The sequence below is a fragment of the Salvelinus fontinalis genome, chromosome 11 (assembly GCF_029448725.1).
Source record: "Salvelinus fontinalis isolate EN_2023a chromosome 11, ASM2944872v1, whole genome shotgun sequence".
NCBI lineage: Eukaryota > Metazoa > Chordata > Actinopteri > Salmoniformes > Salmonidae > Salvelinus > Salvelinus fontinalis.
Window position 1 is genome coordinate 22,882,313 of NC_074675.1, and position 65,158 is coordinate 22,947,470.

A 65,158-nucleotide genomic window follows, 5' to 3' on the forward strand; every position below is an offset into this window, starting at 1 on the left:
ACAACGATTGACAGCTGCCTTTGATTGAGAACCATATTAGGCTGAACACAGAAACAGACAAACTAGACACACAACAATGAATGCCCACCCAGCTCACGTCCTGACCAACACTAAAACAAGCACAACACATAAGAACTCTGGTCAGGATGTTACAGGTGTGCAATTCAAATAAATAATCATAAATAATATGGATATTAAACATTTAGGTACATATAAGTGTCTTATATCGGCCGAACGCTTAAATTCTTGTTAATCTAACTGCACTGTCCAATTTACAGTAGCTATTACAGCGAAAACATACCATGCGATTGTTTGAAAACAGCGCCTCACATCAAAATATAAATATCCACCGGCACAGGTTTCATACATTCACAAATTACGATTAAATATTCACTTACTTTTTGAAAATCTTCCTCTGATTTGTCATCCAAAGGGTCACAGCTATTACATGTAGTGTTGTTTTGCTAGATAAAATCCTTCTTTATATCCCAAAAAGTCAGTTTAGTTGCCGCCATCGATTAGATTAATCCACTCGTTCAACATGCAGAGAAAGGAATCCAAAAAATCTACCTTCTAAACTTTGTTTCAACAAGTCAAAATACGTTTCTAATTACTCCTCAGATACCCTAAAATGTAATCAAACTATAATATTTCTTACGGAAAGAAGTATGTTCAATAGGAAACCGATTTTAGCAGGTGCGTACTGTCTTCATGGCACGCGCAAACACAAATTTCCAAGACTGTGTCCCTGTACTAAAACGGATATTTCTTATTCGTTTCTGAAGTTACCAGCCTGAAATTTTGAACATAGACTGCTGTGGAAGCCATAGGAATTGCATCCAGGGAGATAATTTTCAATATAACCTTTTACTTGCTTTTCTAAGTGGATGGTCTCTCTCAAAAAAAATTATTCTGGTTAGTTTTTATTTGCATTTTCTCCTACCATATCGATTGTGTTATATTTTCCTACATTATTTTATAATTTCTACAAACGTCAAAAGTGTTTTCTTTCCAATTGTACCAATTATATGCATATCCTGGCTGTTGGGCCTTAGCTACAGGCAGTTTACTTTGGGCACGTCATTCAGGCGGAAATTGAGAAAAAAGGGGCCTAGCCCTAAGAAGTTTTGAATGGTCAGATGCGGCACATGCAAATCTAAAGTGATAGCAGGCGACAAGATCTGGGAGAATGGGAATAAAAGGCATCCGACATCTACTTTTACCCTAAGACCAGACCTGTGACAAAATAGTAACTGCTTTCTTTCAATGACTTTACAGGAGAAACTAACAAACTCCTCCCCCCCTTTTCCGCTCAGTGCATGCTGAGAGTTTTTTGGGAGTCTGAGTGTTTGGTGTGGTTAGTTCGCCTGTGTTTTCTTTTTTGTTTCATCTTCTTGATGATTTTCATTTTTCTAGGCATGATTAAGGTTATCATTACTTAAATGTTTTGTGGTAGAACTAGGTATATTTCATGTCTGGTTGGGATTTATTTCGCTTGTGGCGATGGCTACCCACATGGGGACGCTGTCCCTGTCACTTCGGCTATTGTCACTGTGGAGGAGTTTCCGGTCGCCGTAGGAGAGAAGGTAGGCTATGAAAATGTTGCTTATGCGTCGCAGATTAATAAAGCGGTGGTGGTTTTTCTGAAAGAGAGTCTTGTTGATCGGATGGTTGGGCATGGCGTACTTCTTAACACACCAGTATACATTCCATGTCGGCTTTGTGGGGAAAAACTCTGATGTTGGGTGCTGGGCGTTCCCCCGTGTCCCCAATTTAAACAATGCTAGGGTAATGCTGCATTCACAGCAAGTGGGAAACTCGTAAAATATTACTTGTAAACTGGGAGGAACGAATTGTCTTCGTCGAGAACGCCAATTGGCTGCTGAGACAAACATAAACTAAAAGTACAGATATTATGCAGGCAAACTAATTATTGTTCAAAAAACATGAATAGATCATTTTTTATAAATAAGGTTTTGTTGCATTTAACTGCAGAAAATGCTGTTATCGAGGTCATTTACTTAGTATGTGACTTCAGAGTTAAGCATATAGAAGAAGTCAGAGTTCAGAAATTATAGACGAGTTTCCCACTAGTAATTACCAGTTGGAGGGGCGTTCAAGTGGATTTTTCCCAGTCGTATGCTGGTATTTACGAGATGTTATGAACGCAACATTGGGGTCAGACAGAGTCAGGGTTCAGGTTCTGGTCATACCTCTGTCTCACTCTCCAGAGTGAACTTGATCAGGCCGTCAACAACAAAGTGGTCAGAAGTGATGCTTACACCGCCATGGTTTGAGATCAACTTAGCTCTGACAGGGTAGGGGTCAGGGTTCAGGTTAGTCCCATTACACAGAGGCCCAATACCAAAGAGACCCCTAGACCCTATGCACTTGTCGAGATCGTAGAGGATTTGAAAAATGTGAGCAATATGATAATAGCTCCACTTGCTCACTGAAAGGCTAGGTGGAAGTTTAACCATATTGCATATACCTATCAAATCCTGTCAGTCTATAGGGAATTTGGGATTGGGCTACTGAGGATCCATAAGGACCTGACGAATGAAGAATAAAGGTAAAAACAAACAGCTCCATGTCTGGACCAATCACCTGTCAGAGTTGAACTTCCTGAGGATGTAATTGGCCACTCGCCAGTCTCTCCGGGGTGTGTGTGATGTCTGGGTTGGGCCAGGTGAGGGCGCCACACACCCTCCACTCACACAAACACCATTCTTCTGCCCCACCTCTTTAACCTGTCCTCCATTCTGAACAGGAAAAGAGCTAGACGCCCCCTGCTGCTTCTGGCCACGCCCTTTTCCCCGGGGTCCTTGCCACTGGTCCTGACAGAACTCCCTCACCTGCAGACCAACACACACAGGGGTCAAATTCAACCTTCGCCTCCATAGTCTAGTGCAATGTCTATATCTGCTATCAGAGCAGAGTCATTTGGGCGTCGGTCTTCTTTTTTATTTCGGTGTGGCAATGTTGACTTTGTAACATACGGAAACACACGCCAGAATGCGGTTGGTATTGATTGCCAGGTTGGTACAGGTTGTAAAAGCTGAGCTGGAGAGGGTGTGGGAGGCTGTCGGCTGATCTTGAACCGGGACACACGCACAAATTGTGAACGGGTTGAGGAACACAACAGTAACCCAATGACCCTTATGAGTTAGTAGTTCCACCCTCTAACATGTGACCATCAGACACAATGGACCACATTGTGTGTGTGTGGGGCTCTGCTAAACCTAACTGGCAACACCATAAAGTGGCGCTGTACACCCTGGAATCCCCCTGGCACACTGTTTAGTTAAGTTGGCCTACCTACACCCTGTCTAAAGCAGCCAGGCCAGGGCCATATGTTAATATAACTCTGTACCAGGCTAGTGTTGTAGGCCTACCTTTGGTTTGAAGTTCACCACTCCTGAATAGACTTTGGCATTATTGGACAGCTTGAGAGCGTAGAGGATTTTACTGAAGTTAGGGTCTCTCACTCCATCCCTAAGAAAGAGAGGTTCAAATTCAGAAGTGTTCATCAACACCCCCCCCCCCCCCATCCATTCAGACAAGTCACGTCCAACTACAAACGGGATGTTCTACCAATTCTGTGCCTTTTGAGAAGTGTAACTTGGTAAAAAAAATTTTTGGGGGGGGGGACTTTCAACAAATTTTAACATTCTGTCATAAAGAGCACATGTTCAATTTCGTAAAAAAACATGTTTTCAAATGTATTCTCCTAATGCAGGCTTCTGATTCCTCTCCTACGTTTAAAATGTGGATTGAGCAGATTGTTGACTTTCTTCCTCTTGAAAAGCTCAATTATGACCTCCGCAAGAGAACACCCAGGGTCGGTCTCCACTACAAAACTATATTTCAAACTGGACCGAGTGAATGTGGTGATTAAGGAAATGTGTCTGTATACATGACGTGTAAGGGGCTATACAACTAATGATGTTCCTGTTATCTCAGCTTAAGATGGAAATATCTAACATGATCACTGATAGTGCTGCTGCAAATTTGTTGTTTGTTTCATTTGATTTTTTTATTCTATTATTTATGTCTGCCACATCTGCGAATGTGTATTGTGTTTTTCTTTGTTGACTGAAAAACAAGAAAACTTAAACCTTTGAATAAAAAAATAAAAACTTTTTCACATCTCAAGAAGTACAATTTTTTTAAAGTCTATAGTAAGTGCTTATAATTAAGTGATAATGCCAGAGAAGCCAGTGTTTGGAGGATACATCGGCATGGGTATTAGGCCCGAGAGAAGCCTCCCGCTAGACTACTATGGGACAGCTGGAGGTCTGAAACAATGTTGCAAATGTCGGCGAGACGGACAGCAAGGTTTATACAAATCTCCGCTGTTCAAAACAAAATGTTAGTCTAAACGAAATGTAAAATAATGTCTAGATCTTTATAGTGGAGATCAAGTTTATAACGTGCCTAGCTGGGCTGATGAGACAGTGCAGTCAGATGGAACAGAGGAATATAGCATTTTGACGTCATAGATTTAGCCGGCTGTAACTTGTGGAATAGACACCGGCTAGAATGCGGTTTTAAACAATCACCATTCAGGATTAGACCCACCCGTTGTATAAGTGCCAAATAAAGTAATAGGGTTGACCGGTTGACTACATCAACCATAGATTCCCTTGTGACATGGGGAATGGAAGCTATTTGTGAACAACCGAGAGTGGCAATTGAATGCATGCTTCACCCATAAAATGTTTTATGAGTAACGGTTGACGTGTTATACTCGACCCGCTTAGTTTTCCACCACAAAACCCCAGCATATGGCCAAAAAGAGTAGAACCAGTTTTTACACTATGATTTGAGTATGTTCAATGTTTCTTTTGAAAAAAATATTTTAAAAAGAAGTTTCACCATATTAAAATGAGAGTTCAGTTCATGGAACAGGGTTGAACTTAAAATGAGGGCCTGCCCCCAGGGCGGTACCACCTGATGGGCCGCCCCCAGGTGGTAATGGAAGGTAACAACACATCAGCCACGCTAATCCTCAACACGGGAGCCCCTCAGGGGTACGTGCTCAGTCCCCTCCTGTACCCCCTGTTCACTCATGACTGTACAGCCAGGCACAACTCCAACACCATCAATAAGTTTGCATGACACAACAGTGGTAGGCCTGATCACCGACAACGACGAGACAGCCTATAGGGAGGAAGTCAGAGACCTGACCGTGTGGTCCAAGGACAGCAACCTCTCCCTCAATGTGATCAAGACAAAGGAGATTATTGTGGACTACAGGAAAAGGAGAACCGAGCATGCCCCCATTCTCATCAACGGGGCTGTAGTGGAGCAGGTTGAGAGCTTCAAGTTCCTTGGCGTCCACATCACCAACAAACTAACATGGTCCAAGCACACCAAGACAGTTGTGAAGAGGAGACGACAAAACCTATTCCCCCTGAGACTAAAAAGATTTGGCAATGGTCCTCAGATCCTCAAAAGGTTTTACAGCTGCACCATCGAGAGCATCCTGACGGGTTGCATCACTGCCTGGTATGGCAACTGCTCGGCCTCCAACTGCAAGGCACTACAGAGGGTAGTGCGTGCGACCCAGTACATCACCGGGGCCAAGCTTCCTGCCATCCAGGACCTCTATACTAGGCGGTGTCAGAGGAAGGCCCTAAAAATTGTCAGATTCCAGCCACCCTAGTCATGGACTGTTCTCTCTGCTACCGCACGGCAAGCAGTACCGGAGTGCCAAGTCTAGGTCAAAAAGGCTTCTTAACAGCTTCTACTCCTAAGCCATAAGACTCCTGAACAGCTAATCAAAGGGCTACCCAGACCCCTCTTTTACGCTGCTGCTACTCTCTGTTTATTATCTACTGCATAGTCACTTTAACTCTACCTGTATGTGCATATTACCTCAATTACCTCGACTAACCGGTGCCCCCGCACATTGATTCTGTACTGGTACTCCCTGTATATAGCCTCACTATTGTTATTTTACTGCTGCTGTTAATTTTTTTGTTACTTTTATTTTTTACTTAACACTTTTTTTCTTAAAACTTAAAGCATTGTTGGTTAAGGGCTTGTAAGTAAGCATTTCACTGTAAGGTCTTTACATACCTGTTGTATTCGGCGCATGTGACAAATACAATTTGATTTGATTTGACAATCCTGCAATAAAGAAGGGAATCTGTCTCTAATTTGTCTGTTTCTGTGTTGTATTCTCAAATGAATATGACCTTTTTGTTAAGTCATAAGCTCTCCAATTAGCTTTATTTGATTGTCACAATTTTTTCAGCTATGTGAACCAATTTTGCAGCTGATAATGGCATGCATTGCCATAGGCCTACAGCGGTGGTTCCCAACGCCAGTCCTTGAGTAGCCCCAACATTACACTTTTGTTGTAGCCCCGGACAAACATACTTGATTAAACGCATTGAAGGCCTGATGATTAGTTGACAAGTTGAATCAAGTGTGTTTGTCTGCGGCTACAATAAAACTTTACTGTTCAGGGGGTACTCGAGGACCGGAGTTGGGAACCACTGGCCTACAGTATGATGGCATTAGAGGTGATTTATGCTTGATCTGAAAATGTGGTCGGAGGAGACGTATGGATGGTGTGACGCAGAGGCCAAATTGAAGCAGAGAATAGCTTAACCCTTGTGTAGTCTTAACATTCTGTATACTCCCCTTGTCCTAAGGGTAAAACATTGTCAGCTTAATTGAATTTTAAACCCCAAATCTATTTTGCATGAAGAAACAACCTGTCATTCATCACAAACTTTAAATATCTGGGTTTTCCCTCTTCACAATGCAGAAAGACTGCATTTAATCAGTGAACACCCCTCGTTTTAACACACCTGTCATAATTGCTTTCTTTACTAAAGTAGAGGTTCATTATTATTATTGCTAAAGGTACTGCATAGGTGTAAACATACATTTTTTAGCAAGAGATAGCACTTCTATAGCCTAAGAAAGTACCAGAAATCTGCAGAAAGTAGTTTTGAATGCATTTTATCGAAAGGAAACAATAACAGTCTTGAATTTTTTTGGCATCATGGTGATATATTCTTATATACTGTTGTCATGACGTTGGCCTGGGGGTAGGTTTATGACAGTCATAAACTACCTCTTTCGCCCCTCCCCCATTCCTCTCCCTACTCTACTGATGTGACATTAGAAAGCCCCTTTGGTTAACATAGAGATTCTGGGAACATCAGAAGTTGGGGGGAAATGAACTATATTCTGGTAATCCGACCAACTGAACATATGCGGTGGTACTTAAGGTATATTATGTCAGTTCGGTTGCCCTCTGACACATTCTCATCAATGATAGAATGACATAAACTCTACTGTGGAAAGTCTAAACATCAGAGGTATCGGATTCACATGGAATTGTTGTTTAATTCAAATGTTTGAATATGAAATTATTTGTGAAGAGATGAAATGTAATTTTAGCTTCCAAATGAGAGATTTGGGTTTTCATAAGTTTGGGCCTCTGTTCAACCAGTGGCCCGCCCCTGTGAAGAGACATGGGTTACAAACTTTTCAGACACACCCCTCTCCCTCCACTATATAAAGCCATTGACAAAAATATAACCTTCTGTTCCGAGGATATGAGGGTGACGATCCTATGTCAGAATGGTTCAGATAATAACTACAGAACTAAGCCAACATCAGCATGAGCTTTGGTTGTGAATGGTATGAACTTTGAACTCGTATTCACTACAGAAGTGATGCCTCCTAGCCGTTGAGTTAGCAACAGCTGCTACAAACGCAGGTTAGGAAGGACAGTCAGAGTATCCCGTCTACTACACAACGACGTTACTACAACGTATCCAGTGACCACCAGAGACATTCTTCAAAAGACAGAGGACTCGGTTTGGCAACACGGTCTTCCATCTACCACCAACCTACTGAAGCGCAGTTTGGAGTAAATATTTATTGCATTTTCCTTTTCCAAATGGGCGGTAATTTAGAATGCATAAGATACTGTAATTACGATAGCACAGCTTCGCCTCTGTTCCCGCTCTTTCACTAAAACCCAACCCCCCTTTCCTTTGTGTAACAAGCTGTCATATCTGTTCCGCCCGCTAGGGACATTTTCCTTTATGACGGCAATTTGTAATCAAGTTATGATTTAATTGTGTATATGTAATTCTGTGTGATTTAGTTAGGTATTGAGTAAATAAATAATTAAACCCAATTTTGTATTGCTGATTCAACTTGTTAGCCAGGATTCTTGCAGATAACCAAGAATTTACAACTTTCAGAATATGAGACTGAAGTAAGATGCCGATTAATGTTGACTGCTATTGATGTAAAATATTGCTAAATCTTTAAGAGTTTATTCGGAAGATAACAGCACTATAAATATTATTTCGTGGTGCCCGACTCTCTAGTTAATTACATTTACCCGATTAGCTCAATCAGGTGATATTAATTACGGAGAAAGTATTTTATAGAATAGCATGTCATAGCAATTAATCCGGCATAGCCAAAGACACGACACTGTACAATGAGGAATTGATCTACAAAATACTAGTCTTCTCCCATTTTTTTTAACCATTGCCCCCACCCCCAAGGTGAGTAAACAACAACAATAAATAAGAATAAAATAAGATAATAGATACAAAACAAAAACATGAAGAACATAAATCAATCCACTAATTAGCACATGTAGGACAGTATACAAGTGTGTCTGCATGGACTTTGCAGATGTATTTCTCACATGTGCAGCACATATTATTTGTTTTACAGTTTTTCTTTGGGGGGCAGAATTGGCATATCCTCCTCTTGCCTGCCCCAGCTGCAGCCTCAGGTGGACCAGGACAATAATCATCCCTCTGAACAGCTTTCAAAAGCGCTGCAGAGGCTGCTGTGCCAGGGAGGCGATCCCTATTTTCAATGCGTGGGGTTACAAGTGCCTTTCCCAGCTGCTCCAGGAACACCCTCTTGTTCCGCTTATCAGGCATCCAGGTAGGGTTGATCTTGTTCCATATCATGAAGGCATTGTATGAGGACACATCAATGATGCTATGGAACATGACCAGGGGCCAGTGGGCAGTCATCCTCCTGCAGCTGTAAGTTCAAATCACATTGTCCAGGTTGTCCATGTTGTCTTTGTTGTGGTTGTAGTCCAGGATGATGGCTGACTTCCTGTCCTCATGATCACTGATCTCAGCCATTGTGTGCTTAGGAGGACCACATTCTTCTTCCTCTTTGGGAGGTAAGAAACTAGAGTGGTGGTGGGGGTGAAGGCAAACTTTGATGAGAAGGCCTCTCTCCCCCTTGTTGCGAGGAGTGCTGGGGGGAGCTCAGGCTTGTTCTTTATAACGGTGCCAACCATGGTGATCTTCCTCTTCAGGAGCTGCTGGCTGAGTTCATAAGAAGTGAAGAAATTTTCACAACCCACAACCCCTGGTTCTTCTCCGGCCTCCACTGGTCAGCTTCCCTGTGTAGACGTGCATCTTCCAAGCGTAGCTGGATTGTGCGTCACAGGCCACCCATATCTTGATGCCATACTTTGCTGGCTTGCTGGGCATATACTGCTGGAAAGGACAGCGACCTTTTGACAAAAGAGATTACTATCACTAATTAGTATCAGTGTCACATAAAACAATCACATAAATCAATGATATTACAAGCAATACATAATAAAATGAACAGTGAAAATCACTTACATTACGGATATGAAAATAAAAATGTACCTCTGAATGGAACCAGTTGCTCATCCACTGGAACTTCAGGCCCAGGGTTGTAGAGGTATGGCAGACGCTCCACCCACTTCTCCCAGACCTCTCTTATGGGCGCCAGTTTGTCTCTCACACGTATTGCAAGTCTTGACTCACTGTTATCAAATCATAGCATTCTTGAGAAAGTGTGAAAGACTTTCAGTGGCATCGTGGTACGGAAAATCGCCCTTCCACTCTCTGCATCCAAGAGAGTACATGTAGCCTTGTCTCAGGACCTGTACACACCAGTTAAGATTATCAGCCCTATGTAAGCATGCAGGTCAATCCCATCTATACTTTTCCAGTTGTCTCCATATTTACGGAAACCCTCAATTTGTCATCTGCAGGATGATTTTTTTGATGGCTGGTGTGATGAACATGTAGAATGTTGAGGCAATGACCTGGGCATGGGAAACTGCATGTCTTGTGGACCCTGGGGTCATCCTTATGACATTTTGTGCTGTCATCCTGCCCTGGTTGTCATATGGTGACAAGGACCATGTTGTTTTGTTATTCTTTGACAAAAATGTCTCTCTTTCAGCTTGGGGAATTTCTTGTTCGTCTGAGGATGATGGATCGTGCTCTGGGTTGTATTCTTCCCCATCTTCTTCAGATACCTCCTCCTCTTCTAAGTCATTGTTCTCTTGTTCCTCCTGGACATCTGAAAAAATCTGATCTACGACCTGTTGGGCACTGAAACGTGCACTCATGGCTTCAGCAAAGAGACAACTGTGGGGGGACAGTCATCTGCAGCACCTTTATAGCCTCTGACTGCATTCCCCATTAGTAATCAATGCTTCAATGCATTTGTCAGATTTTGTTTAGTTTGTCTGAAATGGTTTTTATTTTGTCTGTGAACTTGAGTCATGTGTGGTGTTGTGGAGGAGAGATGCTGCAAATGCACAAAAACGTTTTAGTTTTGTTGGAGTTCAATCAATATTTATTTATATATTTATTACAGCAACAGGGGCAGGCAAACAACAGGAGCCAAGAGAATCCCAATACCACAGGAACCTGCGGAGACTCAATTAGCAGGAATTGGATCATCTCGTTGTGGTTCCCGACACTCGTAGGTTGATGGGGGTGATATGGTGGGTGACCCGGCCCATAGAACGCCCCTCCAGCGCTTGAGTGGGGAGTAGGGATGCCCAACTCGGACACCAGGGTAATGTCCGTAAGACTCATATCGGCCCCCAATGCGATGAGTATCTGGAGAGACTTGGACTGGTCACCCCACAGCAGGGTGGCATGGAGAGGTGGGCGAGTAGGGAGGGAAACTACATTGTCCTTAAGACCCACCAGAGTACTCATTCCTACAAATGAGCTAGGTCTCTTGAAGGGACAGGTAGACACATAATGACCTGCAGTACTGCAATACAGACAACAATGGGTGTTAAGTCTGTGTACACGTATGCAAGTTGTGATCCTAGAGTGAGCGATTGCGATTGGGATCAGACCTTTTCTCCCTCCTACGTTCCCGTAGCCGACCATCGATCCAAATGGTCAAAGCGATGAGTGAGTCGAGATCCATCGGAAGGTCCCAGGCTGCAAGCTTGTCCTTTACTTCCTCCGATAATCCATGCAGGAACGTGTCGAACAGCGCTTCCGGGTTCCAGGCACCCTCCATTGCTAGCGTGTGGAAATCCACCGCATAGTCTGCCACACGGAGGGAGTCCTGCCGAAGCTGGAGTAACCTCCGGGCAGCCTCTCTCCCGGACACCGGAGCCTCAAACTTCTCACCTCCACAACGAATACCTCCAGACAGAGGCAGACGACGGCAGATTGTTGCTCCCACACCGCCATGGCCCAGGCGAGTGCCCTCGTGGATATCAGCTTAATGATGTACGCTATCCTCGAGCGGTCCGAGGGGAACGAAGAAGGCTGCAGCTCGAAAAAAGGGAGCACTGGGAGAGAAAGGCCTGGCAGGTTCTGGAATCTCCATCGTAGAGCTCCGGGGGAGGTAAGCAGGGTTCCAGGGAAACCGGGATGACGGCACTGCAACCAGCAGGGTTACTGAGGGGCTGGGAGGTTACCGTCATGGTAGGCTGCCTAGTAGGCGCCCCACGGAATTGCTCCTGCAATGGGTCCAATGCTAGGTCGTGACGTTCGGCCACGTCCTGGAACCCTTCCATCAGACCGCGAAGCAACTCCCCGTGCCTACGTGGGAGGAGATGGCGTTGCGGAGCTGGTCCAAGTCTGCTGGGTCAGTCATAGCCAGTTTGTACTATCAGTTCGTACTTCAGGTAAGAACCAAGTGCAGACTGTGTTGAAGTAACAATGTTTATTACAGAAACAGGGGAAGGCAAACGACAGGTCAAGGCAGGAAGGGGTCGAGAAATTCAGAGTAGTGGGACAAAGGTGCAGGACGGCAGGCAGGCTCAGGGTCAGGTCAGGCAGAGGTCGATAATCCAGAGGTGGGGCAAAGGTACAGGACGGTAGGCAGGCTCAGGGTCAGGGCAGGCAGAGTGGCCAGGCAGGCGGGCTCAGAGACAGGACAGGCAAGGGTCAAAACCAGGAGGGCGAGAAAAAGAGTCTGGGGAAAAGCAGGAGCTGAGACAAAAACGCTGGTTGACTTGACAAACAAGACGAACTGGCAACAGACAAACAGAGAACACAGGTACAAATACACAGGGGATAATGGGGAAGATGGGCGACACCTGGAAGGGGGTGGAGACAATCTCAAGGACAGGTGAAACAGATCAGGGCATGACACACACATTTTCTCATTTTGTGCGTGTGTGTGTGCGTGTGTGTGTGTGTGTGTGTGTGTGTGTGCGTGTGTGTGTCTTTGTGGTGTGTAAATGATTTTATGACTGTCAGGTCAAAAATGACCCTAAGACAATCTTTGTACCCTGGTGATGTATAGCTTTCATGGAAATATGAACAAAGGCGATGTTTCACTTTTTCTAATGTTGTGGTCACTCTAGGAAAAGTCATCACATTTCAAGTTTCAAAAATATAATTTAGGGGGTTTTCTCTACTGTTGAACATAGTGGCGGGACATTTTTGACCCTTAAGACAACACGAGTTAACTCATACACTGTTTACATATTGTTCAGCTATATGTTCTCAATTTAAAAACAATACCAGTAGACAATGTGGAGTCTAGAGTAATTTTCGGTTAGCTAGCCAGCTATTTTCGTCCGCCGCGCTGCCGTTCCCCTACCTAGTCAATATTGCTGGTCAACACCGCTAACACTGCTAACACTGCTAGCTAGCCAACTTCTACCGAATAGCAGCACTGTAGAAACTATTACATTACAACGGAACGATTTGATTAGTGTAGTGTTAGCTGGCTAGTGTTAGCTAGCTACATAGTTGTCTTTGCTGTCCTTGTATCTAGGACAATTGTGTAGTTAGACTAATTATCTGGCCAGTTACCGAGGTTACCTAGCCAGCTATCGAGGCTACCTGGCCAGCTACACTTTCAAACAAAGTCAACAACGCAGCCACTGCTAGCCAGCCTACTTCAGCAGTACTGTATCATTTTAATCATTTTAGTCAATAAGATTTTTGCAACGTAAGTTTAACTTTCTGAACATTCGAGACGTGTAGTCCACTTGTCATTCCAATCTCCTTTGCATTAGCGTAGCCTCTTCTGTAGCCTGTCAACTATGTGTCTGTCTATCCCTGTTCTCTCCTCTCTGCACAGACCATACAAACGCTTCACACCGCGTGGCCGCGGCCACCCTAACCTGGTGGTCCCAGCCCGCACGACCCACGTGGAGTTCCAGGTCTCCGGTAGCCTCTGGAACTGCCGATCTGCGGCCAACAAGGCAGAGTTCATCTCAGCCTATGCTTCCCTCCAGTCCCTCGACTTCTTGGCACTGACGGAAACATGGCTCACCACAGATAACACTGCTACTCCTACTGCTCTCTCTTCGTCTGCCCACGTGTTCTCGCACATCCCGAGAGCTTCTGGTCAGCGGGGTGGTGGCACCGGGATCCTCATCTCTCCCAAGTGGTCATTCTCTCTTTCTCCCCTTACCCATCTGTCTATCGCCTCCTTTGAATTCCATGCTGTCACAGTTACCAGCCCTTTCAAGCTTAACATCCTTATCATTTATCGCCCTCCAGGTTCCCTCAGAGAGTTCATCAATGAGCTTGATGCCTTGATAAGCTCCTTTCCTGAGGACGGCTCACCTCTCACAGTTCTGGGTGACTTTAACCTCCCCACGTCTACCTTTGACTCATTCCTCTCTGCCTCCTTCTTTCCACTCCTCTCCTCTTTTGACCTCACCCTCTCACCTTCCCCCCCTACTCACAAGGCAGGCAATACGCTTGACCTCATCTTTACTAGATGCTGTTCTTCCACTAACCTCATTGCAACTCCCCTCCAAGTCTCCGACCACTACCTTGTATCCTTTTCCCTCTCGCTCTCATCCAACACTTCCCACACTGCCCCTACTCGGATGGTATCGCGCCGTCCCAACCTTCGCTCTCTCTCCCCCGCTACTCTTTCCTCTTCCATCCTATCATCTCTTCCCTCTGCTCAAACCTTCTCCAACCTATCTCCTGATTCTGCCTCCTCAACCCTCCTCTCCTCCCTTTCTGCATCCTTTGACTCTCTATGTCCCCTATCCTCCAGGCCGGCTCGGTCCTCCCCTCCCGCTCCGTGGCTCGACGACTCATTGCGAGCTCACAGAACAGGGCTCCGGGCAGCCGAGCGGAAATGGAGGAAAACTCGCCTCCCTGCGGACCTGGCATCCTTTCACTCCCTCCTCTCTACATTTTCCTCTTCTGTCTCTGCTGCTAAAGCCACTTTCTACCACTCTAAATTCCAAGCATCTGCCTCTAACCCTAGGAAGCTCTTTGCCACCTTCTCCTCCCTCCTGAATCCTCCCCCCCCCCCCTCCTCCCTCTCTGCAGACGACTTCGTCAACCATTTCGAAAAGAAGGTCGACGACATCCGATCCTCGTTTGCTAAGTCAAACGACACCGCTGGTTCTGCTCACACTGCCCTACCCTGTGCTCTGACCTCTTTCTCCCCTCTCTCTCCAGATGAAATCTCGCGTCTTGTGACGGCCGGCCGCCCAACAACCTGCCCGCTTGACCCTATCCCCTCCTCTCTTCTCCAGACCATCTCCGGAGACCTTCTCCCTTACCTCACCTTGCTCATCAACTCATCCTTGACCGCTGGCTACGTCCCTTCCGTCTTCAAGAGAGCGAGAGTTGCACCCCTTCTGAAAAAACCTACAAACCTACACGATCCCTCCGTCAACAACTACAGACCAGTATCCCTTCTTTCTTTTCTCTCCAAAACTCTTGAACGTGCCGTCCTTGGCCAGCTCTCCTGCTATCTCTCTCAGAATGACCTTCTTGATCCAAATCAGTCAGGTTTCAAGACTAGTCATTCAACTGAGACTGCTCTTCTATGTATCACGGAGGCGCTCCGCACTGCTAAAGCTAACTCTCTCTCCTCTGCTCTCATCCTTCTAGACCTATCGGCTGCCTTCGATACTGTGAACCATCAGACCCTCCTCTCCACCCTCTCCGAATTGGGCATCTCCGGCGCGGCCCACGCTTGGATTGCGTCCTACCTGACAGGTCGCTCCTACCAGGTGGCGTGGCGAGAATCTGTCTCCTCACCACACGCTCTCACCACTGGTGTCCCCCAGGGCTCTGTTCTAGGCCCTCTCCTATTCTCGCTATACACCAAGTCACTTGGCTCTGTCATAACCTCACATGGTCTCTCCTATCATTCCTATGCAGACGACACACAATTAATCTTCTCCTTTCCCCCTTCTGATGACCAGGTGGCGAATCGCATCTCTGCATGTCTGGCAGACATATCAGGGTGGATGACGGATCACCACCTCAAGCTGAACCTCGGCAAGACGGAGCTGCTCTTCCTCCCGGGGAAGGACTGCCCGTTCCATGATCTCGCCCTCACGGTTGACAACTCCATTGTGTCCTCCTCCCAGAGCGCTAAGAACCTTGGTGTGATCCTGGACAACACCCTGTCGTTCTCAACTAACATCAAGGCGGTGGCCCGTTCCTGTAGGTTCATGCTCTACAACATCCGCAGAGTACGACCCTGCCTCACACAGGAAGCGGCGCAGGTCCTAATCCAGGCACTTGTCATCTCCCGTCTGGATTACTGCAACTCTCTGTTGGCTGGGCTCCCTGCCTGTGCCATTAAACCCCTACAACTCATCCAGAACGCTGCAGCCCGTCTGGTGTTCAACCTTCCCAAGTTCTCTCACGTCACCCCGCTCCTCCGCTCTCTCCACTGGCTTCCAGTTGAAGCTCGCATCCGCTACAAGACCATGGTGCTTGCCTACGGAGCTGTGAGGGGAACGGCACCTCAGTACCTTCAGGCTCTGATCAGGCCCTACACCCAAACAAGGGCACTGCGTTCATCCACCTCTGGCCTGCTCGCCTCCCTACCACTGAGGAAGTACAGTTCCCGCTCAGCCCAGTCAAAACTGTTCGCTGCTCTGGCACCCCAATGGTGGAACAAACTCCCTCACGACGCCAGGACAGCGGAGTCAATCACCACCTTCCGGAGACACCTGAAACCCCACCTCTTTAAGGAATACCTAGGATAGGATAAAGCAATCCTTCTGACCCCCCCCCCCCCCCCCCTTAAAAGATTTAGATGCACTATTGTAAAGTGGCTGTTCCACTGGATGTCATAAGGTGAATGCACCAATTTGTAAGTCGCTCTGGATAAGAGCGTCTGCTAAATGACTTAAATGTAAATGTAAATGTATATGAGGCTAATTATACTAGATTTTGTACTTGCCTTGTGCTGACATGACATTTTTGGGGTGCAAATCCAACCCTTGTAATCTAGGTGGTGAAATGTCTGGAAGCAGGAGATGGGATCCTTAGCTTAAAACATACACACAACTACTACTACTAAGTCCAAATGCCAGATACTTTTCTCCAATAAATTCTGATAGGCACTTAGAGGTGCCACTGTGACAATGAAGATGGTTTGCCTAATTGCATTGTCTATGCTAAATGTGTTTAAATTGTAAAGAAAGAAAATCATTTTTATTCAATGGGCCTAGGCAAAGCAGAGATTACAAAATACTTTTCATTTCACCCATACAACAATGTAGCCTATTATTAAAATACAGTATCTTTGAAGTAGCATAGACAACCCTTTTACACATTCCAAATAAATGTTATATATTCATACGGTTTAAGGGAGCTCTTGTCATGATGACAAGGAATCATTCAGATTGACCGAAGCACAGCATAACAACCATCTCTTATAATTGAGGGATGGTCTCCTTTCATATTTAAAAAAGGAATAAGTAGTAGAAGTAGAAACAGATCCTGCTACAGCATTGCTCATCTTCACAGTGGGAATTGAGTTGACATGTCTTGATAGAGGTAAGCTGGTGAACTTACTATATGTCAGAGCAAATACATTTGCTAAAATGTATAAAAAACTATTTTTGTTTTATCATAATGGGATATTGTGTGTGGATTGATGAGAAAAAAAAAAACAATTTGATCAATTTTAGAATAAGGCTGTAATGTAACAAAATGTGGAAAAAGTCAAGGGGTCTGAATACTTTCCGTAGGGTCTGAATACTTATGTAAATAAGCTATCTGATTTTTTTATTTGTTAAAATGTCTAAAAACCTGTTTTCACTTTGTCATTATGGGGTATAGATTGATGAGGATTTTTTATTTATTTAATCCATTTCAGAATAAGGCTTTAACGTAAACAAATGTGGATAAAGGGAACGGGTCTGAATACTTTTGGAATGCACTGTACATTTATACTGACTCTACACATACACTCACTCACATACAAGCTGCTGGTTCTCTGTTTATCATGCACCCTGATGCCTAGTCACATCATCCCTATAAATATCTACCTCCATCAGTCCAGTATCCCTGCAAATTGTAAATATGGTATTAGAACTGATTTAAAAATATATATTTCCGGCCTCCCGGGTGGCGCAGTGGTCTAGGGCACTGCATCGCAGTGCTAACTGCGCCACCAGAGTCTCTGGGTTCGCGCCCAGGCTCTGTCGCAGCCGGCCGCGACCGGGAGGTCCGTGGGGCGACGCACAATTGGCATAGCGTCGTCCGGGGTAGGGAGGGTTTGGCCGGTAGGGATATCCTTGTCTCATCGCGCTCCAGCGACTCCTGTGGCGGGCCGGGCGCAGTGCGTGCCAACCAAGGGGGCCAGGTACACGGTGTTTCCTCCGACACATTGGTGCGGCTGGCTTCCGGGTTGGAGGCGCGCTGTGTTAAGAAGCAGTACGGCTGGTTGGGTTGTGCTTTGGAGGACGCATGGCTTTCGACCTTCGTCTCTCCCGAGCCCGTACAGGAGTTGTAGCGATGAGACAAGGTAGTAATTACTAGCGATTGGATACCACGAAAACTGGGGAGAAAATGGGATAAAAAAAAATATATATATATATATATATTTCCTGAACTCACGTCTGCAATTCTCCAGCTGTGAACCTTGGAGATTTTTTGGCCACTCGAACCATCCTCCTCACTGTGCGCGGGTCAATATAGACACACGTCCTCTTCCAGACCGATTGTTAACATCTCCATTTGCTTTAAACTTCTTAATTATTGCCCTGATAGTGAAAATGTTCAACCGTTTAGTTATTTTCTTATAGCCATTTCCTGATTTGTGCAGCTCAACATACTTTGGCCGCACATTATTACTGTATTCTCGGGTCTTTCCCATAGTGATGGATGACTATGGGAACTTGGCCTGTGTGTCACCTCATAGTTATACCCCAATGAAACAGGAAGTCATGACTTACCACTTAAGTGTTCGTAATCACTCAGGTGAACTTAAAAACGTCAAATATGAATGGGAATATACCTGTTAGATTTTACTCTTAAGAATTTCTAGGTGTGCCAATAATTGTTTCGGAGAAAAAGATTTATTTCACTTTTTTCCACCCAATCATTTTACTTCAATTAAAAGGTTTGATTTGTGAATATTTTCAATGAAAGACCAACAGGATAAACAGCAAATACATTTTTTTCACAGACAGTTTTGCTCATTGTTTTAAAACCAAGGGTGAAAATATTAGTGGAGCGCACTGTACAGCCATGGTAAAAAAAACAAATAGTTGAACCAAGTCATATTACGTCAAATAATTCCTTTCACTGCAATAATCTCAAGAAATCAAGATGTCTATGAAGATAAGTGAAGGATACACTACTTACACTTCAGAAATACTTGGCATTACAGTATTTGGCAAGGCATGGATTTGTGGTGGATGTGACACTAAACTATGAATTTTCTCATCGGTGCCTCCATTTTAGAAAACATTTTGGCGGTAGTAGTTGTGGCGTTTATGTGTGCTTATTCTCTAAAGCAATCTTATTAGAGGGCAATGTGAATACGCTTTGTCCCAATGGCATGCCAGAGTATGTTTTATATCAGTTATCCAAGATACATTTTAAACTCTACAGAAAATGCCTTTGCTGACCGTGATACATAATCAACACATCTCTGTATTATGCCTTATTTTCCAGTCTTGTCTCGGCTATTGGTTTTGAAAACTTGGTTAATAGGCCTTTACAGTAGTATACTGCTAACATTGATAGGAAATCAACACAGAGGCCCATACCTTGTAAATAATGTTCTCCATCAAACACGTCAATATAACCAAGGCCACAAATACAGACCGCAATACAAATAACAATCACTCACAAACAAACATAGGGGAACAGAGGGTTAAATAATGAACAAGTAATTGGGGGATTGAAACCAGGTGTGTAAGACAAAAACAAAACAAATGGAAAATGAAAAGTGGATCGGCGATGGCTAGAAGGCCGGTGACGTCGACCGCCGAACGCCGCCCGAACAAGGAGAGGGACCGACTTCGGCGGAAGTCGTGACAGCTAGTCTACCTAGACCTTCAATCCACAATTATTGACTGGAATTAATCAATTAACACAATAGTGATGACATTCTGTGTGAGTAACTTTTTTTATTACAGATGCAAAGGCCTACATGATGCAACCCTGTCAAGTTCTGACCCTAGTTCTTTTGTTATTTCTTTGTTTTAGTGTGGTCAGGGCGTGAGATTTGGTGGGTTATCTATGTTTTGTTTTTCTATGTTGGGTTTTTCGTTTGGCCTGATATGGTTCTCAATCAGAGGCAGGTGTTAGTCGTTGTCTCTGATTGGGAACCATGTTTAGGGAGCTTGTTTTCTATTGTGTTTTGTGGGTGGTTATTTTCCGTTTCATTGTTTTCACCATTAGGGACTGTTTCGGTTTTCATTTTGTTTCACTTTGTTAGTTTTGTATTTTGTCGTATTCATTCTCATTAAAAGACATTATGGATACGTACCACGCTGCATTTTGGTCCTCCTCTCTTTCGCCCGACGAAGATCGTGACAAACCCTGCATATGACCTAATTAGAAAAAATATGGTCTCATCATAGCCCATATAAAACCATTTTATGTCATACCCTCCAACTAGGGTCTGGAGTTTAACCTGATTAGGTTAGCCCAGTGCTTCTAAAACACCTCCTCGGGGACGCCCAGATGTTTCACAATTTTGTTTTAGCCCTGAACTAGTTCACCTGATTCACCCAATCAAGGGCTTGATGTTTATTTGACAAGTTGACTCATGATTAGTTGTTAGTTGACAGGTTGAACCCCGTCCTCCCGTCCCAATGTAATCACACAATGTTACAAATGAAGAAACATATGCTATAAGATACTATTGACATTTGAAAAAAATTATGGGGCGAATGGGCTTCCATAGGATATTATGCCGGCAACACATTCAGTCCCCCTGCAAAGACATGCTAAACTTCGACTTAGTATCTATAAATGTTTAGATATTATCTAGAAATGTTTACTTAGGTATCTAAAAATGTCTATAATAAGGAGACATTTTTAGATAGTATTGACACTTTAGTGGCGGGAATGTGCTTCCATATGATCCTGCTGCTAGGAGAACAGTAAATGGTTTCTGATATAGTCGATCGGTGGAATTGTAGCCATTATTCATCCATCCACTTCAACAAGTGGTTCCATACACATATAATTATAGCAGGAAACATTCTGTACCCCCAAATCTTTTCAGGTCTGAAGTTTTAGATTTCACCTTGAATGTTTTGATATTCTATCCCCATGGCAACTGCCCATTGTGAACTAACAGTTGTGCAATGTGCATAGATCCATACGTCTACTTTAAAATGGTGTTCTATGTGTTCTTATTTGTCATCTCTCACTAATGTCCATATGTCTCATCTCAGCCCTGACTTTGTGAATGCAAGTCTGGGATACCATAGTGTACTAGAGTTGACCTACTTTTCACTATGGTGAGTCAAATAATTTAAATGTGCTCCATTGACTTCACCAGCATGCTGTTTTTAATTTCTTTCTCTGACACTTCCCCCATATCTAGGCATCATTTCATGGGGACTGGATCGAAACGGGGAGAGAGGGCCTTGTGTCTGCCTCCGAGCAGAACTCTTTGAATTCTTCAAGGTAGTAGACCCCCTGCTGAATGTTTGAAAGAAATTGTGGAGGCAGTGTAGAGGCAAAATGAGTGTTCCTTCAGAGATCATGTATTTGCTGAGTGTACCTGTTACCATGTAACTGCACTGCAGTTACTGGCACAATATACATGCCGACTACAGTAGAATACTAAATCATAGCCAACTGTTTATTTGTTTTGTAGTTTGTGGCCTTCTATTACAGCCAACACCCAACATCACAGCCATGGCTTAACTTGCTTTGTATTTTATCTGTTGTTTTTCTTCTGCCACCAATTGGATACCTGGCTTTTGAGCGCAACACTATGGTTTAATGTGTTTTTGCAGATGTTCCATCGAGAGGGTGATCAGCAATGTTCCTCAGTACGTGGAGCAAGAACTGGTGTCAGGGCATGTTATCCCCCCATCACAGCCTAGGGAGAACAATCTCAACCCTGGTAAAAGAGAGCACTGAATTTGTATGACAAATGATAGGTACAAAAAATACTGCAGGCGATTGATGATTGAATGGATTACATCATGTTAAGTTAGGCCTAACAACTGTCCAAAGCAGGTGATTACCTTTGGGTATTGCCTCTGTCTCAGGGCAGGTTTTACATCTCTCAAGTATAGGTCCAAGCACACCTGTAAATGTAACCTCCACCAATCACAGCAAAAGCCAAAGGGCAGAGAATTATGAGGTCATCGATGATAACTTCCTGTCCATTGATCAGGGTGAGACACTCCTTATATTCCAAACACTAGATTGCATTGAAGTGTATCTCTTGACTGAGGGCCCTGTTCAATCAAAAACCACTAACTAGGATTTTATCGAGGCAAGACAAAACATGACAAGCTTTGTGTTTTCATAGAGGGCTGTAGCACCAAAGGGAATGATGAAGATGATGATGTAGGACCCAACAGTTCCAACAATCCCCCCAGCAGCCACGAGTACTTACTCCATCTCAAACAGCAGGCCGGTTCCCTTCTCAGGGCCCAGAAGGAACGCCATGTCAAAGGTCAGTGGTCAGAGGGAAATGTCAGAGGTCTTTGACCAGGCAAGCGGAAATATACTGGGTGGATTTGTTGATACTAATGTACCTGAATCATGTTTTTCACAGCATGTGGTAGTAATCAGAGCATGACCCTAAGAACTAGGCCTTTGACTGTCTAGGATACAAAATTATTCTTCAAAATGTAGGCCTCGTTAATGTTTGGTTTGCGTTTAGCTAAAGTTAATGTATTCTTTTATTTTCTCTGACAGATCTTTCTCTGAAAAAGGACAAACTCCAGCATCTTCTCCTGAAACTGGACACTATGAAGGGCCCCCCAGGGCAAGACACTAGATGGCAATACAGCAGCGAGCGAGACGAACCAATGGGTGTACTTACAGTACTAATGTCTAATGTCTTGCAGTACTAATGTATGTTCCACCCCTTAACCTCTATAAAAGGGACACATCTCTAAAGGCAACAGTGCTTCTAAAGAGATAGTACTACAGTATATACAGTACATGTCATACAGACATAATAACTGAAAATGAATCACAATTAAAAGCAGTCCAGTCTGTGGATGTGTGATTGATGTCCAGAGTGGTGTGAGTGATGTGTGTTCGCCCTCTCTAAGGAGCCTGGAGAGGAGGACAGGGCTCATGCAAATCCTGGGGACAGACAGAGAGAGGCAGAAGGTGAGAGGACAGCCAACAACCACATGGCGGATAGGTAAGCAAGCTCACAGCCCCTTGCAAAGGATGTATACTCAGGCATTGTTTGGATTTTCTGCGTTGTTTGGTTGTGCACATTGACTATTCAATTTATTGATTGATTATTAATAAAGTATTTGAGATTTTTGTTTCCTTTTCACAGACCTGTGCATATGTCACCCCATCACAGAGAGAGCATGAGCCTAGAGGATGACGATGCCTGTGACCATTCCCTGCACAGGTAGTGGCAACCTTTCTTGCCACACTTTGTTCATCATCCATGTTTAAATTGACCATCTTGCTGAGGTTTATTTTGTCTCCGCAGGGGGAATAAGATGATCCACAGCTGTTGGCGCAGAATCTTCCAGTCCATCAGCTTCCCCTTTAGCCTGGCTACTGCCTTCATCATAGAACTGCTCAGCTTCATCACACAGTATGTCATCAAGGTAAAGTTGCTCTCCGATGGATAATGATGTGCATGGGTATATTCAGATTAATAACTAGAATTCACTTATTTCAAAGGATATTATATTAGGTTGCTTTTAGTTTACCTGTCTTTACCTGTGTGCACACAGGTGTTGGTGGTGGGACTAGTCGTAGTGCTAGGGGAACAGGTGATCACACCTCTGTTCGGGGCACTGTTTAGCCACACCCTCCAGCCCATGGCCAGGTGTTTCGTCAACGTCTCATGGGCTGTCAGGGCCATTCTCCACTCCCTATTGGCCATTGTTAGGGAAGTCTTTATGAACGTAGCGCTACTCGTTCAATCGTTCAGGCTCGTGGAAGTCAACATGGCTGCTGCTGAGCCTCGTGGCAGACAGGACGAGTGATTCAGGAAGCCCAAGGGCAATTAAAAGCCTATGAACCTAATATAACCTAACTTTTCTCAGTGAATGAAAGTGTGCCTTTATGTTTAGAACAAGTGTTGTAGTTTTTAGCTAGTTATTACTAGCTACAATTATACATTAACACAAATATCATAATTACATATACACCCAATATCATTCTGTCATAGCTGCACATGGAATACATCCGTTCCTTCCAGTTATTCCTAAAAAAACACAATTTAGAAACAGTTACTGAAATCACAAAATGTGTTTATTTGCAATGTGCTGAACACATCATTCGAGCGGGGTTGAACCATTGTTTTTGAAACAACACTAATGTCTTCGTGTGTGGACATCTACAGTATGAAACATCGGTTTACACTCTATAGCAAACACTAGTGACGCCACATAATCACTGTACACTATAGTTACACAGTGTTCGGGAGTAGTGAACTACGTGTAGTACAACAAGTAATATAATTACATTTTGCAGTAGCAAAATTGTAATCTTGGTAGTGTTTTCAGTAGTTAATAACTTTTTTTTTGCCAGGTAGCAGTGTAGCTAACTACTGGAACTACACGCTACTTTGTTGCAACGAGAAAAGAAAATATAGGTGAAGTAGGCGAGAATTTTCTTTCTTTTTTGGCATCAGACCTGCCTAATTCTCAGTTGAAACACATTTTGTGTCCCTATTTGTCACTACACATTCTGTTAACATCTGATTCCAGAGTGATTTGTTCTTGCAATATGTAGTCTATGGCATTTCAGATTTAGATATGATCATTTTTAACTAAGTATAGTAGTTTGGATGTAGTGCATTACTTTTTCAAAGTAACTTTAGTTCACTTTATTTTTCTTAAGAGTAGCTTTAGTGTAGCTTAACTTCTTCCAGTGTGAAGTAATTGGTAGCTTGGTAAACTACATTTTCCAGAGTAGCTTCCCTAGCACTGTAGTTACATTGCATTGCGCTTTCATTATGACTTTAATTCCTGAAATACTAGTTCTTCAACACTGCAAATGAAAGTAATACAGAATGACTTCATTCACATTAAGTTTGGTTCCACTCTGTTTTACAGAAAACACACGTTTCTGTTTTCAGATTTACATTCGTCCATTTACTCAATCAAGACCTGAAAAGTGGTTGAGCTCTTTTAGGCCCAAAATAATCATTTGGAATTGGAGAGAGAAAAAACACTGAGAAAACAAAACAATTTATAAACATTTTTGTCTGTGTACAGTGTTCGTTTGGCTCCATAATGTCAGTTTTATTTTTGAATAAATGGTTTGAGTTCTTTTGCATCTTCCTCAATGTGAGTCTGAAGCCCAGAGTGTGAGTCTGAATGGTGCATCTGTAGGTTACTTGGTCGTCTGTTTGCTTGGTCGCCGGTTTGTTTCGTTGAGCCCTTGCGCTGCGATCCCCCCGTCGACGTCCTGATGCTGGAGCAACGGGACCTGGCGCCAGCTTCATCCTCCATGGCTATGTCATAATCGTCTGAAAGACAGATCACAGAGTGCATATTCTTATATTGGTTTTCTGTCTCAGACTCCTCTTCAGAAGTGCTTTTGTGTCCGTCTTTGGGATCTCTGATTTGGTGTGTTTTCATCCTGTGGCTCTGAGGCTTTTCTGTGTTCGTTTGGTCCTCAGAGGCCTCGCTTACATTTGCGGTCTCACTAAAAGTACCACTAGAAGCACCCAAAACATCTCTCGACTTATCCGCCCTTTCCCCCTCGGAATATCTCTTCTCTTTTGTGTCAACGGCTTGTTCCCACTCCTTCTCCCATTCCCCCTCCTCCTCCTCCTTCTCCATATCCCTCTGCTTATTCCTCTCCTTCTCCTTCTCGTCTTTGGTCACAGCCTCCATGCTGATGGTGCTGTCAGCTTTCCTGCCATTGGAGATGAGGGTGGGAGTGAGGTCTTTAACCAAGGGCTCTGGCATCACCAGTATAGGCAGCATGTCGCCTGTTACAGTCCTGGAGCCGCAGTCTGGATGGCTGCTGTGGGAGCGTGGTTGTGGTGGGATCAGTGACTGTTTCCTGGTGTAGACCCCATGTCTCCCATGGAGGCTTTCGGAACCTCCCGAGGCCTCGTAGTCTATGCTGAACCCTTTGTTCTGGTAGCAGACCTCCTCGATCAGGGGAATCATGGGCCGGCCCGAGTTCACCTGTCGATCATGGAAAGAAGGGGCATTTAGAGGGTTGCTTTGAGTTGAAATGGCTGCTTTGTGACTTGTTATGTTCCAACTGATGCAGCGTTGTCCTGGTCCGCGCAAAAGTCTCATTGGTCTCGTTCGGAATTTCAAAAGTACATTGGACAATTATGGACAAGCAATTTCAGTACGTTTGAAAAGCGGAGGCTGTACGACCAGATCAAACCGCCCCTCCACGCCCATACCCCGCCTCCCAGGATGCCTCTTCCACAGAGCTAAACAACCGTATCACATTCTGTTCATGTGTTACTTTAAGCAACACATTTTTTTAACAGCTGAAATAAAAACCCTGTAGCATTTTGAACGAGCGTTCCCCCAAAAATATCTACTTTGTAGGCTAATTTAAGACGACATGATTGACATGTAGCTACAACCTTCTCTGTCTGTTGTAACTAAGGATATTGCAGTAGCACAAACATAAGCAATACGCAAACCTTTTTTGCAATATCCTTCATCCTAAATGTGGTGTGAAACCAAATGCATTTAGCCTACATGACAACATAACATGTAGCCTAACACCAAATGATATGATAGACAGTACATCATTGAAATTTGCCAGCGTAGCCTGTTTCAGCTCTGGCCAGCCGAACTAGCACATAGCAGAAGTTACGGTTGTTTAGCTATCGGGAAGAAGCTTCCAGAGAATCTGGTCACGCAGCCACTCCGTTTTCGAAATATTAAAACACCACACATTAGCTTACTGAATCCATATAGATAGACACTAGATCTATTCTATGACTGAATCTATGATATTCCGCTTACACATGGGATTGGGTACTGACCATAAATCGGCTTCGGTCTACGATGCAAAACATAAGCAAGTCAGTATTTCACCTCATCACCAAACTCACAATAATTACATATGCAATACTATTACATACAGTGAGCTCCAAAAGTATTGGGACAGTGACACATTTTTTTTATTGTTTTGGCTTTGCTACCATACCATCTTCCCCATTATCCCCTGGGTACTTATACCTGTGTTTTCTGTCTGTCTGTGCCAGTTCGTCTTGTTTGTTCAAGTCAACCAGCGTTTTCTCTCAGCTCCTGATTTTCCCCAGTCTCTCTTTTTCTCGCCCTCCTGGTTTTGAGCCTGCCTGCCATCCTGTACCTTGGCCCCTTCTCTGGATTACCGACCTCTACCTGACCTGACCCTGGGCCTGCCTACCGTCCTGTACCTTGTCCAACTACTCTGGATTATTGACCCCTGCCTGCCTTGACCTGTCGTTTGCCTGCCCCTGTTGTTGCAATACACATTGTTACTTCAACACAGTCTGCACCTTACCTGAAACCTGATAGTATGAACTGGCCATGACTGACCCAGCAGACTTGGACCAGCTCCGCAACGCCATCTCCTCCCAACGAGCCCTCATTGGTAGACATGAGGAGTTGCTTCGTGGTCTGATGGAAGGGTTCCAGGACGTGGCCGAATGTCACGTCCTAGCATTGGACACTTTGCTGGAGCAATTCCGTGGTTAGCCTACTAGGCAGCCTACCACAACGGTAACCTCCATGCCCCTCAGTAACCCGACTGGTAGCAGCCCCGTCACCCCGGATTCCCAGGAACCCCGCTTACCTCTCCCGGAGCACTACGATGGAGATTCCAGAACCTGCCGGGCCTTTCTCCCCCAGTGCTCTCTCATTTGTGAGCTGCAGCCTTCTTCGTTCCCCTCGGACCGTTCGAAGATAGAGTACATTATTACGCTGATGTCCAGGAGGTCACTCGCCTGGGCCATGGCGGTGTGGGAGCAACAATCCGCCATCTGCCTCAGTCTGGAGGTATTCGTGGCGGAGGTGAGAGAAGTTTTCGAGGCTCCGGTGTCCGGGAGAGAGGCTCCCCGGAAGTTACTCCAGCTTTGGCAGGACTCCCTCCGTGTGGTAGACTATGCAGTGGATTTCCGCACGCTACCAGCGCAGGGTGCCTGGAACCCGGAAGCGCCTGGGAACTACCGACGGATCTCGACTCACTCATCGCTTTGACCATTTGGATCGATGGTCGGCTACGGGAACGTAGGAGGGAGAAGAGGTTTGATTGTGGTCCCAAATGCTCACTCAAGGATCCCACCTTGCATCTGATGAACTCTGGAAGTCCCCGGCATCTTCGTCTCCGAGAGGATCCGAGCTTACCTGAGTTCCTCCAAGAGCCTCCGAAGACTGCTGATTTGCCCCTTCCCAAGCCGATGCAGCTCGGCAGGGCAAGGCTGTCTCCAGCCGAATGCGTACATAGACTTAACACCCAGAGTTGTCTGTATTGCGATACTGCCGGCGTCACGGCTGTCGTAAGACGAGGTTCAAGGTGCAGCGTGGTGAGCGTACATTTTCCTTTATTGAATAAAAAGGACGATGAACAAAACAATAAACACTACAAAAACAAACCGTGAAGCTAAAGGCTATGTGCCCTAAACAAAGTCAACTTCCCACAAAGACAGGTGGGAAAAAGGGCTACCTAAGTATGGTTCTCAATCAGAGACAACGATAGACAGCTGCCTCTGATTGAGAACCACACCACAAACGCAAAGTAATAGAAAACATAGAAATAAAGAAACTAGAATGTCCACCTTAGTCACACCCTGGCCTAACCAAAATAGAGAATAAAAGCCTCTCTATGGCCAGGGTGTGACAGACGGTCATTATGTGTCTACCTGTCCCTTCAAGAGACTTAGCTCATTGGTAGGAATGAGTACTCTGATGGGTCTTAAGGATAATGTTGCTTCTCCCCCTACTCACCCCCCTCTCCATGCCACCCTGCTGTGGGGAGACCAGTCCAAGTTTCTCCAGATACTCATCGACTCGGGGGCCGATATGAGTCTTATGGATGTTACCCTGGCGTCCGAGCTGGGCATCCCCACTCAACCCCTCTCCATTTCCATGGGTGTTAGAGAGCTGGACAGGCACTCTATAGGCCGGGTCACCCACCAAACCACCCCTATCAATCTTCAGGTATTGGGGAACAACAGCGAGATGATACAATTCCTGCTAATTGAGTCTCTGCAGGTTCCTGTGGTATTGGGATTCTCTTGGCTTCAGCGACACAATCCCTCAATTGAGCCCATTCTGCCACACTCATTGCCTGAAGTCAGCTCTGCCTTCCCCGGGACATCTTCCTGGGGGCTTGGAAATTGCTCTGGACCTCTTCGCCAACCCCACGGTGTACCAGGACCCCCAGGAGGGGTTCAGTAAGGACCGGTCCACTACGCTTCCGCAGCATCAACCGGTATCCAAGAAGGTCAAGCCGAATGCGCTGGCACGCCGCTATAGCCCCGCGGCTACACCCCCGGAAACTGAGACCTTTCCCCCCTGCTCCAAAATCATTAGCCCCTCTGCTGTTTGTCCTCTGTTGTCCCGTACCCTCCGTATACTTCCTACTTTTCATGTGTCTAGATGTAAAACCATGTATCATAGCCCTTTGTCACCTGATAGTGAGAAAGGTACAGAGACATAAATATCATACACACCAAAAATGCTAGCCTCCCCTGTTATGGTATTAGCATATCTTGGGGGTAGGATATTTGCGCGTCTAACTTTCTCACTCATCATTATTCACGATTCACTCAGAATGATCCATAATCATGGTAGCATCCACATTAATGTAGAAATGTTTTAGAAACATAAAAGTGACTCCAGAATGACAATACATTATTTACCATTAATTTCTATTGGGTACAAAATAATCTGAACTACAACCAAAATAAACAGCAAATGCATCCCACAAATTTGTAGAGTCACAAGCTTTCTGTAATCATTGTGTGCTATGAATATGGGACCACTTAACTTTTTACTACTTTAATACACGTAAGGGAATTTGTCCCAATACTTTTGGTCCCCTAAAATGGTGCAAAATTAAAGCTGACAGTCTGCACTTTAACCTCCGTCGATGTATCATTTGAAATCCAAAGTGCTGGAGTACAGAGACAAAACCACAACAAGATTCACTGTCCCAATTCTTTTGGAGCTGTACTGTACATGTAACTATTATGGTTCATGTGTTACACATCACCGACATTTACAGAGTTCACCACAATACATTTTCTCAAGTTGCACTACATTTTCTTGTTCCTGCATCTTGGGAAAACAAAACACAATGCAGAACCACGACGTCACAGTACAACCACAGGTGCCATACTTTAATTTGCATAATTATGCAATGGAAGTGCATCACATGTAAACATTTAACACACATGACACCATCTCACTGTCACAACCACAACATCACTCTACTGCATACGTCAAAGCAATGCATTCATGAAAACTCACCATCTGGAACCCCCTTAAGCTCTACATAAACAGCATTAGTGAAAAAAAGACATCAGGGGCATAGAGGGAGAGAGTGAGGAAGGGAGGAAAGAAAAACTGTCTGATATGCTGAGTTTTAACTTGTACCGGCCAACCCCTGGTTTAGGAGTCAGAGCTCAAAGATTGTAGTTGATATGGCGTTACAGACATGTTTAAATATATATACACTGCTCAAAAAAATAAAGGGAACACTTAAACAACACAATGTAACTCCAAGTCAATCACACTTCTGTGAAATCAAACTGTCCACTTAGGAAGCAACACTGATTGACAATAAATTTCACATGCTGTTGTGCAAATGGAATAGACAAAAGGTGGAAATTATAGGCAATTATCAAGACACCCCCAAAAAAGGAGTGATTCTGCAGGTGGTGACCACAGACCACTTCTCAGTTCCTATGCTTCCTGGCTGATGTTTTGGTCACTTTTGAATGCTGGCGGTGCTCTCACTCTAGTGGTAGCATGAGATGGAGTCTACAACCCACACAAGTGGCTCAGGTAGTGCAGTTCATCCAGGATGGCACATCAATGCGAGCTGTGGCAAAAAGGTTTGCTGTGTCTGTCAGCGTAGTGTCCAGAGCATGGAGGCACTACCAGGAGACAGGCCAGTACATCAGGAGACGTGGAGGAGGCCGTAGGAGGGCAACAACCCAGCAGCAGGACCGCTACCTCCGCCTTTGTGCAAGGAGGTGCACTGCCAGCGCCCTGCAAAATGACCTCCAGCAGGCCACAAATGTGCATGTGTCTGCTCAAATGGTCAGAAACAGACTCCATGAGGGTGGTATGAGGGCCCGACGTCCACAGGTGGGGGTTGTGCTTAAAGCCCAACACCGTGCAGGACGTTTGGCATTTGCCAGAGAACACCAAGATTGGCAAATTCGCCACTGGCGCCCTGTGCTCTTCACAGATGAAAGCAGGTTCACACTGACCACATGAGCACATGTGACAGACGTGACAGAGTCTGGAGACGCCGTGGAGAACGTTCTGCTGCCTGCAATATCCTCCAGCATGACTGGTTTGGCGATGGGTCAGTCATGGTGTGGGGTGGCATTTCTTTGTGGGGCCGCACAGCCCTCCATGTGCTCGCCAGAGGTAGCCTGACTGCCATTAGGTACCGAGATGAGATCCTCAGACCCCTTGTGAGACCATATGCTGACATGCACATTTGTGGCCTGCTGGAGGTCATTTTGCAGGGCTCTGGCAGTGCACCTCCTTGCACAAAGGCGGAGGTAGCGGTCCTGCTGTTGGGTTGTTGCCCTCCTACGGCCTCCTCCACGTCTCCTGATGTACTGGCCTGTCTCCTGGTAGCGCCTCCATGCTCTGGACACTACGCTGACAGACACAGCAAACCTTTTTGCCACAGCTCGCATTGATGTGCCATCCTGGATGAGCTGCACTACCTGAGCCACTTGTGTGGGTTGTAGACTCCATCTCATGCTACCACTAGAGTGAGAGCACCGCCAGCATTCAAAAGTGACCAAAACATCAGCCAGGAAGCATAGGAACTGAGAAGTGGTCTGTGGTCACCACCTGCAGAATCACTCCTTTTTTGGGGGTGTCTTGATAATTGCCTATAATTTCCACCTTTTGTCTATTCCATTTGCACAACAGCATGTGAAATTTATTGTCAATCAGTGTTGCTTCCTAAGTGGACAGTTTGATTTCACAGAAGTGTGATTGACTTGGAGTTACATTGTGTTGTTTAAGTGTTCCCTTTATTTTTTTGAGCAGTGTATATTAGTCCCAATGTTGTTTTGCCTTGGATTACTCTGTAGTTTAGATAAGTGGTCAATTAGTTTAGATTTGACAGTAGCTAGGTTTCCATCCAATTGGTGACAGATTGTCATACCAATATTCTAAAACCTGCATATAGAAAATATGTGCATTTTCCCACCAGTGTGGTTTCGACCAAATGGACTTGTTGCGGATAAAAATCAGATGTAGTTTTTTTTCACAAAAACTGTTGTGTTAAAAAGCAAATGTGCCTACTATGGTATTGGCACGTGCGTTCTAGCCAACAGCTCTCAGATACAGTGCGGGTAGGCTAGTCTACGTGATGAGATTATTATAGATAAGAAGTGAGGATATTTTTATTTGTCAAATGGCAGTCAAGCATCGATCATCATGTCACCTGAATCAGCCCCTTTGATATTTATTGGAAAGGAGCATCAAGATCCCCGTTCACTTTCACCACACTGTGAAGTTCATCGTCATTTATTTAATCAGTAGCCGAATAAACTGCATAGCTTCCCGAGTCATAGTGGGAGGACCACACAGCATATCATCACGTGACTCCAAGTTTACTTCAACATGATGGTTATTGTATCAATATTTGCGCATAAAGGTGTTTCCTCCAGCATGTCTCGCATAATTCATTTGACGACACAAAAAGATCCCACTTTATGTAGCGTATTTGGTTTTGTCGACATTTGGAAAGTTCACCAAAAACGTTTTTCTTTATAACGTGCATAAATAGGTTGGATGAAAACCTGGTTAATGGCACATTTAGCTCAGTTTAGGGTTGTATACGCGAACTATCCTCAGTTGCTTCATTGTGTTCGACTGTATTACTCAGTGGGTTTAAATGTTGTTGCATGCTTATACTTGTCTTTGCCATTCTTGGGCTTTCATTCAGTCGCAACTGGCCAGCAAATGGTCATTCAATATTTCAACACCTGGATCAATATCTTTCTTTCACTTGTGTGCGTGCTTTAGTTGCCCCTGTGTGTGTGTGAGAGTCATGTGTGTGGATACAGTGTGTGTGTTATGTGTACATGGAGCAGCCCATACCACATTGGGGTGCTTCCCCAGGGTGACAGCCCCTCGTCTGGCCGGGTCCCGTCTCCGTCTCCTCTTGGCCCATCGGATCAGCAGGAACAGGGTGGTCACTAACAGCAGCAGCATCCCACCCATGATACCTCCAGCCATCCTCACATCCATGTCTCTGAACAACCGCTCTTCTCCGAAAGGTGTCCGTGGAACTATGGAGGAAAGGATGGAGGGATAGGAGAGACAGTTTAGCGTATGAAGTCCAACTGCCCACACAACTGGTCCATTGTCTTCACTTTGCACCGGTTTGTGCCATTAGCCCTGCGGAGTCCTACTCATTCATCCAAACGTTGTGCCTGACGCCCAGACGAAGAGAAAGTTTGTGTCTGTTTTGTAAGCAGTCGCTCAGGCTACACTTCTTTGAATGGGGAGAAAATACATTCTGGGGAATTCGAGCAGCTTGACGTTCAGCCAGTTGACTGGCTTAACTCATCTTATTGTATTCATGTTGTCTGGGGTGGCGTGATTGACCGTGCATTGAAGGGGAGAGAGGGGGGGGGGGGGGGGGGGGGGGGCGGGGGCTGGGAGATTATAAGTGGGATCTTCCAGCAAGACAATAACTTCAACATCACACTTAAATATGACAAGTGTAGCTAAAGAATAAATGCATTATGTCATTCGGGTTTGTTCTAAGTAGTCCAGCATGGATAAATGATTATGCTTCTTATCACCTCTTATGGAAATAAGGTCACAAATATTTAATGAATAGATCAACCACACATTAAAAGCCACAAAGAAATAGTTAATTGGCCACAAAACCAACATTTTGCAATGACCATCTTATTTCGGACTTAAAACTCATTGAAAACCTGTGGTTTGAATTGAAGAGGGCAGTCCATAAGCGCATAGGAAGGATATAAAGGACATTTTAGAAAGCCTCTGCCGTTATCCTCGCAAGATAAGGTATTGAAATCAGGTTATCAATAATTTTGACCCCTAGCTTAAAATATATATATTATATTACTTGTAAAACAAAATCTCTTTCTCTGAGCAAAACGAATTAGTATAAAATAAAATAATTTCCCTTTGTTTTTGGAACATACAATATACTGTAGCTCCGTTTTTCAATTATATATTTTATACAGTCATTTTTGTTCATCTTTATCAAGGGTGTCAATCATTTGGAATGCAGACCGTGGGGGAAAGAACAAGGACGCCATCATTTTGCGCACATCCCAGAAACTGATCTTAGTGGATGTTTGTCAAATCCGTCATGATTTTTGTGTTCTAACAGGCCCACAATGTGGTTACTAAACAGTTTGCCTGTTTTTGCTGCATAATATTTAGATATCGTCAATTTCGGGGTTAGAAAATATTTCTGTTAACTGCCATTCGTGTAAGCTGGTAGCATAGCTAGGCATATTGACATCTTAAGTGTAATGGGGTTGGTTGGTGACAATGACATGTATTGGGGTTGACATCCATACAAGCACTATATTCAGATTTTTATCTCAAAATAGTGTGAAATACCAAAGTCTAACTGTAGACTACTTTTGATGGGGGGGCAATGAGAAGATTCTGGATCTTTCCCCCATGGGGGATGCGTGAGTAAAGTTGCCTGGCATGTCATGGCATTTCCATTGTTTTGGTCGAGTTCAATTGATGTCTTTCCTGCATCTACAGGCTACACTGTAAGAAAATAGTATTGTTCTTTGTTGACATTCAGAGAGCCCTAGTGGATTAACCAGTGTTGATCAGATGCATATGTTGTGTGTGCACAGTACTGTCATTGTGACTTTCCCTACCTGTCAAAGAGCTGATACTGTGTGTGTATGGGTGATACTGTGTGTGTATCCCTTCCCCCTTGACGTGTCAGTAATGCTCAGTACTTACCTGGCTGGCCTCTTTGTAGCAGCTCTATGTCGACTGAGGCTTTAGCAACCTCACCTGATTCCTCATCCATAGCGACCACCTATAGGATAAATAATGATATTACAGAGAACTGTAGATTCGAGCCACAAAAGGCTTCTACGTGTATTTCTAACCCTAATCTTAATTTAAGTTAATTTCAATGTGTGTGTTACCTACAGTTGTATTACTACTGGACCACTTATTGGCTTAACCTAGCTATACAGTTAGCCCGGGACGACTAGTAAAACCAACTGTCCCTGTTTAACAAATCCAGGTTTTTACACTGAAAAAAGATATAAACGCAACATGCAAAGTGTTGGTCCCATGTTTTATGTGTTGAAATAAAATATCCCAGAAATGTTCAAAATGCACAAAAAGCTTATTTCTCTCAAATGTTGTGCACAAATTTGTTAACATCCCTGTTAGTGAGCATTTTTCCTTTGCCAAGATAATCCATCCACCTGACAGGTCTGGCATATCAAGAAGATGATTAAACAGCATGATTGTTACACAGGTGCACTTTGTGCTGGGGACAATAAAAGGCCACTCTAAAATGTGCCGTTTTGTCACACAACACAATGCCACAGATGTCTCAAGTTTTGAGGGAGTGTGCAATTGGCATGCTGACTGCAGGAATGTTCACCAGAGCTGTTGCCAGAGAATTGAATGTTCATTTCTCAACTATAAACTGCCTCCAACGTCGTTTTAGAGAATTTAGCAGGACATCCAACCAGCCTCACAACCGCAGACCACGTGTATGGCGTCGTGGGGGTGAGCGGTTTGCTGATGTCAACTTTGTGAACAGAGTGCCCCATGGTGGCAGGGGTTATGCAATGGGCAGGCATATGCTATGGACAACGAACACGATAGCATTTTATTGATGGCAATTTGAATGCAAAGAGATATTGTGACCAGATCTTGAAGCCCATAGTCGTGCCATTCATCCGCCGCCATCACCTTATGTTTCAGCATGGCAATGCACGGCCCCATGTCGCAAGAATCTGTACACAATTCCTGGAAGCTGAAAATGTCCCAGTTCTTCCATGGCCTGTATACTCACCAGACATGTCACCCATTGAGCAAGTTTGGAATGCTCTGAATTGACGTGTACGACAGCGAGTTCCAGTTCCTGCCAATATCCAGCAACTTCGCAGAGCCATTGAAGAGGAGTGGGACAACAATCCACAGGCCCCAATCAACAGCCTGATCAACTGTATGTGAAGGAGTTGTGTCGCACTGCATGAGGCAGATGGTGGTCACACCAGATACTGACTGGTTTTCTGATCCACCCACCTACCGTTTTTGAAGGTATCTGTGACCAACAGATGCATAGCTGTATTCCCAGTCATGTGAAATAAATAGATTAGGGCCAAATGAATTTATTTCAATTGACTGATTTCATCATATCAACTGTAACTTATTGCATGTTGCGTTTTATATTTGATTTTTGATTTTTGTTCAGTATGTATTTGTCTGACTATGATCGTACCTCTAGGATGTGCCTCTCGAAGGGTCGTAGGCGGTCGGTCTTAGCGATGATAACCCCTTCCTGGGTGATGTGGTACAGTGCAGTTGTGGCTGATGTGGGCGGGAGAGAGTAATGCATTTTTGGATTCACCCCCTGTAAATGGAGGGAAGGTGAACAGAGAGAGGATGTACCAGGAACCAAGATGGGATGAAAATAATTTTGTTTTTTATCCCTTTTAAACTAACTAAATGTAGTCAGACACACACATTGTCCCACTGCTTACATCTACGAAGTCCTGGTCTATGGCTTGGATGAGAAGCACCTCGTTCCCATAGGTGGAGACGAGGGTGGCAGGACTGGAGCTCTCGACGATGAAGCCCTTGTACGTGGTTCTGTTAAAGAGGGGAGGGAACCGGTTCTCTGCTAGCACCCGGACCAGTGCTGTCGCCACACTGTACTTCTTTGGGTCATTCAGCTGAGATGCCTGTAGATGATTGATTGGTGTTTTCAATGTCAAACAGTCCAGGAAGATCCCATTTCAGGTCTATTTGGTTACCAAATTAGATTTTAAAAGGCTCTTAGTACGGCGCTTATTGTCTTATTTGTGACTTTCTGATTAGGCACGCTACTGATACTAGTGCTTTTATCGTTGTTTCATTCAAGATTTTCTTACCATGATGCGTAGTCGGAATGTAGGTGTCAGGTGTCTGTTTTCCACCCGTCTAGTCAATGTGATCTCTGCTGTTTGGTTGTCAATCTGAAACCTGTTTTTGTCAGCACCTGAGGCACATGTGTTACAGGTAAATACACTTCTGTCAAGTGTAAGGCTGCAATGCAATCCTTTCAAAAAGAAACATGGTCTACTGGCCTCTCAATAGGTCTTGAAAATGCCTATTGGCGACTATGGATTAGTTAGGTAGGCCCACACCTGAGAGAATGGAGTAGAGCAAAGGCGTATCAAGGCTTCTGTCTCCATCTTCGGCATGAATTGGACCAGGAGAGAAACTCAGCAACATGTCCTGAAACCAGAGAATTACTGCATCTTAGAATCCAAATGGATTGTTCAATCAATCAATTGTTAGATCTTGACTCCGGCCAGGTTGCCCTCGCAAAAGAGATTTCTAACTTCAAGTGTCTTTCCTGGTTAATATATTAAGGGTTAATAAAAAAATGTATCTATAGTGTATGCAGTATGCATCTCCCATATAATTCAAATTCTACAATGAAAGAACTACGCAGTAGTCATGACCTGGTCCTTTTCTGTGATGTTGACTGCGTAGATGGGATTGGTGCAGACAATCGCGTGGTTGTTGTCCTGGGAGATAGGTGTGCACGGTAGGAACTGAGGGTACTGGTCGTCCCCGTCCTTCACGTTCACAGTCAGAGAGGCGGAAGTGTTGTACCACTCCTTGGTGTTGGTTTCCTGGAGTAGATCTTTTTATTATTTTATCTAAGCTTCAGTAATGATGCCCAATATAATGGAAAACTCTTCCACCTAGCAAGACTGAGAGCAAACCCTTACAGAAAAACCACATTGATTTCACATGTGGAAAATCACAATTTCACATTTGACATTTTTACATGTTTTGCACATGTGAAACCATGTGTTTTTGGAATACTTCACATGAGATGATATTTCACATGAAGTTTCTCATGTGGATGTTCACATGATCACATGAGATTTCACAGGTGATGCCCTGCGAACAATAATGAGTCGTTATGATACACACACTGTCACCCTGATCTGTTCACCTGTCTTGTGCTTATCTCCACCCCCCCACCAGGTGTCTCCTATTATTGCCCATTATCCCCTGTGTATTTATACCTGCGTTATCTGTTTGTCTGTTCCCAGTTCGTCTTGTCAGGTCTTACCAGCATGTTTCCCGTTTCTCCTGTTCTCAAGTTTTTGTTTTCTATTCTTCCCGGTGCTGACCTTTCTGTCTGTCCTGACCCTGAGCCTGCCTGCCGTTCTGTCCCTGATTGAGTCTGACTACGATCCTCTGCCTGTCCTCGACCCGCCCTTTGCCTGCACCTTTGTTATAATAAATATTCGGAGAATCTAACTATCCGCCTCCTGTGTCTGCATCTGGGCCACATCCAGAGTCGTGATACACACAACACCTTTAACATGGTGTTTTCAACTTACATATTTGACATACTTTAACAAACAATACTACATTGTGTATGTTTATTTATACAGCAATTATTATTCAGCATGTCTTACCTGGGATTTGAACTCACAACCTCTTGGTTCACAGCATTCCGATCTTGCTGCTATGCCACAGTGTCTGTGTCAGTAACCGATTTGGACTGTATTGCTACACTTTGGACTTAAAATTAAATCCCAACCTTGTTAAAAATACAGTCAAGAAAATACAGTCACTACATGTGTCGTGTCATGGTATTGCATGTCCAAATGTTTCCTCCCCATGTTGTCACATTTATTTCACATTCGTTTCACATGAGTTGATGTTCTTCCATGTGCTCACATGTTGTCACATGTAGTTTTATGCTGCCACGTGTTATTACATTAACTTCCCATGAAATTACATTTGATCACATGAGATCACACAAAATCACATGAAACTCGTGCTTTTTCTGTAAGGGAAGACAAAAGACATGGTCGGGAGACCAGTATTCAGCCCAGCCATGTCCTTCCGCAGCATTTGAGAATGATGCTGCCTGTAAGATGCAATGTGCTATGCATTGTAACTATTTATGATCGGTTGCTCTCCACAGAGTATTTGAGGATGGCTTTACTCATAAATAGTTGAGTAGATTATAATACATGTCTAGTCAGGCAGTGGCATAGTAATAGATTACATATTTTCAGATTATAATTATATTATATGACTAGGCAGGGAGTACACATTAATAGCCTCTGGCTTTCAGAATTATTGGCCTATGGCCTCAATGTGTTCTTGTTAATTAATGAAAAAGGGGATTAGTAGCAGAAATGGGTTCAAATGGTATTTGTTTTCTTTAACATTCTTCAGCTGTGCTTGATTGAGCATGTCTGACTCAATGAGCTCACTTAAATAGTCCAAGAAGTGCAACCCCGTCCGTCTGGTACCTCAGACAAGCTCAATCAGACACTCAATGTATTTGAAAGAAAACACATACTATTCGAACCCAGTACTGATAAGTAGCAGGTCTTACCACAGCGTAGATGACTAGCTGCAGCTGGGTTTTGGTCTCATAGTCCAATGGCTTGTCCAGGATCACTTTACCACTGTTGGGCAGGTCTATCCTGAAGTAGCTGGCATCAGGCTGGGATGAGAGGAAACATGGAAATGAATGCTCATTAATTTAGTGCACAGATGGTCTACAGAGCGATTGACACAGAGGTGTAATCAGCAAGGTTAGGAGGTACAGGAGTATTTAAAATAGATTTCATTTGAATAGATGTTGGGTTGTCACTATAAGTGGATATATTGGGTCATTGTTTGAAATAAACAGGAACATGACAACAGGATTCAACACTGTGGTGAAGTGCCTACTAGAGAGCGAGGAGTTTTATTGGTAAAAATACAGTTTGACTGCTGTCAATTAATTCTTCATACTCTCTCAATTCTATCACACACGGTCCCATATTGATTCTCTGTAAGTTCAAACTCATGATACTGTCAAATCAAATCAAATGTTATTTGTCCCATACACGTGTTTAGCAGATGTTATTGTTGGTGTAGCGAAATGCTTGTGTTTCTAGCTCCAACAGTGCAGTAATATCTAACAAGTAATATCTAACAATTTCACAACAATACACACAATACACACAAATCTTGTAACGGTCGTCTTTCGTTGAGAGAGTGGACCAAGACGCAGCGGGTGATGAATACATAATGATTTAATTAAACAAGACGAACACTGACACGAAAAACACTTGATAATTTTCAAAACAACAAACGACGTTAAACAGACCTGAACTTGTGAATTACATAAAACGAAGAACGCACGAACAGGAAAAACGAATGAACGAACGAGACAGTACCGTGTGGTGCAACAAAACACAGACACAGCGACAATCACCCACAAACAAACAGTGAGAACAGCCTACCTTAATATGGTTCTCAATCAGAGGAAACGTCAAACACCTGCCTCTAATTGAGAACCATATCAGGCAACACATTTAACCCAACATAGAAACACATAACATAGAATGCCCACCCCAACTCACGCCCTGACCAACTAAACACATACAAAAACAACAGAAAACAGGTCAGGAACGTGACAAATCTAAAGTAAAGGAATGGAATTAAGAATATATAAATACTTGGGCGAGCAATGTCAGAGCGGCAAAGACTAAGATACAGTAGAATAGGATAGAATACAGTATATGAGATGAGTAATGAAAAATATGTAAACATTATTAAAGTGACTAGTGTTCCATTATTAAAGTGGCCAGTTATTTCAAGTCTATGTATATAGGGCAGCAGCCTCTAATGTGCTAGTGATGGCTATTTAACAGTCTAATGGCCTTGAGATAGAAGCTGTTTTCAGTCTCTCGATCCCAGCTTTAATGCACCTGTACTGACCTCGCCTTCTGGATTATGGCGGAGTGAACAGGCAGTGGCTCAGGTAGTTGTTGTCCTTGATGATCTTTTTGGCCTTCCTGTGACATCGAGTGCTGTAGGTGTCCTGGAGGGCAGGTAGTTTGCCCCCGGTGATACGTTGGGTAGACCGCCCACCTTTTGGAGAGCCCTGCGGTTGCGGTCGGTGTAGTTGCCATTCCAAGTGGTGATACAGCCCGACAGGAGGCTCTCAATTGTGCATCTGTAAAAGTTTGTGAGGGTTTTGGGTGCCAAGCCAAATTTCTTCAGCATCTTGAGGTTGAAGAGGCGCTGTTGCGCCACCCTGTCTGTGTGGGTGAACCATTTCAGTTTGTCAGTGATGTGTACGCAGAGGAACTTGAAGCTTTCCACCTTCTCTACTGCGGTCCTGTCGATGTGGATAGGGGGGTGCTCCCTCTGCTGTTTCCTGAAGTTCACAATCAGCTCCTTTGTTTTGATGATGTTGGGTGAGAGGTTATTTTCCTGGCACCACACTCCCAGGGCCCTCACCTCCTCCCTGTAGGCTGTCTCGTTATTGTTGGTAACCAGGCCTACGTCTGTTGTGTCGTCTGCAAACTTGATGATTGAGTTGGAGGCGTGCGTGACCACACAGTTATGGGTGAACAGGAAGTACAGGAGTGGGCTGAGAATGCATCCTTGTAGGGCCCCAGTGTTGAGGATCAGCGAAGTGGAGGTGTTGTTTCCTACCTTCATCACCTGGGGCCGGCCTATCAGGAAGTCTAGGACCCAGTTTCACAGGGCGGGGTTAAGACCCAGGGCCTTGAGCTTAATGATGAGCTTAGAGGGTACTATGGTGTTGAATGCTGAGCTATAGTCAATGAACAGCATTCTTACATCTTGTCCTGATGGGATAGGGCAGTGTGCAGTGCGATGGCAATTGCATCGTCTGTGGATCTATTGGGGCGGTATGCAAATTGAAGTGGGTCAGGGTGTCAGGTAAGGTAGAGGTGATATGATCCTTGACTAGTCTCGCAAAGCATTTCATGATGACAGAAGTGAGGACTACGGGGCGATAGTCATTTAGTTCAGTTACCTTTGCTTTCTTGGGTACAGGAACAATGGTTGACATTTTGAAGCATGTGGGAACAGCAGCGTGGGATAGGGCGAGATTGAATATATCCATAAACACTCCAGCCAGCTGGTCTGCGCATGCTCTGAGGACGCGGCTTGGGATGCCGTCTGTGCCCGGCAGCCTTGCGAGGGTTAACACTCTTAAATGTCTTACTCACATCGGCCATGGAGAAGGAGAGCCCACAGTCCTTGGTAGCGGGCCGTGGCGGTGGAACTGTGTTATACTCAAAGCGGGTGAAGGTGTTTAGCTTGTCCGGAAGCAAGACATTGGTGTCCCGCGACGTGGCTGGTTTTCCCCTTGTAGTCTTTGATTGTCTGTAGACCCTGCCACATACGTCTCGTGTCTGAGCCATTTTGCCTGTTTGATTGCCTTATGGAGGAGATAACTACACTGTTTGTATTCAGCCATATTCCCAGTCACCTTGCCATGGTTAAATGCGATGGTTCACACTTTCAGTTTTGCGCGACTGCTGCCATCTATCCACGGTTTCTGGTTAATGTAGGTTTTAATAGTCTCCTATACACTCCTATACACTTCCTGATAAACTCAGTCACCGTATCAGTGTATTCGTCTATGTTATTCTCGGAGGCTACCCGGAACATATCCCAGTCCGCGTGATCAAAACAATCTTGAAGTGTGGATTCCGATTGGTTAGACCAGCGTTGAATAGTCCTTAGCACGGGTACTTCCTGTTTTAGTTTCTGCATATAGGAAGGGAGGAGCAAAATGGAGTCATGATCAGATTTGCCGAAGGGAGTGCGGGGGGGGGGGGGGGTGGGGGGGGCTTGTAGGCATCCCGGAAGTTGTAGTAGCAGTGGTCGAGTGTTTTAGCAGCACGAGTACTACATTCAATGTGTTGATAGAACTTCGGTAGCATTTTTCTCAAATTTGCTTTGGTAAGATCCTCAGCTACAATAAATGTTGCCTCAGGATATGTGGTTTCCAGTTTGCATAAAGTCCACTGAAGTTATTTGAGGGCCGTCGTGGTGTCGGCTTGAGGGGGAATATACACGGCTGTAACTATAACCGAAGAGAATTCTCTTGCGAGGTAATAAGGTCGGTATTTGATTGTGAGGTATTCTAAGTCGGGTGAACAAAAGGACTTGAGTTCCTGTATGTTATCTAAATTACACCATGTGTAGTTAGTCATGAAACATACAACCCCGACCTTCTTATTCCCGGAAAGAATATTTATTCCTGTCTACGCGATGAACTGAGAACCCAACTGGCTGTATGGACTCAGACAGTATATCCCAATGTTTCCGTGAAACAGAGTATGTTACAGTCCTTGATGTCTCTCTGGAAGGAAATCCTCGCCCTGAGCCCATCAACTTTATTATCCAGAGACTGAACATTAGCAAGTAATATACTCGGAAGCGGTGGGTGGTGTGCAGGCCTCCTGAGTCGGACTAGAAGTCCACTCCGAGTAGCTCTCCTCCACCGGCAGTGTTTTGGATCAGCCTCTGGAATCAGTTCAATTGTCCTGGGGGGTACGAACAAGGATCTGAGTTTGGAAAGTCGTATTCCTAGTCGTAATGCTGGTGAGTTACTGCCGCTCTGATATCCAAAAGTTATTCCCAGCTGTATGTAATAACATTTTTTTGGGGGGGGGATAATAATGTACGAAATAACACATAAAAAAACGAAATACTGCAAAGTTTCTTAAGAGATAGAAGCATGGCAGCCCTATCTGTTGGTGCCATTTTTCATACCAAGGCTCTGTCGATGATGTAGGTGATGGTGTCTCCATCAGCATCGATGGCCTTGACGGTGAAGACTACAGAGTTGACTGCAGTGAGCTGAGGATTGATGAAATACAGAAGACCTGTCATTATGCATCTGAAACACAAGATTATCTATATTATCAAAGTGTGATCTAGAGATGTTTCTTTACCTCACTTATGTAACGTGGTTGTGTAGTCTTCTCAAAGAACCTTGGTTTGTTGTCGTTTTCATTCAGGATCTCAACTATGACCCTGTATTCACTCTAGAGAAAGAAAACAGTATTTTCAGAAACTCAGTGTAGGTGTTTCCTCTCCTTCATTTTGAGTCAGTTCACATTCTAAATGTAAAGGTTGGGAATAACATGCTGTAGGCCTAGTTTAGATGGAGTAATTGAGATGCCTTACCTGTATTATGTCATCTTCATAACATGTTAATGCTGCCATCAAAACAGATCCATGGCGCTTGGAGAGAAAAAAGCTATTAATTATACTTGTTAAGTATGAACTTTCAAAGATAGTAATGTATCCTATTCAATCAAAACTGATAACTGTTTTTTTCTGGTATAAGAATTAAAACAGAAGGACAGCAACAGCGTGATATCTTATTACCTCTCGATCCAGGACTCTTAAAACGGATGAGTTTAGCCTGATAGTTCTCCCTTCAAGGTAGAACCAATTGGCGTTCTCTCCGGTGAGGCACAAGCGGATGCTATTGACTCCTGTAGGGTCCCCGATGATGCTGAGGTTCGCTATGAACTCTCCTACGGGGCTGTTCTCGCTCACCGTTGCAAAGATGTCTGACCCACCCAGACAGAGGCTGGCTGTCAATCAACAGACACAGATTTGGGGTCAATGGCTCTACAATTAAATTACTTAAATTAAATGTCAATGACTTATGTTCATTAGCGGTTCAACCATAAGTAGCGTTGTTCTCTTTATTAGGCCAGGTGGCATTGTAATTTTGGTATAAGTGGTTAATTACTAAAACCATAACATGATACCAGTGGTCACACAGTATTTGCAGTTTCATGTTGAGGCAACTGAAGAAGCAAGACCGCTATTCCCCACAGTGAGAGTTTGATTGAACTCTGGCCTACCTTTGATGACATGGTAGGATGTGTTTATTGCCAGCTGGCAGAGGAACAACCCCCATGGAGTCAACATCTTCCTCTAGCCTCCTGAGCCTCCAGTCTCTCAGCCACAACTGCAACCCACAGAAACCAGCAGCAAAATAGCGGTGTTACATTTTCATAACTTAATCCAGCAGAGACCGGATGTTAAGTTCTGTATTATATGCAAATCATTATTGACAGCATTTAGGTAACCAGGATCCAAAAACACTTTAGTGATTAAGATAGTTTGTTTTCCAATATGAAGTACAGTCGGTCCAGCATTAGTTGACAACCGTTTCCCCTTTGTTTACATCCTGGCATTCACCGCTAGTCCTCCTAATACTATAAACCAGTGGTTCCCAACCTTTTTTTGGTTACTTTACTACCTGCTGAATTTTGCTCTGCCCAGAGTACCCCTGAAGTAGCCCCTCATGCATTTTATCAGTAGGACTAGGGTCTTATGAGTCTTCTCAAGTACCCCCTGTGGATAGGCCTAGTACCCCTGAATGGGAACCACTGCTACAAACTATTTAGTCCATCTTTGGTCACTCCTAACAGCCTTCTGCCAAGGCAGTTACGGTAACCAGCCCGGGTAACATGACTTTCACTGCGGCCTCTCTTGTTAAACCCCACCTCAGTGTCCATTAAGTGTTCTCAGTGCCTGAAAGCTTTTTTTGGCTCCTTGTATAATCAACTTTTTAAATCCTCAATATTTTCCTTTCTCTGACGTTTTTTAGGCCTATGACTTACACAAGGCAACTTGTGTTATTTACCGTAATTCGTTATGACTAATGTTGACTAATGAACTACTCCCTTTGGTAATCCTTTCATGTTTGTTTTGTTTTATGTTGTTGATCACATTAAATGACTGCAGTTTGATTAGCCTGGGGCCAGTGCTCGTCAATTGTTAGCCTGTGTACCAGTCTATTTTACTATTCCCCTCCTTGTCATGCTAAACATGTTTGGCATGACATTGCCATAGGGAGTTGACATGAGAGCAGAAACAGACTGGCACCCAGGCTAGTCATTTGTTGCTAGGTCCATTTATCAGATTGCTCTGCCTACGAGTGTCCACTGAGTGTCAGTCACCCTCCTTCCTGCTCTCAGGAGTCAGAACCTCGATTGGTCACACACCTTTACTGCTCTCAAAACTTTACTGTCAAAGAATCAATTATTATTTTTTCTCCCCAATTTCGATCTTGTCTCATCGCTGCAACCCCACTAAGGGCTCAGGAGGTGACGGTCGAGTCATGCATCCTCCGAAACATGACCGCCGGCTGGCTTCCGCTGAACCCGGAAGCCAGCCTCACCAATGTGTCGGAGGAAATACTGTTCACCTGACGACCGAGGTCAACCTGCAGGCGCCCGGCTACAGGTAGTCGCTAGAGCACAATCAGTCAAGTAAAGCCCCCCCAGCCAAACCCTCGCCTAACCCGGGCGATGCTGGGCCAATTGTGCTCCACCCTATGGGACTCCCGATCTAGGCCGGTTGTGATACAGCCCGGGATCATACCCGGGTAGTGTAGTGACGCCTCTAGCACTGCGGTGCAGTGCTTTAGACCGCTGCGCCACTCGGGAGGCCAACTGTCATAGAATCTTACTTTAATATATTTTACTGTTTGCTATTTATTGTTTAAATGACAGTGTGTTTAGATGCCACCTGTGGCTTGAGTGTAAACATGCACACGCTGCTCAGTGTAGCTATAAGGTTCAGTGTGAGAATTGGGCGATGTGTCTGAAGTTGTGTGTTTGGAAGGTCTTTTCTGACCTCTCTGACCTAACAGCGCAAGAGAATCATGAGTTGAATTACAGGTACATCACGATGTATGCCCAAAGATTTCTTTACTTGAGATCATGCATGCTCAGTGATACTATGCTTGCTTAGTAACAGAAATACAGAATGTACAGTTTTTTTTCTCTCACATTTTCAGTTGAAATTTCATGGAAGTCACCATGGTTACTTGGTGTTCAATACAATAGTATGGTTCAGTACAAGTAGTACCTTATGATGAATGGGATTACTTTTACAGGCGTAGCAATTAAGATTACAACTGCTGATTTGATGCGAATAAAATATAATTGTCTCAATGTGCCAAATCGGAATAACGACGGCAACATGGATATGCTGGACAACACATTAAGAACACCTTCCTAATACTGACTTGCTTCCTAGAGTTGTTAAATTGGCTGGATGTCCAATGGGTGGTGGATCATTCTTGATACACACGGGAAACTGTTGAGTGTGAAAAACCCAGCAGCGTTGCAGTTCTTGACACAAACCGGTGCGCCTGGCACCTACTACTATACCCTGTTCAAAGGCGCTTCAATCTTTTGTCTTTCCCATTCACCCTCTGAATGGTACACATACACAATCAATGTCTCAATTGTCTCAAGGCATAAAAATCCTTCTTTAACCTGTCTCCTCCCCTTCATCTACATTGATTGAAGTAGATTTAGCAAGTGACATCAATAAGGGATAATAGCTTTCACCTGGATTCACCTGGTAAGTCTATGTCATGGAAAGAGCAGGTGTTAATGTACAAATGTTCTATACACTTCATATATAATATTGATTGGGTTCATGGCCCTCACCCCAAAAAACAAGTCAGTTCACTAATTTAGTGTGGCATGTATATGAAAATGAAATGATACATTTCTTGGAACAGTTCTTTTTTTGTATTGCACAATAGAACATCTATTAAAAAGAGTAGAGACTGATAAAGCAGCTGCTAAGGCTGTGGATAATGCTGTGTGTGTCTACTGGTTATTAGGAGTGGAGTCAGTCTGTCTCTGGATTAATACCGTCTTTAATCTGATTGAAATACCTTCGCAACAGGAAGCAGGTCTCTGTCACACGGGCAGATAACAGGGGATTACATATTGAATATTATTCTATATCCTATCCAGCCCGACTTGACACACCTGCCCCTGGCAAATGTAGGCGTAAGTGTGTGTTTGTGTTTCCCCCTTTTGTGTTTGTGTCACCCAGTTGTGTCTGGGTCAATCTGGTTCACTATAATAATACAATTAATGGGTCGTTTTAACAGAGGGATGCAGAAGTTGTAGAGGAGCTTTCATCAAACTTGCATTTACATACAGTTGCGCACTTATATATTGGTTCCCTTGCACTTTACAATGAAGTGCAATGGAGCAGAATATTCTGTTTTCTCTTTTCAAAACTGGTTGAATGGCTGTTTTCACAATGTAGGCAACCTACCGCAGTTGAGAAATTACCAGGAAAACGAGAATCACCTGCCTCCAACCAAATTAATTTGAATTCTGATTGATTAAGTCCTGGCCATTTTCTGACTTTGGTGTGATTGTTTTGGGGGTGTTTTCTAAATTTCAACATTTTTTTAAAGAAATAGTGAATCATGCAAGGGTGGTAATATATTAAAACACACTGGTAGTTATTTTAAGTACCTCTGTGCACTGTTTTGACAGCGGCCTCACCCAGCCTGCCTTTGTCTGTTGCTGGAAATTGAGGCTCTAGCTGAATAGGCCTGCGTTGCCCAGTTTGTTTCTTTCTGAAAAGCTATCTGAACTTCTTTCATGCCCTGCATCCATCACAATTAACTAAACTCATCAAAGTGCTTTTGATAACTGAACACAGCAATTACTGAGCCATTAGGGCCCGCTTCGAACATTCCCTGAACTTAACCATTTAACCTAACTCGCTAAACCTATCCTTAACCCTATCCCTAACCCTATCCTTAACCCCTAACCCTAAGCCCTAGCCTAGCTAACGTTAACCTCCTAGCTAACGTTAGCCACAGCAAATTGGAATTGGTAATGTTGCATATTCATAACATATTGTACAAATTGAAATTCGTAATACATTGATAGACATCCACAAATGAATACCCAGGTTGAGTCATAGCATAACAGAAGGTTAATCCATTATGATATTTTTGGTCACACACACCAGATATAAATTCAGTTGGAATATTATGTTCCCTAGACTAAAGGTTATTGTTTGCAATTATCACCACTTAGTTAGAAGGCAATGGAGGTCGGAGACCTTTAATGCACGTGTAACTCAAGGTGATGTGATGTCGCAATGATGTGACAATTTGTTCAGAGGCATAGCACTTACCCACATTCTTACATACACTCATACACACACACTCACATATTTTCTTCTACACATACTAACTTACACTAATTTACATGTAGGCTCACACCATACTCACTGGCGTCCGGTAGCTGAATGGTCAAAGCCTGAGCCGAGGCTCTCACGCTCGTGGTATCCCTCTCCTATTCTGTCTGTTCCAGCCCCTCGGTTTCAGACACATATTTCCCCCTGTGGCAGAACTTTCTCCCAGGGTCAAACAATCAAGAGCAGTGACGACAGCACTAAACACTCCAGTCCTTCTTCCTCCACCACCACCGGTTGAGCCTTGTTCCCCAAGCGTGGGAGCGTGGCAGAAAGAGCGAGAGAGGAAGAGAAAGAGGGAGGTGTATGTGTTGGGAGAGAGCATTAAGAGCTTCTGCATTGAGCACAGACTGGGGGCTTAGCTGGCATTTCCAGGACAGGTTAGCCATCCAGTACAGCAGTTAAGAGAGAGGGAGGTTAAACCGAGAACAACGCTGGCTGTGCTGCTAATGCTAATGACACTAAACCAGCCTAGGGGTGTCAGTAGAGCTCTCCCACCGAGCCCCCATATCACTCTCACTAGTCACTATGAGCCCCCTGCTGGGTAGTGTCTGACGGATCACTCGGTGTGCTGAAGAATCATCATGACACCCCATTAGTGTTGTGAATCCATGCAGGAAGAGAGGCCTTGGTTTCCCTTCCAACTTCAGAGGCACTGTTAATGGCAACACATTGCAACACCACCAATTAGGATTAAACCGACAAACGTGCTGCCATACTGTAGGAGTATGGATTTTGGTGTCGGAATGAAAATGATTAGTCAGATGAGGAAAAAAATTATAAATAAATACAGTAAAGTGATTATTGCAGCATGCTTCCTATCAATCCCAAACAGTACTGTATAGCTTACCTTGGTAGTGTTAACCTTGGTATTGATATCTATTCTGCTGTTGATTAAATCATAGTACAGTTACAATCACTTCTCATCCGTTTACAGTACAGCAGCCCTTTTCTAAAGCCAGATCCCTCCCTCTTTGTCTCCCTCTTTTTATAGAGGCCTTTGGGTAACTCGCACCATGCAATTCCTTAATTACTTTTGACAAGGTTTTAAACCGCTTGGCACACACACACTCTCCCGCTCTCTCGCTCTCGCTCTCGCTCTCGCTCTCTCTCTCTCTCTCTCTCGCTCTCTCTCTCTCTTTCTCTCCCTCCCTCTCTTGCTTCCTCCCTCTCTTGCTTCCTCCCTCTCTTTTCTTCACAAATCTGCTTTCCCCATCTCTATAAGAAAACCTATAGGCAATGGCAGCAGTTGCCTGTGTAGTGCTGCACATTTGCTCCTGCGTGAACATTTAATTCTACTTTACTGGTATATCAGCAGGGCTCCTGCCTTGTTGCAGCAGGTTAATTGGCTTAGGGTCTCTTACTGTTGTGTTGATTAACAGTTAGTGTGGATTAGACACGTATCCATCAGAGCAGTGCGTGGGTAAAATCAGAGGGAAAGACAATCTAGACAAAAATGTGTTGTAATAATTGCGTTGTTTGCTTTAAAACCTGTTAGTTCATATACCTTGACACCGTGATGTATAGTCCTAAGGCCGAGACAATAAGAAGACAAAGTGGCAGAATGGATTCAACCACACATTTGTTTCATTATAAAACCGGAGAACAACATCTGTCTGGTGAAGCCCACAAAACATATTGCTTGTAACAAACAGCATTTGAGCTACAGCATGGTCATGCAAGGTAATGTTTCCAACATTTTCGTACTACTAAACAACTATTGATTTACAACTATTGATTTAGAACCATTGATTTACCGCAAGTCGCAAAGAAAACAGGAGCTGCCTCCACTATTCCAGCACCATTTCAACTTCAACATTCCAACATAATCTAATCACCTACAGTGCATTTGGAAAGTATTCAGGCCCCTTGACTTTTTCCACATTTTGTTTCGTTATAGCCTTATTCTAAAATGTATTAAATTGTTATTTTTCCTTAACGAGGAATACCCCATAATGACAAAGCAAAAACAAGATTTTGACATTTTTGCACATTTATTGAAAAACAAACAACTGAAATATCACATTTACATAAGTATTCATACCCTTTACTCAGTACTTTACTGAAGCACCTTTGGCAGTGATTACAGCCTCGAGTCTTCTTGGGTATGACGTTACAAGCTTGGCACACCTGTATTTGGGGAGTTTCTTCCATTCTTCTCTGCAGATCCTCTCAAGCTCTGTCAGGTTAATGGGGAGCGTCGCTGCACAGCTATTTTCAGATCTCTCCAGAGATGTTCGATCGGGTTCAAGTCCGGGCTCTGGCTGGGCCTCTGTCATGAGAATTATGTTTTCGATGTTCATAAACCAATTCAATGAAACTACTCAGTCTGCTAATCAGGATTTGTAAGATACTGATTGAAATGAAACAGACAGAGGCCCAGCTAAAATAGTCAATAAGGTTTATTCACGAGAGCGCTGGTTAGTTGGACAAAACCATTCATTTTATACTGGCTTCTTACGCGCATACTTTCACACACAAACAGAATTCATACGCACATACTGTCCTGCTACCCAGCCGACAAAGATTAGGGGCGTCCGTGAGAATCACTCCCCGTCCTCCCTCAAGATAGGGAGACCCTGGGAAGTACTCTCAGTGGCCCCCCAGCCAAGGTCGTCACCGAATCTTGCTCAGACAGTCTGTTTTTAAGATACTATAATAGACATTGTTCCAGTTATATTGTTTTACCCTAAATCTGACTAAAACTACACAACTCATTAATTATACTTTTACTGACTAAACCTAAACAAACCCATCAGATAATAAATGTATGATTCTAATCAATTTCATACAGTTATAAGGTTTCAGAGTGGGAATTATTTCAGCATTATCGTTCAACATTTAAATTACTTTAACAATCCACCCTTAATGACTAAATAATACACACTAATACATCAAACACTATATGGAAACATAAATGGTATCCAAGAACATTTCAAACCAATACATGTATATACACTGCTCAAAAAAATAAAGGGAACACTTAAACAACACAATGTAACTCCAAGTCAATCACACTTCTGTGAAATCAAACTGTCCACTTAGGAAGCAACACTGATTGACAATAAAGTTCACATGCTGTTGTGCAAATGGAATAGACAAAAGGTGGAAATTATAGGCAATTAGCAAGACACCCCCCAAAACAGGAGTGATTCTGCAGGTGGTGACCACAGACCACTTCTCAGTTCCTATGCTTCCTGGATGATGTTTTGGTCACTTTTGAATGCTGGCGGTGCTCTCACTCTAGTGGTAGCATGAGACGGAGTCTACAACCCACACAAGTGGCTCAGGTAGTGCAGTTCATCCAGGATGGCACATCAATGCGAACTGTGGCAAAAAGGTTTCCTGTGTCTGTCAGCGTAGTGTCGAGAGCATGCAGGCGCTACCAGGAGACAGGCCAGTACATCAGGAGACGTGGAGGAGGCCATAGGAGGGCAACAACCCAGCAGCAGGACCGGTACCTCCGCCTTTGTGCAAGGAGCCACCGGAGGACAACAACACAGCGAGATGCAACAATTCAAAAATGTTTCTGTCAATAATGACCTTTGGCTTGTGATGTGATTGGTCTGAAGCCAAATCCAAACTGGCTTCCCTTGACACTTAATTTTGGTGCCCCTGTAGCATTCACAGTTTAGCTCCACGCTGTGTGTTTTTATCAATGGAGGTCAAATGCTTTCTGGCTTCTCTTGCATTCAATGCTACGGGCGGCAACAATATCATACTCTTTCTGACCAGACAGCATCAGATATATACACTACACTTACTGGGACTGAGGGGCGCTGTTTTGTTTATTCGGATGCTTTCTCTGGTGAGATACATTCAGCCTCTTGCGAATTGAAGGCAATTTATGAAACACAGAGAGACAAAAGATACTTTATTTTGTATGTTTTTTTGGTCATTTTTAATGTAATTTTTTGGGGGGAAGCTTGGCTTCCCTTGGCCCCCATGAATACACACTGTAACGGCAGTCTAGCTCTTCCTCCTCCTCGGACGAGGAGAGGAGAGAAGGATCGGAGGACCAATGTGCAGCGTGGTAATTTTCCATGAATTTAATTAACACAAAGACAAGATACTGACAAACTAATACAAAACAACAAACGACCGTGAAGCTACAAACAAAAGTGCAATACACAAGCTACTAACGTTAGACATAGACACTGTACAAAATAACAAACAAACTAACCGTCACAGTCCTAGCTGGTGCAGACAAAACACAAAGACAGGAAACAACCACCCACAATCCCCAACACAAAACAAGCCACCTATATATGATTCTCAATCAGGGACAACGATTGACAGCTGTCTCTGATTGAGAACCATATTAGGCTGAACACAGAAACAGACGAACTAGACACACAACATAGAATTCCCACCCAGCTCACGTCCTGACCAACATTAAACAAGCAAAACACATAAGAACTCTGGTCAGGACGTTTGAGCCGTTCTTGCCATAATATGGACTTGGTATTTTATGTATTCCAGGTGACTATCTCATGAAGCTGGTTGAGAGAATGCCAAGAGTGTAGAAAAGCTGTCATCAATTTCTGAAGAATATAAAATATAAATATATTTTAACTGTAACTCAGTAAAATCGTTGAAATTGTTGTATGTTGCGTTTATATTTTTGTTTAGCGTAAAATCATTTGGGACATATCAATAAGCCCCATTGGACTCTTTAAAAGGTGCAGTGTTCCTATTTTTCACCTGAGGGTGACAGTGTTGTGGAGGCAGTGAATGTATCCTCTCTCTGTGTGGGAGCTGACAATGTCAACTTTGTCAGAGGCATTGTGTAGAAGGCTCTGCAAATTGTTTTTGTTATCAGCAACAGTTGTCTGAAGCAAGTGGCAGGCTATAGCCTCTGCATGCCCCACTTCACAAACAACATAAAAGGAAGATAAAGGTGATGCTTGGCTGTGGTGCTTGGCTGTTGCTGTAGTATACTCCAGTGCCAACCCCCTCATCTTCCCACATACAGTAAAGCTCCAAATATTCACAACACCAACCACCACCCGCCCATGCCAGACCAACTGACAGCCCATGATGCACTGCTTTAGGCAGGCACTTTCGTTCTTCTCGCAGGCTCTCATTTAGTTGCTTCAGTTCGTAGGCTAAAACCAAACCTCTCTCAACCCTAAACAAAAGGCCTTGTGACTCTGGTTGTGTGGCAACGTTTAACCCCCCTGCAGTGGAGTCCTGGTGATGTTGCTCTGAGACCTTGCTAATTGAGAAGCAGCAGACTGGCAAGCCGCAAGGCTGGATGCGCTCAGATTAAACAGAACCTTGTCTCTTTCCCTGTAGCCAAGGCATGGTCTTACTGGGATAAGGACAAGAGCAAGGCCCGCCTGCCTTTTGCCCCTGCTCCAGTACATGTCCATGGAATTAAAGGAAAGCCTAGAGGGGTATCCATGTACTGTAGAAATAGGGAATTGAAAAAAATTGAATGACGCTTTGATGTTGTGGTGTATGGTTTTGATTTGATTGCTGTGTGAATACAGAATAAACATTGTGTAACATGTAATGACAATGAGATACACATGTTTGTGTCCTGATCAGGTCGTTTCAAGCCTAATATATCGGAGCTCCCACAGACTCCACAGTTTATTGTAACTTATGCAATTTGAATAGTGATCCTGCTTTATTTTCACCCCTGAAGCATGGAAGAATCTAGTTGAAACACAATTTGAAACTGTATATTTTGTTTGGAAGGATAGTATAATCGGCTAGACGTTCTTTACCATTCGGCCATCAGATTTGCCACCAATGCTCCTTATAGGACACATCACTGCACTCTATACTCCTCTGTAAACTGGTCATCTCTGTATACCCGTCGCAAGACCCACTGGTTGATGCTTATTTATAAAACTCTCTTAGGCCTCACTCCTCCCTATCTGAGATATCTACTGCAGCCCTCATCCTCCACATACAACACCCGTTCTGCTAGTCACATTCTGTTAAAGGTCCCCAAAGCACACACATCCCTGGGTCGCTCCTCTTTTCAGTTTACAGCAGCTAGCGACTGGAACGAGCTGCAACAAACACTCAAACTGGACAGTTTTATCTCAATCTCTTCATTCGAAGACTCAATCATGGACACTCTTACTGACAGTTGTGGCTGCTTAGCGTGATGTATTGTTGTCTCTACCTTCTTGCACTTTGTGCTGTTGTCTGCGCCCAATAATGTTTGTACCATGTTTTGATGCTACCATGTTGTTGTTATGTTGTGTTTCTACCGTGCTGTGTTAGCAAGGTAGCAACACATGACATGTTGTTGTCTTAGGTCTCTCTTTATGTAGTGTTGTGTTGTCTCTCTTGTTTGATGTGTGTTTTGTCCTATATTTATATTGTATTATTTATTTATTTATTAAATTCCAGGGCCCCGTCCCCGCAGGAGGCCTTTTGCCTTTTGGTAGGCCATCATTGTAAATATGAATTTGTTCTTAACTGACTTGCCTAGTTAAATAAAGGTTAAATAAAAATCATCCTTTTGTCTGTCAATTTCAATTTAGCTTTTATTTAACTAGGCAAGTCAGTTAAGAACAAATTCTTCTTATTTACAATGACGGCCTAGGAACAGTGGGTTAACTGCCTTGTTCAGGGGCAGAACGACATATTTTGACCTTGTTAGCTCGGGGATTCAATCTAGCAACCTTTCGGTTACTTGCCCAATGCTTTAACCACTAGTCTACCTGCCGACCCTAACCACTAGGCTACCTGCCGACCCTAACCACTAGTCTACCTGCCGACCCTAACCACTAGTCTACCTGCCGACCCTAACCACTAGGCTACCTGCCGACCCTAACCACTAGTCTACCTGCCGACCCTAACCACTAGGCTACCTGCCGGCCCTAACCACTAGTCTACCTGTCGACCCTAACCACTAGTCTACCTGCCGACCCTAACCACTAGGCTACCTGCCAACCCTAACCACTAGTCTACCTGCCGACCCTAAATTAGTCATATGTATGGGATACACATGGTATACAACTGTCCAACGAAGTGCTTACTTGCAGGTTCCTTCTCGACAATGCAACAAGAATAAGAAATAATCAAAATTAAGAATACGAACAGAAAGTAAATGGCAGTAGAATAGAATAAGACATTTTAGCATAAGTATAATACAGGAAGGCACAATTTATAGTTCAATATTGACATGTGTTTTGGGGAAGGGGAATTGGGGAGCAAGTGTTTAAATTGTGCAGTATTTAGCAATCGTAATACAAGTCTGGTAGCAGCAGTTATGATGTGTGTGTCACATGAATGTATATACACTGACTATACAAAACATTAAGAACACCTGCTCTTTCCAATTGAGACATGAACTGTGTATGTGTGCCATTCAGAGGGTAAATGTGCAAGACAAAATATTTGTGCTTTTGAACGGGGTATGGTAGTAGGTGCTAGGCACACTGATTTGTGCCAAGAATGGCAATGCTGCAGGGTTTTTCACGCTCAACAGTTTCCTGTGTGTATCAGGAATGGTCCACCACCCAAAGGACATCCAGCCAACTTGACACAACTGTGGGAAGCATTGAAGTCAACATGGGCCAGTTCCCTGTGGAACGCTTTCGACACCTGTAGAGTCCATGCCCCGAAGAATTGAGGCTGTTCTGAGGGCAAAAGGGGGAGGATGCAACTCAATACTAGGAAGATGTTCCTAACGTTTGGTGTGTGTGTGTGTGTGTGTGTGTGTGTGTGTGTGTGTGTGTGTGTGTGTGTGTGTGTGTGTGTGTGTGTGTGTGTGTGTGTGTGTGTGTGTGTGTGTGTGTGTGTGTGTGTGTGTGTGTGTGTGTGTGTGTGTGTGTGTGTGTGTGTGTGTGTGTGTGTAGATGAGTGTATATCTGTGTGTGTGTGTGCTAAGGTGCAGAGAGTCAGTGCAGGTGATCAGTCCAGTTCAAGGTTTCAGCAGACTGATGGTTTGTACATAGAAACTGTATCTGAGCCTGTTGGTATCAGACCTCATGCTCTGACACCATCTGCCCGACGGTAAGGGAGTGAGCAGCTCGTGGCTAGGGTGTGTGGGGTCCTTGATGATGCTACGGGCCTTCCCCAGGCACGGTTTTGGTTAGATGTTCTGGATGGGTGGGAGCACGGTCCCAGGGATGTACTTGGCCAACTACACCACCCGCTGGAGGGCCTTGCGGTCATTGACAGAGCAATTCCCGTACCTGGCTGTGATGCAACCGGTCAGGACGCTCTCGATGGTGCAGTATTTGGAGAGGACCTGGGATGGCATGCCGAATTTCTTCAGCTGCCTTAGGAATTAGAGACGCTGTTACTCCCTCTTGACAAGAGTGGTGGTGGTGTTGGTCCATGTCAAGTCCTCTGTGATGTGGACGCAGACTAACTTAAACGAATGGTTATCAGACCTACAACCGTGGTGTCGACAGAAAACTTTGCCACTCCTTTCGTTTGTCTCTGTTTTCGTTTCTGTCTGTCGGTCTGTCTAAAATGTGTTTCCCAAACTCCTCATGGTGGTCATAGGAGGCAGCTAGCCACTCTGGTGGAACAAACCAGCGACAGGGTGGTAATCTCTCTCTCTCCACCTCTCTCTCCACCTCTCTCTCTCTCTCTCTCTCTCTCTCTCTCTCTCTCTCTCTCTCTCTCTCTCTCTCAAATGATCTATATCCCACTTCTGCACTCTTCACTTACTTGTTCTCTCTCTCGTTCTCCCTCCTCCTGTTTAAGGGCCAATTTCTCCCCTTTACCTGATTCTACACCTGGTGACTGTTCTGTTATTGTTCTCATCCATTTACCTTTCTCAGGCTCAGGGCTAGATGTCACGACAATTAAACAGAGCTTCTGGGCCAGCAGTAGTCTGCCATATGTTATTGAATCTCTAGTCTCCTTTAGCTTCCCTACATTTATCACAAGAGCCTGACATTAAAACCCATGAAGTTATTGTCCAAGGTGCGCTAAAGCTGCATTTATTGGGGTCTGACTTCGTGTTCCCTCTCGCTGAGTTGGCCAATAGTGTGGAGGTGTAAATGAACTCATGTTATTATGCATTAACACCTTCTGTTGGGAATGAATGGGAGTTATATTGTGAATAGAACAGGAGTGGTGTTGAAGAACATGCGATTGATGTCATGTACATTCTGAGAGCGTCTATTTTAGATGCTAATGAAACACATATTTTTTTCACACAGAATAGATAATTAGTGGTGTGTTTGTGGTATGTGTGTGTGAGAGAGAGCGAGAGAGGGACAGACAGACTGAGAGAGAGAGGGGGGTAGAGAGAGAGAGGGACAGACAGACAAAGAGAGAGAGAGAGAGAGAGAGAGGGTAATGTGATGTGTGTGTCCTTAGCTAGTGAGCTCCTTTCCTGTTTTGAAAAATTTGCCTCTTACTCATCTCTCTCTCACTCCCCCTCTCTCCCTTTATTTCCCTCCCTCTCTCTGTCTTTTCTCCCCTGTTTTATCTATCCTCTGACACTTTGTGTCTGTCGGATTAGCACCTTTAGTTCCCCACCTTTCTCAGTAGACAGGTGGGGAACATCATTAGAGCTCCACAAATAGTCTTGGCAAGCTCATCAGTGGGAGAGAGGTGTCACTTTAAAAAACACAATGTTATACATTGGAGTCATGCGATGGTTACGTCATACACTGCTACCCCGAGGCCCAGGCGGAAAAATGTTCTCAGCTAGAGAGAGTTAGAGAGAGAGAGAGAAATTAGTGTGGAAACTAGGCTCATATCTGCATTGGGATCCTTTTTCAATCATAATTAATGGGTTGTTTTTGTTTTCAAACCAGTCATTTTACTTTCTCTCAAGAGTAGTGATTGCTGAATGATACATTGTTGTGTAGCACTCATAGGGTGATATTTCTTGTACAATCAATCATCGGAAGGAAAGCTGCCGTCAAGGCTCCACTTGATAAAACGCGGCGCAACAGTCTGACGGGAGATCAGTCTTCATACACGGCAATTTGAAATCCAAGCGGAGGCAGCATTTTTTTTTACAGCGCTCCTCAGATCAGACTCTCATTTTACAAATAGTCTTGATTCAAACCAAGGGTGCAACTTTGGTTTTAGAAGTGGGGGTGACATTATTATAATAATTTTTTTAAATCCAGTGAGATAAACCCTCCAAGCAGCCTACCCGACCGCTCGGAGACAACCACATGGTCCCAAAGCACACCGTTGCCTCGTTTTGTATCTCCCCCGTCCCCTGTCCCCAGTGAAAGTTGCGCCCCTGATTCAGACACATCAGCCATGTGCATGTTTCAAGATGATGCTCGGTGTGAAATCTCATCACGCATGCTTTTATTCACTGTCAGCTCAGTCGACTGTTGCACCAGGGTGGATCAATCTTTCATTATTTTTTTACCTCAGGGGTCGAATAATAACTTGAGATATTATGCACTTGTAACTCAAACTTTCCCGTTGATCATGTATTGATATCAGTGTAGGATTAGCAGGAATATTGGTGTTGCACACGCTGTTCAGAAGTTATAATTTACCTTGAAAGAACTTCAATCTAAAACTTTTAACCCTCGGGCCCATTGATCTATTCAAGAAGCCTTTTGCCCCCAGAACAGCCTCAATTTTTCGGGACATGGACTCTACAAGTGTCGAAAGCGTTCCACAGGGAACTGGCCTATGTTTCTCTGCCTGTTTTGTGTTTAACTTTGACGTTGACACATTATTTCAAAGACTATTGAATACTTTTGTTTGAGTGTGGACAGCATCCCTTAGTAGAGTAACATTTTTTTAAAAGCTCTTCAATTCCTCACAGCTTCTGATCTGCTCGCTCGATGTTAGACTCACACATAAGTGTGTGTCTGTTTTTTCAGGTAGTATACAGACATTCAGTGTATCACTAGAAGTGTCACTTTGTATAAGGGAGTTTTGTGTGTTTTCTCTGTCTAGCTACCAAATGTTATGCCCATACGCCTCTACTGTTTTATGAACGCATTCTGTTTACCTGGCCTCATCTTCTTAAGGGAATTTAAGAAGCCTTTGAGAACAATGTTCTTTACTTTCAGGGAAAAATGCACTCTAATGGGGTCCGTTGAAGTCAGAAGAATAGAAGTTGTTTTCTGCAGTATACTTTGCAAGTTCGATACTTTTTTTCATGAATATGTGTCACTGCTACTACACTCCCCTCCGTATTTATTTGGACAGTGAAGCTAAAATGTTTACATTTGGCTCTATACTTGTAAAGGCAGTCAATGTTGTTCTCCCCCTTTAACGAGGAGGAGCATGGATAGGACCAAGATGCGGATTGAGGGAAATAAGCCATCTTTTAATGAACACACAGCAAACAAGACACTACAAACTACAAAACAACAAACGTGACTAACCTTCAACTGTCCTGTGAGGACACAGGAACAAACACCCACAAAACACCAGTGAAACCCTGGCTGCCTTTGTATGACTCTCAATTAGAGACAAACAATACACACCTGTCTCTAATTGAGAATCATACCAGGCCGAACACAAAACCCCACATAGAAATACAAACATAGACAAACCCACCCAACTCACGCCCTGACCAACTAAAATGAATACAAAACAAAGGAAAACAGGTCAGGAACGTGACAGAACCCCCCCCTTAAGGTGCGAACTCCGGGCGCACCAGCACAAAGTCTAGGGGAGGGTCTGGGTGGGCGTCTGTCCACGGTGGCGGCTCTGGCGGTGGACGAGGTCCCCACCCCACCATAATCAATCCCCGCTTCTTTATCCCCCTCCCAATGACCACCCTCCCACTAACCCCACCTAAATGAAGGGGCAGCACCGGGATAAGGGGCAGCACAGGGACAAGGGGCAGCACCGGGACAAGGGGCAGCACCGGGACAAGGGGCAGCACCGGGACAAGGGGCAACACCGGGATAAGGGGCAGCACCGGGACAAGGGGCAGCACCGGGACAAGGGGCAGCACCGGGACAAGGGGCAGCACCGGGACAAGGGGCAGCACCGGGACAAGGGGCAGCACCGGGACAAGGGGCAGCACCGGGACAAGGGGCAGCACCGGGACAAGGGGCAGCACCGGGATAAGGACCAGCACCGGGATAAGGGGCGGCACCGGGATAAGGGGCGGCAGGTCCTGGCTGAGGGACTCCGGCAGGTCCTGGCTGAGGGACTCCGGCAGGTCCGGGCTGAGTGGCAGCTCCGGACTGTAGGGCAGCTCCGGACTGTAGGGCAGCTCCGGACTGTAGGGCAGCTCCGGACTGTACGGCAGCTCCGGACTGTAGGGCAGCTCCGGACTGTAGGGCAGCTCCGGACTGTCGGACGTCTCTGGCAGCTCCTGACTGGCGGGCGTCTCTGGCAGCTCCTGACTGGCGGGCGTCTCTGGCAGCTCCTGACTGGCGGGCGTCTCTGGCAGCTCCTGACTGGCGGGCGTCTCTGGCAGCTCCTGACTGGCGGGCGTCTCTGGCAGCTCCTGACTGGCGGGCGTCTCTGGCAGCTCCTGACTGGCGGGCGTCTCTGGCAGCTCCTGACTGGCGGGCGTCTCTGGCAGCTCCTGACTGGCGGGCGTCTCTGGCAGCTCCTGACTGGCGGGCGTCTCTGGCAGCTCCTGACTGGCGGGCGTCTCTGGCAGCTCCTGACTGACGGACGGCTCTAGCGGCTCCTGACTGACGGACGGCTCTACTGGCTCGGGACAGACGGGCGGCTCTAATGGCTCGTGGCAGACGGATGACTCAGATGGCTCGTGGCAGACGGATGACTCAGATGGCGCTGGGCAGACGGATGGCTCAGACGGCGCTGGGCAGACAGATGGCTCAGACGGCGCTGGGCAGACAGATGGCTCAGACGGCGCTGGGCAGACAGATGGCTCAGACGGCGCTGGGCAGACAGATGGCTCAGACGGCGCTGGGCAGACAGATGGCTCAGACGGAGCTAGGCAGACAGATGGCTCAGACGGAGCTGGGCAGACGGGCCGTTCAGGCACCGCTGGGCAGACGGCAGACTCTGGCCGGCTGAGACGCACTATAGGCCTGGTGCGTGGTACCGGAACTGGAGGTACCGGGCTGAGGGCACGCACCTCAGGGCGAGTGCGGGGAACAGGAACAGGGCACACTGGACTCTCGTGGCGCACTCTAGGCCTGGTGCGTGGTACCGGAACTGGAGGTACCGGGCTGAGGGCACGCACCTCAGGGCGAGTGCGGGGAGAAGGAACAGTGCGTCCAGGGCTCTGGAGACGCACAGGAGGCTTGGTGCGTGGTGCCGGAACTGGAGGCACTGGGCTGGAGACACGCACCATAGGGAGAGTACGTGGAGGAGGAACAGGGCTCTGGAGATGCACTGGAAGCCTGGTGCGTGGTGTAGGCACTGGTGGTACTGAGCTGGGGTGGGAAGGTGGCGCCGGATATACCGGACCGTGAAGGAGGACACGTGCTCTTGAGCACCGAACCTCCCCAACCTTACCAGGTTGAATGGTCCCCGTAGCCCTGCCAGTGCGGCGAGGTGGAATAGCCCGCACTGGGCTATGCAGGCGAACCGGGGACACCACCTGTAAGGCTGGTGCCATGTACGCCGGCCCGAGGAGACGTACTGGAGACCAGATACGTTGGGCCGGCTTCATGGCACTCGGCTCGATGCCCAACCTAGCCCTCCCAGTGCGGCAAGGTGGAATAGCCCGCACTGGGCTAAGCACGCGTACTGGGGACACCGTGCGCTTTACCGCATAACACGGTGTCTGACCAGTACGACGCCCTCTTACTCCACGGCAAGCCCGGGGAGTTGGCTCAGGTATCCAACCCGGCTTCACCACACTCCCCTTTAGCCCCCCCCCAAGAAATTTTTGGGTGAGCCTCTCAGGCTTCCAGCCGCTCTGCCTTGCTTTTGCCTCATAAAACCTCCTCTCCGCCTTTGCTGCCTCCAGCTCCGCTTTGGGGCGGCGACACTCCTCTGGTTCTGCCCAGGGTCCTTCTCCGTCCAGAATCTCCTCCCAAGTCCATTCCTCTTTTCCCCATTGCTGTAGTTCCTTCTCTCTCTCCTCAATCCGCTTGGTCCTGTTATGGTGGGTGTTTCTGTAAAGGCAGTCAATGTTGTTCTCCCCCTTTAACGAGGAGGAGCATGGATAGGACCAAGATGCGGATTGAGGGAAATAAGCCATCTTTTAATGAACACACAGCAAACAAGACACTACAAACTACAAAACAACAAACGTGACTAACCTTCAACTGTCCTGTGAGGACACAGGAACAAACACCCACAAAACACCAGTGAAACCCTGGCTGCCTTTGTATGACTCTCAATTAGAGACAAACAATACACACCTGTCTCTAATTGAGAATCATACCAGGCCGAACACAAAACCCCACATAGAAATACAAACATAGACAAACCCACCCAACTCACGCCCTGACCAACTAAAATGAATACAAAACAAAGGAAAACAGGTCAGGAACGTGACAATACTTCAGCATTTGGGATTTGAGACCAAATGTTTCATATGAGGCAACAGTACAGAATGTCACCTTGTATTTGAGGGTATTTTCATACATATTTGTTTAACCATTTATAAATTAAAGCAATTTATGTATTTACTCCTCCCATTGGAAGAAGTCTTTTGACAAATTCAGTCATATAATAGTGCATTAAAATAGTCAAACGTTTAGTATTTGGTCCCATATTCACTGCACACATGACTACGTCAAGCGTGTGACCCTAGTGAGAGTTGAGAGTAAAACATTTCATTACAAATTTTTATCAAAACTTTCAGAACTACCTTTTAACAAAATCTGTGTGCTTAGGCAGAAAAAGAGCGACACGAGGGATTAACACGATTTCTCGCTGAGAGGAAAATACAGTCAGTCTTGCCTTAATTATAACGCTGCAGGGATGAGAGGAGCTATGGCCAAACAAAAGGTCACATCAGTGTCTCTGCATGATCATTTGCTCTCCTAGATCTGAGGTGGACCTGTAATATCCATTTTACTCTCTAACAGAAAAGGTATGGTCAAGAATCTCGTCGATAACCCTGTTCATCCTCCTCTACATACATTGGTTTTTGGTGGTTGTTGCTGTTGTTCGTTTTGATGGTAACGAATCTGAGTGATGTATGTAGCGTATGCTTAAGGTTTTGCTAACCTCTCGACCCTCCTTAACAGTAACCACATTGTGCTGAAGGAAGGCCCATGAGGCTCAAGGCATTGATGATTCTGCAAACCGATATTTCCACAACACAGCTACCTGTGTCTGGATAATTTCCTACCAGTTATTTTCAGTTGATGATGGGCACTGTAAGTTCAAAGCGGTTCATAAGGTTCTTGTCATCTTACAAGGCAACTGTTGAGAGGGTTCAGTTGTCTCTCAACGTATTTGACGTAATATTGTATTATTCAAATTTTTATCACAGCACCTCTTTTCCATAGAGGATTGCAGTATCTGACATATATAGTGGGGAGAACTATTTGATACACTGACGATTTTGCAGGTTGTCCGACTTACAAAGCATGTAGAGGTCTGTAATTTTTATCATAGGTACACTTCAACTGTGAGAGACGGAATCTAAAACAAAAATCCAGAAAATCACATGGTATGATTTTTAAGTAATTAAGGCTAATTAACAATTAATTAACAATTAATTAACAACTAATTAACAGACCCAAAACATAGAAACATAACATAGACTGCCCAGCCAGCTCACGTCCTGACCAACTAAACAAAGCTAAACAAAGGAAAATAAGGTCAGGAACGTGACAACTGGACTTTATTTCGGTTTCCAATGAGAACGCCCAAAACAACAGGCGAAATAATCACAAAAATGTCCAACACAACACCAGGGCACAAACGGACAGGAACACTACACGCACAACCTCGGCCAACAGAAACAAGCCCGCACAAAAACAGGCGGGCCTAACAGGCTTAAATAGTCCTGAATCAAAAACAAAATAAGAGACAGGTGCAACCAATAAGACAAAACAAACAGAAAAGGAAAAGGGGATCGGTGGCAGCTAGTAGACCGGCAACGACGACCACCGAGCGCCGCCCGAACAGGCAGGGGAGCCACCTTCGGTGGGAGTTGTGACAGTTTGTATCATTTGATTTACACAACATGCCTACCACTTTGAAGATGCAAAATATTTTTTATTGTTAACTTCTCCAGGGTATGTGGGACGGTAGCGTCCCACCTCTTCAACAGCCAGTGAAACTGCAGGGCGCCAAATTCAAAACAACAGAAATCCCATAATTTAAATTCCTTAAACATACAAGTATTTTACACCAATTTAATCTGTACTTTTCCTTGTTTGGAGAGCTCCTTGGTCTTCA

General features: G+C 44.7%; 1 protein-coding gene across 1 annotated transcript; it reads right to left on the reverse strand.

Moving 5' to 3' along the window:
• Nucleotides 1–23,912: 23,912 nt before the first annotated feature.
• LOC129865307 (cadherin-related family member 5-like) lies at nucleotides 23,913–49,581 on the reverse strand. The gene is made up of 15 exons (XM_055937981.1): nucleotides 48,981–49,581; nucleotides 44,773–44,879; nucleotides 44,285–44,496; nucleotides 44,081–44,137; nucleotides 43,846–43,938; nucleotides 43,664–43,750; nucleotides 39,468–39,578; nucleotides 37,558–37,731; nucleotides 37,237–37,327; nucleotides 36,982–37,088; nucleotides 36,592–36,792; nucleotides 36,330–36,461; nucleotides 34,823–34,901; nucleotides 32,951–33,141; nucleotides 23,913–25,822 (listed from the first exon to the last, which is right to left on the reverse strand). Exons 2-15 carry the CDS (start codon nucleotides 44,837–44,839, stop codon nucleotides 24,926–24,928), a joined length of 2,499 nt encoding a protein of 832 aa, XP_055793956.1. The 5' UTR covers nucleotides 44,840–44,879; nucleotides 48,981–49,581; the 3' UTR covers nucleotides 23,913–24,925.
• Nucleotides 49,582–65,158: the final 15,577 nt, after the last annotated feature.

What these genes read in the sequence shown, in the direction of transcription:
- LOC129865307 (XM_055937981.1), bottom strand. Translation starts at nt 44,839, where the DNA reads ATGTTGACTCCATGGGGGTTGTTCCTCTGCCAGCTGGCAATAAACACA. An exon ending in ATGAAGATGACATAATACAG is followed by an intron (nt 43,939 to 44,080) that starts GTAAGGCATCTC and finishes TTCTTTCTCTAG; the next exon opens with AGTGAATACAGGGTCATAGT. An exon ending in ACATCACAGAAAAGGACCAG is followed by an intron (nt 37,328 to 37,557) that starts GTCATGACTACT and finishes CTCTGGTTTCAG; the next exon opens with GACATGTTGCTGAGTTTCTC.